Source organism: Aplidium turbinatum, chromosome 10, assembly GCF_918807975.1.
Source record: "Aplidium turbinatum chromosome 10, kaAplTurb1.1, whole genome shotgun sequence".
Lineage (NCBI taxonomy): Eukaryota > Metazoa > Chordata > Ascidiacea > Aplousobranchia > Polyclinidae > Aplidium > Aplidium turbinatum.
Genome location: NC_137481.1, coordinates 214,708 through 286,796, shown reverse-complemented (window position 1 = coordinate 286,796; position 72,089 = coordinate 214,708). Strand labels below are relative to the sequence as shown.

At 38.8% G+C, this 72,089-nt stretch overlaps 3 protein-coding genes across 3 annotated transcripts; all 3 read right to left on the bottom strand.

Annotated features, from left to right (window-relative positions):
- Window positions 1-15,228: 15,228 nt before the first annotated feature.
- Window positions 15,229-22,648, bottom strand: LOC145778512 (mitoferrin-1-like). The gene is made up of 4 exons (XM_082590006.1): window positions 22,199-22,648; window positions 18,671-18,896; window positions 18,071-18,127; window positions 15,229-16,511 (listed from the first exon to the last, which is right to left on the bottom strand). The coding sequence occupies exons 1-4, from the start codon at window positions 22,364-22,366 to the stop codon at window positions 15,949-15,951; spliced, it is 1,014 nt and encodes a 337-aa protein (XP_082446132.1). The 5' UTR covers window positions 22,367-22,648; the 3' UTR covers window positions 15,229-15,948.
- A 13,011-nt stretch (window positions 22,649-35,659) lies between these two features.
- Window positions 35,660-65,250, bottom strand: LOC145777925 (vacuolar protein sorting-associated protein 33B-like). The gene is made up of 9 exons (XM_082589287.1): window positions 64,954-65,250; window positions 62,953-63,134; window positions 62,558-62,791; window positions 49,007-49,149; window positions 43,543-43,639; window positions 43,316-43,463; window positions 43,012-43,223; window positions 38,040-38,302; window positions 35,660-37,689 (listed from the first exon to the last, which is right to left on the bottom strand). The coding sequence occupies exons 1-9, from the start codon at window positions 65,243-65,245 to the stop codon at window positions 37,380-37,382; spliced, it is 1,881 nt and encodes a 626-aa protein (XP_082445413.1). The 5' UTR covers window positions 65,246-65,250; the 3' UTR covers window positions 35,660-37,379.
- A 691-nt stretch (window positions 65,251-65,941) lies between these two features.
- Window positions 65,942-68,179, bottom strand: LOC145777926 (U6 snRNA-associated Sm-like protein LSm8). Its single transcript, XM_082589288.1, has one exon. The coding sequence runs from the start codon at window positions 68,139-68,141 to the stop codon at window positions 67,851-67,853; it is 291 nt and encodes a 96-aa protein (XP_082445414.1). The 5' UTR covers window positions 68,142-68,179; the 3' UTR covers window positions 65,942-67,850.
- Between the last annotated feature and the right edge of the window lie 3,910 nt (window positions 68,180-72,089).

Genomic DNA, 72,089 nt, shown 5'->3' with positions numbered 1-72,089 from the left:
CTACTAGTCCGCGCAAACTTCCATTAGCCATTGGCTAGCGGACTACATTAAGATCAAACCCTGTTTTGCATAAATTTGATTATTTCAGACATGCATATATATCTTTATTTACCTCATTGTAACTCTCACAAATTGTTCTGAAATTAAGTATAGGCTACCCTCTCATGTTCCCTTACCAGTCATAAATCCACTTTGAGTCATGCTAACCTCATTCCCAGTAGTTTTACGATTTCTTAACAAAAGTTTTCAGTAAGTTACATGACTGATCAAACTTAATGTTCTAAAGTCACTGCAGTTCTTTGCTTTGGATTCCTTAGATTCCAGGGTTTCCCAAACTGTGGACCGCGGACCATTGTTCGCGACGACTGCACAGGTGGTCCGTGGCGATATGACAAGAAATTAAAGTCACACATAGCCTATACGATCTAGGCCTACAATACGTAGGCTACCCTGTCAAAGATAATTGCCGCAGTTCTTTACAACTTAAATGATTTCGAAAGCTTTTGCTATTCAGTATCCTAAATCTTAGGCTACTTGTTGCACCTTCGTCGCAGTTAAAAAGTTGTTTACGAAAAATTCTCGTATTCCTCAAAACAAAATAACAGCATTTATAAAGAAACTCACCATATGGAAAACAAGGATAAATGATAATGTTGTGGATATGTTTCCTGTTCTGTGTGACTACATTACCAACAAACTCTTAATTAATACAGAGTTGATTTTCTCTGACGTTACACAACATTTGGAATTGCTTTCTGCACACTTTAAGAAGTACTTTCTAAAAGAGACATACAAGAATTTTGACTGGATTTTAAACCCTTTTGTTGTTACAAAGACTGATCTGTCAGGACTCCAAGAAGAAGAATTAGCCGAATTATTATCTGATCGAACTTTAATGCTTAGTTTCAATCAGACAGGAAACAGCTATTGCATCTTTTTGGTTGAGTGTTGTGGAGGAATACCCATTGCTATCGCAAAAGGCAACTAAAATTTGATTGCCTTTTGCCACGACCTACATGTGTGAGACACCATTTTCAGCTCTTACCAACATGAAGACAAAATATAGGTACAGACTTTCCGTGGATTCTGACTTACGAATTTGCCTTTCACAAATAACTCCGAGAATTGATGACTTATGCAATCCCATCCGTCCCGTTGATGTTTTCAGTTTTTTAAATAAATAAAATTCGGTTTTATTCATTTTTACCTTTGTATTGGGGGTCCGCGAATAAACAGATTCACAAATAGTGGTCCGTGGCCCAAAAAAGTTTGGGAAACCCTGCCTTAGATAGTCTGACAAACAGTTTCATGAAGAAACTGAACAAGCATGAAGACAAAATTTTATGTTTGAAAACGCTTTATTTCGTCTAATTTGATGTTGTTCTTCATATTCGTTTTTATCGCGTTAAATAACAGTGGAAAACTGTTTAAAATAAAGTGATGTCTTAAACTTAACTTTCGCTTTTTCGACTGCCTACTTACACAGGTTCAAGTAGGCTACAGCTTGTAATGATTTATTGTGATTTTGTCTTATTTGTGTTAATTTTCATGCTAAATTTCTTTCAAGAATTGTTTAGTTTTTTTGTTATTTCTTTGAAGACCTTCTGCTGATTCCGCCAAGACAGTATCGTCTGCACATCGCAGGTTGGATATGTTCATACTTCTTAAGTTGATATCCTTCATTCCATCCACCTGTCTGAAGATCACTTCAGTATACAGATTGAAGAGGCGTGGAGATAATACACATCCCTGAGGAACTTCGCGTTTTATATGAATTGCACCAGATAAACCACCTTCCCTCTGACTAAGCTGTTTGAGTCCAATATAGATTAGCTATTAGTCGCAGGTCTTATTTTTTAAGCTTTCATCAGCCTAATACTGTATCAACTTTTTATGGTTAACATCGGTCAAAGGCCTTTTCACAATCTATAAAGCATGTAGAAACATCTTTATTTACTTCACAATGTAGATACTAACGATCTGTTTTAGCCTGATGCTGCGAGTTCGCTGTGGTAGTAGCTATTGATTGTTAGTATCTATACATTGTGTAGTAAACAACGATTATGATGCTAAAAACGAAACTCAATTTGTTGTAGCCTACATCTTCATTTATTTGGTTGTAACGTTCACAAATAGTTTTTCCTGCTGAAAATTCTTTCCCGTGTTCCTTTTCCAGGCGTAAGTAGGTTGCACTCCAATCCGCGCAGCCCTCCTCATCCGTGCAGTCCTCCCTATCAGTGCAGTCCTCTTCATCCGTGCAGTCCTCCTCATCCGTGCAGTCCTCATCCGTGCAGTCCTCGATCCTCATCCGTGCAGTCTTCTTCATCCATGCAGTCCTCCTCATCCGTGCAGTCCTCCTCATCCGCGAAGTCCTCCTCATCTGAGTAGTGCTCCTCATTCGCGCAGTCTTCCTCATCCGCGCAGTCCTCCTCATCTGAGCAGTCCTCCTCATCCGCGCAGTCCTCCTTATCTGAGCAGTGCTCTTCATCTGCGCAGTCCTTCTCATCCGTGCGGTGCTCCTCATCCGTGCAGTTCTCCTCATCTGCGCAGTCCTCCTCATCTGAGCAGTGCTCCTCATCCACGCAGTCCTCCTCATTCGAACAGTCCTCCTCATCAGCGCAGTCCTCCTCATCTGCGCAGTCCTCCTCATCTGTGCAGTCCTCCTCATCTGCGCAGTCCTCCTCATCCGTGAAGTCCTCTTCATCTGAGCAGTGCTCCTTATCCGCGCAGTCCTCCTCATCCGCGCAGTCTTCCTCATCTGAGCAGTGCTCTTTATCCGCGCAGTCCTCCTCATCCGTGCAGTGCTCCTCATCCGTGCAGTCCTCCTCATCTGCGCAGTCCTTCTCATCCGCGCAGTCCCTATCCGCGCAGTCCTGCTCATCCGCGCAGTCCTCCTCATCTGCGCAGTCCTCCTCATCTGAGCAGTGCTCCTCATCCACGCAGTCCTCCTTATCTGTACAGTCCTCCTCATCCGCGAAGTCCTCCTCATCTGAGCAGTGCCCCTTATCCGCGCAGTCTTCCTCATCTGAGCAGTGCTCCTCATCCACGCAGTCCTCCTCATTCGAGCAGTCTTTCTCATCCATGCAGTCTTCCTCATCCGCGCAGTCCTCCTCATCCGTGCAGTCCTCTTCATCTGAGCAGTGCTCCTCAAGAGTGGTGGCAATGTGTCGTCATGATCAGACTTTGAATGGCTTACTTACAAGTCATTTTCTATTTTTCAGCGTGTGGAAGTCCCTATTTTTTGGGGGTAACAGTTAAAATCCGGGTTCTTCCGCGATTGAATTTTCGCCTCCCGGGAGAAGTTTGTAAATGGCCTGATACTTTCGGATGTTGCAGTCATACAGCAATCAATTGTTGATTATAAAGACTTGTCTATCTCATTAAAAATATTTGAGCAAAAATGTCCAGTTATTGAAGTGATGATGGTACTGAAAAAATATGGACCATGATTTTATTAGTTTTGTTGAAAGGTGCAAGTTTGATGCAAGAAAGATTCAATTTGATGGTTTATTTACGGTAATTGGGACACAGACAGTGGTCACAACGGTTTTGTTTTTTTTGTTTGTTTTATTATCTTTATCCTGCATTGCGGGAAAGCGGACTTGAGCGCTATGCATCGGTGTACGCCTTCCGACATACACCTGACCCACGCTGCAGCCGACTGCAATGTCTGTTTCCGGTTGTCTACTCTACTTATGACTTAAATTTGGTACTACCCATTACTCGAAATCGATCACTGGGTAGAGGCAATTATCGTAAAGTTTCTTGCCCAGAGAAACAACAGCAAGTGCGGGTGGCTGGAGTCGAACATGCAGGCTCTCGACTGCGAGCCCAACGCGCTAACCACTGCGGTAAACCATAATCTCTTCGTGGGAAATTTGTAACATAAATTTCCCGGATCCGTTCGTCTGTATGCAATGACCGAAAGAAACACTCTTCTGAAAAACGTCTATTCAAGAGTTGTATTTCTGTAAAAATAGCCTCAAGGCTGTCGAAGAATGAAGGCAACACCGTACCCACTAAAACTTGTCACTACAATACAAATTACTGAGATAAAGATGGAAATTTCGTCTAGTTGGTAAAGCACAAGCAAAACCGTTTTAATATGCAACCAACTTTTCAAGCAACAATTTTAAGAATGAGAGAATAGATTGCAATATTCCAAACGCACGTAACCATCTTCTGTGACATAATAATGATAAGCATTATGAAGCTATTCAAGCACCTGTTCAATTTGGCTTACACCATATCTCGTAATTCAAGATTTAACGATGATGTAATGTTTCAACAGGTGTGACAAAGGTGATGCAATCTTTCCTTATTTCTAGCAAGTCCATGACGTAAGACGTCGACAGGTTCAGTAGACAACGGTTTTATGTGACGTTTGATTTCTAGGCCTACAGAGATTGTCCGGAACAGACAGGTCTATGAATGCAGATTAAAATTAAGTCAGCCTTGTTTACATAAATTGGACGTTTTGTTGCCTGTGTTTTCATAACTTAGGCTACCGTGCACTGCCAAGTGCACTGGTAGCCTTTTATGACTGTGGAATTATTAGACCAGGGGTCGGAAACCCATGGCTTGCAAGCCATACATCGCTCTTCGTGACTGCATCTAGCTCACAGAAACTTTTTTAACTTTTCATTACAGTTTAAAGCTGAAAATACATTTGGAATGTACTAAATTAAATGCATTTTTTCAAAACTTTCTCGACGAGGTCCCCCGCTGTTTTTCACATCTTCAGCAAACACATGGCTCCACTTTTTTAACTCATCACCTGCCACTACATGTTAGTTGTATTAAGTGGTAAGGCTCTCACAGAAATTCATTTCCAAGAATGTAGCTTTCATGGTTCTCTTTCCAGAAAGGTTCCCGACCCCTGTAATGGAGTATACACCATCTCAGAAATTGTGAGTGATGTTGCGTTTTTGAAAGTATATTTGCAAAGGCAAAATTTGGGCAAGTTTTTTCGCTTCCCCAAAATGTTGTAGGCCTACTCTCCTACTAGTTCAGGCCCTTAGGGGAATCTTTAGGCTAAACGTGTTACACGTTGTTTTTTTGCATATTTTTGCAGTTGATCAACCCAACTTTGATTTTAGTGGGTGCCGCAACTTTTTGGGTCACGTGATCACCCCCAAATCGGGGATTTCCCCAGAAATCACGTTTCAGCTCTTTTTACGTCATTTTTGTGCAATTACATATTTGATTTTTGTATATTTTAACTTAAAAAGCACATACAAATAAGTGAGACAAAATAAACACAAAATAATTTGAATGATGACGTCATTGTGACGTCATCACATACATTTTTTTGCTTTTTTAACCTATTTTGGTCGTTTGCTGTTGGTTTTAGTTGGAGTACCGGTTACTAAAACCATTTCACAATTCCTAAAAGTAGTTTCGTCATGATTGCATCTTTTATGACGTCATCATTACATTATTAAAACTAGACAACTTCAAATTCAGGAACCAAAGGTAAGTTTATTCCGAAAAAAGCGATCAAATATTCTCATTATAAGTTTTGCAAATGCTTAAAATTTTACAATTGCAAGCAATAACAATAATTCCAGTACAGTATGACGCAATAACGACGTCATCAAGGGAATAACCAGAAGAGCAGCTACCAGGGGTGAATTTCCCTTTTGGTCATGCACTTTAAAATTTAAAATAATATGTAGGCCTAATTATGATCTACAAATCAAATTAATACACGACCCCAGATGATGCAATGTCAGAGTCTTAACACTGTTAATTCAAGATGAAAAAACTAGCGGTTTTCGATGTTAAATTCCTACCATACGTAATTTGATGTTAAAAAAATTCGTGTACGACAAGTTTTTTCAAGTTACAAGATAGAGTTTAGAAAGTCAAAAGCATTTCTTGAATGATCAGTGTGGATTGGAGATGAAACGTCAATGTGGATTGAAGATGAAACATCAGAGAGGATTGGATATTTTGTGGTCGAATTGCATGTTTCGTACTCGCGTGAACAAAGACTTGTGCATTTTATGGATTTTTTCTTACAGGAACATCGAGAGCCACAAGTAGACTGACAAAACGGAACAAGCTGATTTGCATCATTATGTTTCCAACCCCAAGCTAAAGGAGAAGGTAGTTGCTGAACATTTACGAGGCTTGATTTCCGTATTTCAGCTTGATGTATCGCTCTGCGTGTATGTTGCATCAGAGCAGCTGACGTTGGTGGCAGCTTTTCAATAGTGCAACCACTGGTAAACATCATATAACAGCATTCGTCTACATCCGTGATAGTAGGACCATTGCCATAAAGAGCTATGACATACTTTTGTATGTCATTTATAGAACTAGGTGAGCTTGAGAAATTCAGAGAGTTAAATAAGCCACACATTGCGGTAAGATTAAGCATCCAACAATCCCAAGCCTTTTTTTCCAAAGACGAAACAGTATCACAGATTGTGATAGCATAAAACAAAGGTAAAGAAGCGCAAATCATCGGAGATTGAGGTGAAGATGAAACAATATCATGGATTGGAATGAAGCGAGTTTTTTCTCCAACTCCAAATTCAACCCATAGTTCACAGATTTCTAACTTGTCAAAACACGAAATTGCAATAATTACCACATCAGTATCTACTGTTTTGACTATGGCATCGGATTTTCCATGTTTTACATGGAGAAACATACGGGTGTCTGCCTCTTCGTGATCACATGGGGAAACCTCAGACATGTCCAATGTTTGATTGTTAAGAGCTGTATCTAACGATGTTACAACAATCGTAAACAAGTTTGGATCGACTGAAGTTATCACAGCTTGTTGAACCAGTTGATATAACGCAGTTTTGTTGCTGTCATTTCCCAAAAACTCAGACCAGTTGAGAGGAAGACGAGTATTACTTGTGACAGCCACGTAACATCCAGACCCTGTTTCTTGCAGAAGATAAGCCTCAAATAGCTACTGCCATCACAGAACATGCCAGCAGTGTGATGTCAGCCGATTATGAAGTAGTGAAAGAATCTGCCTCGAAAACCGATCACTACGTCCTTGATGGAGGGTTCTTGTTGCATCGAGTGCCATGGAAACTGGAGACAGTTATGGGGCTATTGCACAGTCGTATGCAGATTTTACCATTCGTCATTATCGCTTATCAACGGTGGTCTTTGATGGATATGGTGGTCTGTCTATCAAAGACAATACCCATCAAAGACGCGGCATGAACGTCCACCCGGTTGTTCACTTTACTGTAGACACCAAGTTCATTGGAAAGAAGGAGCAGTTCTTGCCTCGAGCTTCCAACAAGGAAGGATTAATTTCTGCTCAACTGAGGAATAGAAGCTGCAATGTGATGAACGCTCCAGGTGATGCAGATGTTGACATCGTCAAGACGGCAGATGGACAGCCCTCATCGACATAGTACGACTTTAATTGGTGAAGACACGGACCTTTTAATATTGATACTACGCTATGCTGACACTGACCCAGACATTAAAGACCTCTACTTCCGCTATGAAAAGACTTACGCAACCAAGATACACGACATCAACAAACTTAAAGCAATCATCGGACCAGACATAATTATGCTTACAGCTCCTCTTCATTCACCGGTTGTGATTCAACGTCAAGGATATTTGGTATCGGGAAGAAGACGCTTTCAAGAAACTAGTGAAAAGTCAACCAATAATTAAAGAATGTGCAAATTGCTTTATTCTCCCAAATCAGACAGACCACATCATTAAGGATCTTGGAAACAAAGCTATGACCGTTATGTTTGGCAACGATGGCAGTAGTAACCTAGAAACACAGCGATACAATACATTGGTCAAGAAAATTAAAACAGCCAAATCCTTTGTTCACCATGAACTTTTGCCACCTACATCATCCTATACCAAATTCCACTGCCTCAGAGTTTACTACCAGATTATGGTCAGGATGGGTAGGCTACTGACGATGGTATGGATGCTCTAGACTGGGGATGGAAAGTAGACAATAATCAGATGGTTCCAATCATGACGGACATGAAAGCTGCCCCGGACAACCTACTGAAAATGATCACTGCAATTGCGAATCGTGTTCACCTCACTGTAGTTGCCGGAGATATGTGCTACCATACCATGCTGGATGTGGACCATGCCAAACTGGTTCATGTGTCCATACAGCAATCACATAATTACAGACGATGACATCGAGAGTGACAGCGATGAGCATTAGTAATACTTGATCCATTTGCTTTCTTTACGCTGATTATGTCAAGAGTCTACATGACCACATCGTATGAGCTCTTTATGCCTGCTCAGTTAGGCCTAACCCAAATATATATAGAAATCCCCGTGATAGAAATTTACCGGGTTTTTTAATAAACAATACATTGTTATTGTACATTTTTAATTGTTTTGGCAGCCATCTTGGATTGTCATATTGAATTTATAGGCTATCAGATAATTTAACAATTCTGAGAATGGTCTCATTGACTTCACAAGGTATAAAAACCTAGATATAGACACCAAAACTACACGTTTTGGTCATATGATAACCTAGTTATGGTCAATTTACTGTTATTTTAATTGTTTGGCGGCCATCTTGAATTTATAGGCTATCAGATAATTCAACAATTCTGAGAATAGTCTCATTGACTTCACAGGGTATAAAAACCTAGATATAGACACCAAAACTACATGCTTTGATCATAGGATGACCGAGTTATGGTCAATTTACTGTTATTTTAATGGTTTGGCGGCCATCTTGGATTGCCATATTGAATTTATAGGCTATCAGATAATTCAACAATTCTGACAATAGTCTCATTGACTTCACAGGGTATAAAAACCTAGATATAGACACCAAAACTACATGTTTTGGTCATATGATGACCGAGTTATGGTCAATTTACTGTTTTGTTCAATGGTTTGGCGGCCATCTTAGAAGCTATCTTGAAAATAACCACTTTCCGGAAGTTGGATTCCTTAAGATTTTGAATATGTTAGTACTGACACTCAATACTAATCAAATCAGTTGAAAAACCATTCGTAACTTATTGTAACCAAAAAAGTAACACCAACAACAAACAAGCGACTACAATAAGAAAAAAACAAGCAAAAAATTAATACATGACGTCACAATGACGTCATTAATAACATAATTTTGTGTTATGTTTATCTCGTGTATTTTGTAGTGGCAGTCAGTCCAAATGTAAAAAAATAACGTATCTAATTGCATAAAAATGCCGTGAAAAGAGCTCAAAATTGACTTGGGGGGAATCCCCAATTTGGGGGTGATCACGTGACCCAAAAAGTTGCGGCACCCACTAAAATTGAAGTTAGATTCATCAACTACAAAAAAATGCAAAAAAACAACGTGTAACACGTTTAGCCTAAAGATGCTCATTTTTGCCCCTAAGGGCCTGCACTATACGGTTATGTTCCAATAATTTAGGACTCGAATCGGTTCGAACACACCATTTTAAATCGCCACCCCTTAGTCAAACACCAGTCATGACTTCAAGGATGATTGGTCCCATCGCGTCAAACGTCGGTGTGGAAAGACAAGTCAATAAATGTGGAGGCCTTTTGTTCAGCAGAAGCAAGCCCTTGAGCTTTCCCAGTGACAATTTAAAACTTCATTAAATGCAACTCCCCATTTCTTCCAGTGCTGCGATGGAAAGACATTTCTCTGCAGGACTTGCTGAAGTCCAAGCAGAAGGACTCGCCTTCTCTCATTTTTAAATGCTCCTGTTTTTGAAAGATGCGTAACACTAAATTTCACTTAGAACGTGTTTTCCATAACGACTTTGAAATTATTGCACTGTAAACAAATGATATTCGTTTTCAAGATCATTTTGACGTCACAATGATGGGCTTTCTTTATCAGTTTAAGACAAAAGTAGCGGACATCCACCTTTACTTAAAGGCCTGAACGTGGATACAAAGATTGGCTTCCTTGTCCCATTCACTAAATCTGAATCTTCAACTGCCAGCCTGGATACGCCAAAAAAAAAAAAAACTGGAAAGCAGAACTGAAGGTTGGTTTTGAATCTTCATCCTCAGACTGACAAAGTCTTGATTGGTTATTCCTGCTAGTCTAGTTTCGCATACTTGTAGAGGCGTTTGACGCAGGGCCGGTTACCCAGCTTGACAGAGTGAAGTTTCTGTTTGTTGTTGCATATAAAATTATTCCAACCATTAGATGCCGCTTAATGAACATCAGTCTTCAGAATGTGTCGCTCAAGCGCACACCATAAGAAGCTGAAAAGGCAATAACTGAGCGAGCCCAAAATTGACATGTCCGCCCAGATAGCTCAGTTGGTTAGGGCGTGACTTCTTGAACGAAGAAGCGTCATGATCAAACGGCGCTTTTTCGACTCTCGGGGCGCTTGAGCAGCACATCCTAAGGACTGCTCTCCATTCAGCCGCACCTATGGATGGAACAATTCGTCGGCAACAACACTTCAACAATTGGAAACTTCACTCTGTCAATCTAGGTAACCAGCCCTGTGTTGCAAGCCTCTACAAGTATGCAAAACTGCCAGCGCCAGGAATAACCTATCAAGGCTTTGTCAGTCCGAGGATAAAGATTTAAAACCAACCAACAAGTAAATTCGGTTTAGCAAGCGATGACCAAGCAAGTCCAACGTGAATACATAATTCTCATTTGCTGATTTGGCAGTAGCTGAAATGTAGCCTACTAGCTGAGTTGTCGTGCTGACCACCGAAATATATTACCCCATGCATCTTTCAAAATGCGAGTCACTGAGTTCTGTCCCATTTGGCTTAGCACGTCTTTTCCAACCGAGAAAAGTCTCCCCATCGCAGCACTGGAAGAAATAGGGCATTATACTTATTCACGATTTAACTCTTTATAGGATTTGCTTCTGTCTTAAAAAAGGCTTCCACAATTGACTTTTCTTTTCGTACCGACAGTTTATGCAATGGCACCAACACAGCCAAAAACTCATCCTCGGAGACGTGACTGGTGTTGGCGTCACTTTTGCCGTTATCAACGTGGCTTGATGCTTCCCGCAATTGTCGAATAATTTCTGATTTGATTTTTTCACGCAGTGTTTCATAAAAAATTTCCATAAACGAGCCATTTTTTCACTTTAAATTGCAAAGTGAAAACTGAAAGAAATGTAGCGCCTCTCCAGTCTCCGCTACATGGGAAAACAAGCGCTGCTACAGTTACAAAAAGAAATAGCGCGCTACTGCCCACACCTGGTTGCTAGCATGCCTGTGGAAACTTCGACACCACAGAAAAATGTTGCGAGAAACCTCGTTTACTGAACTTTTCCTCGTAAAAGTTCTTTCAGCCGCGTTAAATCCTGCCTTTTGATTGGTCAAAACACCCCATCAGCTGCAGATTACAAATACGCAGTTGAGAACATATGCTACTACCCTAGTCATCTTTGTGGCAACCCTTTGTAAAGAATGGAAAAACACCGACTACCGTAGTCCTTTTTAAAGCAACATCTTCTAAAAACTACCTCCCTGCGAGGTGAAGAATGTGTCTTGCGAAACACTGAAATCTCATCCCATCTGGGTGAAATTGGATTGCCTATAACCTTGGTAGCACCAGACTTGACAACTAGAATTTTTTTAGCTTTTTCGAAATTAGATTAGAATCATAACTTACTTACAGTTATTCTAGTTTTACAAATTAGACTAGACTTAAAATTAGAGCTAGCTAAGTTTCCGCAAACTAGAGCAGAATTTAAACTAGATTAGAATTAGTTTGACGCAGTCGTCACATATTTTTTTCTACTTGGATAAAAACGCTATTATGGCAATTCATGAGCAACTCAAGATCAAAGTGTCATTCCCCCAAAACCATTTACGTCATAATAGACATTGTGATGTAGGTGAATTGACGAGTTAATCGAGTTTTTAATGACTTCGCTACTTAAGCGATGGAATGACAGTATGACACTTTGATCTTGATCGTTTTATTGCATTTTGCTTGCATGAGGTTTCCTTTCATTTGCTGAAAAACATTGTTGGACCAACTAGAATTTTTAACAAAACTGGAGATTAGATTAGAGTAAACAAGTTTTTATCAAATTAAATTAGAATTACTAACGTTTTGGTCTAATTCATCAATCGAATTAGACAACTAGAACTGTCCAAGTCTGGGTAGCACACACAACCAGGGCCGGATTTAGACCATGAGAGGCCCTAGGCTATTCCATTTGTGAGGCCCTCCCAATTTTTGAGCTCAGAATTTCTCTCTAAACAACATCACATGTCATTGCTTAATGTTAAAAATATGAGTGCATTAAACTCTTCGTTCTGTTCATTTTCTACATTCATGGATGTAAATTTTTAATTAAAAGAATAAAAATTTAGTTAAGGCAGTTTTGCTTTTAATTTTAATTTCTTTAATCAAACAACCGTTACAATAATTATAAAGTTTATTTATGAGGACATAAGAAATAGTTACAGCCATTAAAATAATAGAGTAAGACTAGGCTACCAAATTTTTTTTCTAGCTTTCGTCAAGGCAAAATCATGCAAAGGTTCATCAAAATTTATCTGTTTAAGTTTGTCACTCTCAATGCACAGAACTTTTTTGAGACTTTGTCAATCTCAGTTTATTTTTGATGCTTTTGAGCCTTGAGAAAGATCTCTCTCCTGAGCAGTTAGTGACCATTAAGCTTAAAAACAATCTTAATATTGCTGCCACACTAGGAAAGGCAGTGCTAATTTTTTCCTTGCACATAATTTCATAAAGGTCTCCATGAGACAAGGAAATAGATTGCTCTTCTGTACCGGTAGCGCTTGGCTTTGTGTTTGTCTCACGTACAAATGAAAATGTAGAAGTTCATAAGTAAGTTTCGGGTCAACATCTTCCGGATACGCTTCCTTTAAAAGTTGTACGACTCGTACAATTTCTACCTTAGTTGCTTTCAGATTAGCAAGAAAGAGGAACATTTCTGCAATGTCACTGTACACATTAGCTCTTCTTCTTAAATTGGCTTCAAGTGCGTCGAGCATAAGGATAAAGGAATTTATTTTAAACCTTTCTTTTGAAGAGAGTTCACTTAAAGCAGGGGTCGGCAACCTTTTTGAGCCGCGGGCCAATTTGATAAAATAAAATATACTGGCGGCCGTAACTGCCGGGACAGCTTTTCTGAAACGCGAATATCTTACCCTTAATTTGCACGGTGTTTTACACTCCTATTCATGCTTATATAATATGTTCATTGATATGATAAAAGGAATTTATTACTTTGAAACCGATTATTAAATGAACAAATGTGTGTAACAATTTAATGCGAATGTTGATGTTGTTTGCATTTTTTTGCCAAATTGCCAAAGTCAGTTTTGATATTGGAACAAGAAATTTGTAAAACATCATTAACATGTTCATCAGATAAACGTGATCGAAGTTTATTTTTTGCAAAGTTCATCTTGGAAAATAATTGTTCACAAAGATAAGTGTTCCCAAACATGGATGCAATTTTTTTCGCATTATCTCGTAATTTCGGAAATAGGGTTGCAGATACATGTTCATACAAATCCACTTTTCTGCGTTTTGCCATCGTTACTCCTACCAACTGTTGGAATCTAAATTTTGAAATATATCAACCAGTTGCAATCACAGTCGTGTGATTCCCTTTTTCTTTTTCTTGATTTCCAGCAAAAATTCCTTTTTCTTGATTTCCAGCATTGTGATGTCATCTGGCTTGTTCAAGATTGTATCATCTTATTGAATCAGTCTAGTTAAATTTTTGCACAAAAATGAAACGTGTGCAGCAATGAAGCATATAATTTGTAGCACGAGGTAGTATCTATCCGTGGTTTTGTTGCACTATGATTTTAGCATGCCAAAACCAACTTATTTATCGTCGCGGGCCGAATTGCGTGCTTTTGCTTGGAACTGCTCGCGGGCCGGAACGAAGCGCCTGGCGGGCCGGACCTGGCCCGCGGGCCGTAGGTTGCCGACCCCTGACTTAAAGCGTCAGGTGCATTTCTTTGTCTCCTAGTGACAGTTCTTTAGTTAATATTCGGCAAGGTTGCTTTTGCTTGCTGATCAAACTCGTCAAACTCATCTCTAATTTCGCTTAGAAAGTCTACAAGTGAACTGTACAATTCGGCACAAGTACTTAATAACAATTCAGATTTCTGAAGGGCTTTGCTAACCCTGGGAAAACGACCTAGCACTCTGGACCAAAATGCAACATAAACACAAATTCCAATTTTGGTTGCCTAAGGTTATCACTATCATGGGGAGCATTGCACGCTTGATGCAAAGCTCCCTATTCTTCTTGCAAATCATCTAAATCTTCTTCGTCAACAACAGAAGGAAAGTTGATGCTGCCAATCTCAAAATTAAAAAAAAACATTACATTCTCCAAGAAAACCACTAGACCACTAGATTATTTCAAAAACCACTAGATCTAGTGGAAAACCACTAGGAGCAGTGGCGTAGCCAAGGAGGGGGGAGGGTGGGCCGGGGGTTTCAACCCCTCTTTGGCACGCGTGTGACGTCACCATACTGAAAATGATGCTTTCAGTCGCTTTATGTCTCTAAAATAAAGGTTGCCTAAATTTAAATAAAACTGCATTAAAAGAGCGAGTTTTGCCAATACCTAATATTCAAATATCACAGCCAGGAATTAGCAACAAGAAAACATAGAGACTTAGCTTTATTTCCGAAAAATGCCGAAGAAAACATGATCTTATCCTTTTGCTATGCGACCTGATAGCACCATTTTACAGGAATATTCATACCCACATTTTATTGAAAATGCTCTCAGAATGCACAAATTTAAAGCAATTTTTTTTAAATTTCTGGGGGAGGCCCCCCAGACTCTCCGCCGCTGAGTGTTGTCTTAGGTAAACACGTCGTCGGGCTTCGCCCGCCGGCCGTCAAAACCCCCCCTTTCAAAATTCCTGGCTACGCCACTGACTAGGAGTGGCAGCCCGACGTCAACTACCGATACTGTTTTTTTGCAGAGAAGACTAGGGTACTTTAACATAGAAGCTTCCAGCAGAATGCGTGTGATAATTGCCTTTATTGTGATGCGAATGACGTAATAATGACTGTTTACAACATGGTTGAAACCAGTTGTGTATAGAATTTTCTACTCTGAAAAGCTTGATATATACTTTAGGTAGGGTTTCAACTTGCCAAGTTTTTAAAAGAATTACAAACTTCGAAATCAAATTTCGAGGCGCCTGGACGTTGAGGCCCTAGGCTTCAGCCTGCCTAGCCTATTGGTAAATCCGGCCCTGCACACAACAGATCCTAAAGTTATCTCTCGCGGTGCACACGTGACAATTTGCTTTCGACTGTATTATAATTTCTTCAATTACATAAAATTAAGAATCGAAAACCTAAAAACAAAACGACAATATACGAACATGGGATGCACGTCATAATGCGTCCGATTGTCCAGGCGAGAGGAACTTAAATATTGCTACATCATACAATATCGAAGCACGTTGCCACGACAACCATCGTATAAAATGAACACCTTTTTGCTGAGTCATATTTGACCTGAGTGGTCGACATTCACTTTAAGGTTCGGCCTTTCCCCTAACAGGCAAAAACCGGACAAGAAACACGTGCAGGAACAGAATTGTTCGAAATGTGGCGTCAACAGATTGGCACATGCGGGTAAAAGTATCACAGAAAGATGAATTTCTACATCAACGCTTTCATACGTTTCTCGATCACAAACTACGAGCCGACCTTGCACAGGCATGAGCAGCCACAAGTGGCCGATTTGCGATGGGTGCTAACAAAACACTTCAAAATATTTCAATTTGAAAATAAGCTACGTCCCTCCTGCAGATGCCAGGGGAGAATTGTGCAAACACGGGGGAGCAGCGACACAGAGTAGGGTAACGTCAAACTGTGACAAACCAGCAAACTTGTTTCCGGATAAGCTCCAGAAAGTTGACCAACCTACGATTTCAACCTAAGCAGCGAGATAGCATTAACAGAGCAGGTTTGTTTGGAGGAGTTTTAATGTTGTCTTATTCATTTTTCGAAGAACGATTTGTTATCACCGTTCCAGGGCAGGATGGTTTCGCGCAAGTATCGAACCCGCCACCCCCGGGGTTGTGGCCGTATAAGACATACTTGAAGAATTCATAAACACTCCATGAAATGGCAGTAGAGGGCATCTGGTAGAGAACCCTGGCAGTGACACCGCGAAAGAATGTCCGCGCGCCGTCGCATCGATAGACCGCACGGACAGCCTCGCTCAGTCCGCGCACCGTCCTGTCTTGATTGTGTTGCTGAGTGTTAAGTAGAGTCCGGCACACATCAAGTGGGTTTGTTATGAAGGCTGCGGACCCACCGGCCAATGCACCGCTTATCATGTGAGTGAAAGGGCTGTAGGTTCTGGATGGGTTGATGTGTTCCTGGGCAAGCTCGTACACAACAAAATGCACGGTTTGGAAAGGAACGTTCATGATGAACTGGGTAGGGAAGCTCCGGTAGAATGCGAGGGCACCTTCACGGTGGTATGTATGAACGAGACAACTCCTGCACGTCGAGAAGGTGGAGCCGTACATCTGCATCCGTTGCTTTATCACTGCGACAATACCAATGAGTTCGTTGTCGTATGTTTGCTTATAAAAGTCAACAACTGCTGAGCGTGCAACAGTTTTCCTTCAATGCGGTCGCCGGTCAAAGACTATGAATGCCATGAATATACAGCATGCAGTTAATTGCAAGAACTCGGAAAAAATTTTGTACAAATTGAACCAACTTCTTTCAAGTTTTCTTAATTTTGTTACATTCATCAAGTGCAGTGCAATCTCAAGTTGTTATACTGAAGGTAACTAACATGAAGCAAGCCTTAAAGCAGCCGGCGGCCATCGCGGCCATGGCCGCTAAGTAGTCCTTGAATGGCCGCCGGTGCTACCTCCTCAGTCGGCCAAGTTTGGCCGCCGGTTTCTTCTAGCCAATTATTTAATTTTGCGTTTTATTTATGTAATTTTTTCGAATAATCGTGGATTAACTGTCGAAATATATAGTATCAAAGAGTGACGCAGAATTAGGTCAGCGCGTCATAATCACCACTGTTGTATTATGCGGGAACATTTACTATTGTATATAATGGAATATATCCACTATCCAGCTGCGATTACCAGCTACAAGTCTTGTTTGTAATTCCCGGACGTTTATTTAACAAAGTGTTAATCCGAAATGCCAATTTACATCCGTGGCAATATTGTCGCTTTTATGTTGATTCAATGTTCTTTGACATTGAATCGTTAATGAAAAGGAGAACTAGGTCTTCATAGTTGAGGAATGTTCTCGCTGTGGGTTAGTGACTTCACACCTTCAATGGTGACATCATAACGGTATAAATGGTCAGGTTTTATGAAAGGCGGTATGCAGTTGAACCAATTTACTGAGCAGCAAGCAGTTGAAATAATATCGTGTCGTCAGATGGTCCCGCAGTGATAAAGCAGTTATTGCGTGGTACAACCAACAATTCTAGGACAGCAGGACGTCGCCCAGACTTCAACAATTCTAAGTGATCATTTTAGCATTGTAGCAAGTTTAATTCTGTTTATTTGTGCTGTCGTTATTTGTATTTTGGCCTCCAAGTGCGCAGATTTGGCCGCCGAGAAGGAGCTCCCGGTAGGCCACAATGGCCGCCAGAAAAAAATACGAGTTTTAAGGCCTGATGAAGGTTGTTATACTGAAGGTAACTAACTAAAGATGGTAACTAACATGCTCTCCAGAAACTGCCAGTTTCAACTTCGGTGGGATGTTTAAAATGTTTTTTATTCAAATAGAGTTTATTTACATAAGAATCTTCTGAAGCCCCTATCAAGGTTGAAACAGGCCGTCAAGATTTGTAGGAGAGTAGCAATTACTTCACTCTGTTTGGCATGGAGCAATATTCCCGTGGTGTTGATAATATTCATTGTAAAGTTGAGCACTTAAAGTTACTACGTCGTAGAAGATGGTCACGACCTGGGGCTCAGAAGAAGTGACCACCTTATACCACAGCAACCAACTTGTACCAGAGCTAACCCTAACCCACAACTTGGTACGATTAGTTTAGTGTTTCCAGACGATATTTTAATAATTCCCAACCGAATACTCGCAGGACATCGGAAACAGGAAGTTACTCACCATCGGCCGGGTTCATGACAATGTCGTGGAAGAACGTCGCTGTCGCTCCAGCTGCACCTGAAAGACAAACATTTTCATCGAACATGTGACCAACCAGCTTCTAGTTTGTCACTATGTTATCAGCCACCATAGCCGTGTTTGCACATGTTGGTGTGGACCCTGTTTTGCTACTTTGAAAGTACCTTTTAGACTTTTGAACTAAAAACTTGGAGTAAAAGTCAAACTTGCTCTTTCTATTCGGCCACAGAACCATCATAGAAGACCGGTTCCAACTCCACTTTCGGAACTATTTCTCAATCCAGGGACTCTCTCCGGAGCAAGTCGTTATGCCGCGAGACAATAGACATGGCCTTTAGAGTTACGGCTAGCTATACCACGTCTTGAGCAATTTCTAATAGGCCACTTTTGTTTTCTTGATCTTTTCAAAAATAAAGAGCTGTAGTGTTTGTTGGGTTTACATACTAATAGTTTGAGAAACTTGTTGTAGTTTAGTTTTTTATACTTAAGTTTGATAATATGGCATCAGTTTGATGAAATATAGCACGTCAATTTTTTCGTCACATTGCTATTTTTGCCGGATAAGTTTACAAATAGACTTACCATTTGCAATACTTGAGTTTTTCCATTTTTTTCCATTTATTCTTACAGTTAAATTATGTTTGACTTTTTCGTAACAGGCAAAGTACATGGCATGTGCCGGACCAGCCCCCAAGATCATGGCACTCATTCCTCGGAAAAAACGCCTCGTGCCCTCCTTTTGAGTGATCGTGACAAAAGCATCTCGAAGTCCTTGATAATGAACCGACTGGATGCTTTGCATTTGCGTCTATGATAAAATCATTCATTATGCCAGCAAGTTAAATGGCTATAAGACAAATCTATTTTGTGCTGTATTGATTAAACTTTTAAAGCTATCATGAACAGAAAATAATCATTCGCTTATGCACAGATTTGCTCCTCTCAAATAGAGGATGATCTCATTGCAATATGTGAGGGTGGTAAGAACAAACCACAGACCTGCGTCATCTAGGATGTGCCAACTGCACGACCTGGATGACTAAACAATACAATCGTTGCTCTAAACCTTTCCCTGTACTGCCAAACCAAATAAAAAGAATCTGAATCTCGCCAGACCACCTCCACTTTTTCAAAATAGTAAAAAGCAGAGCCCATCAACCCTTGGAATGGCAAAGCAAAAGCTTCACAACAACAAATATGCAAACGTTTTCGTGTGGATATGATGAAGCCCAGATGAGGTACAACCAAAAATGCTCGCAGCTTTTTTCTGTTGTGACGTGACAACTAACGTGATATTGCTTAGTTTTGTTACTTGTACTCCAACGTTATATTAAGTAAATTAAAAAAGCCTAATAAGTAAACTTTTCACTTCATGTATGGAATATAAGTTACGATTCGGCAGAAATTACTGTTTAAAACACAATTAAGAAAATAACTAACACAATTCTACATCACACAACATGAAATCACTCAGTGAATGAACAAACCAGATGGAATGCTCAAGAAGATAATTCATATTTGTGTTTATCGTTACGAGCCACAATGAAAAAATGAGCTTGGTCAAATTTCTTTTGCACCTTAATTTCAGTCGGAAAACGAGTTTTCAAATGTTGCAGTTTCCAAACACAACAAGCCAGCCATGGTGCTGAAATTGTGAAAAGGCTGAAGTTGCAGGGGGACTGTTGACAATTGCTCTGTAACTATTTGTGGTGTTTTTTTCCTCAGATGATACAAATATTTGTTTCTTAAAAGTGTGTTTTTGATCCATTGAAATTGCGGTTTGTGCTGCTACATAATCTACAAGGCTCATTCCCGAGGCACCAACCTAAATGACGCCAACTAAGCTGTAGCTTGTGACGCAATTTAATCACTATGGTGCATTCATTCAAAATGAAAGTTTGATAAAATTCTCTGCAACTGTGGTGCAGGTCAAATAGTTGTAACCAGTGCTGTTTGAAACCAATTTTCTTTGGCGAAACAAAGTGAAATCATGAAAAATCTAATTAAAAACAAACCAAAAAACTGCTGGACGCTGGTAACAGTTACGTATTTGATAAAATAATATTCTGACATGAAAAAATAGATTCTTTCTTTTGCCAAAATATTAAACATAGAAATGCTATTTTTGGAAAACAATAATGTGTAAATTTATTTATGAACTATCTTCATCATGTATCGTCTCCGAATCCAAAAGGTTGGCTGTCAATTGCTTCCACACGTCACGTTCTTCCGCTACTGTTTTTGCTTCTCCGTTGCTTGACAAGTCAGCCCACTGTTTTATATCGGAATGGCCCGTTTCGGTGAGTCCGAATCGGTGAGTTCCCTATTCGGTGATTTTTTTTTAAATTATTGGGTACCGTAGCCTAATTATCATTGCCGTTATAGGGTTAGAGGTAGGGGTTAAGGTTAGGGTTAAGGGTAGGGGTTAAGGTCTTATTTCAACGTTAAAACGATGTAAAAGCGGCAATGATAATTAGGCTACGGTACCCAATAATTTTCAAAAAAATTTCAAAAAAATCACCGAATAGGGCTCTCACCGAATAGTAGCAGACCCATTTTTCTTCTGCACCTCTTTCCTTCTATCACCAATAAAACTGTCCTGCCGATCCGATTCTGTAACACCAGAGTTGAAATGCATTAATTTTTTGGTGAGTTTGTCTGTTGTAGGTCCAACTTCCATATGACAACTGGTTTGACATAACAAGATTATAGTCTCAGTTTTAAATGCAAACCTAATACCTCTTCATAATGTGAACTTTAATGTGAAGTATGATGTGAACCTTATCTTCTCATCTCCCGATGCTTGGATCAAGTATTGGACTCACCTTTACCTTTGTACCTCTTCATAAAAATTCCTTACATTACCAAATTGACGCTTTTGCTTGACTGATTCTTCTTTTTACATCGTTGGTGTATCTTCCATCTTGTGTTATGTGGAACCGTAGGTATGTGTACATGGTGACCTGATCCAATTGTTCTCCTTCCAGCTTAATTTTAATTTTCATTGCTTTTTACTATCAACAATCAACGCTGTTTTTGTTTTCTTTAAATCTAGTCTCATTTTGTACTTTTTGCTGATTTTATTCATACTTTCCTGCAATTTTTCCTCGGTTGCAGTCAGAATGACAGTTTTTTTAATGACATTTAGCGCTTACCTCAGAAGTTTTCTCTACACATTACTGGACACGCTTTTTCGCCTCAGTTAAACAATTGCTGGTGGATGCTGGATATCAGCCCTTTTTTGCGTTGATTTCAGACATTGAATCAGTGTAAAAAGGGTTGATTTGCTATCTGTGTTTGTGTAATCAACACTCAATACTTGTTAGAGATTTGTATGGGTGATTTTTTGGTGACACAATTATATTTTGTTCCTTACTGTGGCATCTATATCCGCAATTGCCGACGCCAAATTCGAAAACTGAAATCATATGCACTGAAATTGAAACATATTGGTCTCTTTTCTCTAATAAAATAATTTAATATGATACCGTAATATATATTCAAACAACCAAATGCAAAGTTGATGCCACTAAATTTGAATCATGTTCCACAGCTCATAATTTGACAAAGAAAGGCTGCAAGGTTAAGTCAGACTCAGAGAAATGCTGTGGAGAGATAAAAGTGTGACATTGTTGAACACAACAAATCATATTCGAGTTTACAAGCAATTTCTGGCAGAACTGAATATTTGGTAGATATGAATAACAAAACTTTTACTTTGTTGCTTAAAATACATGCAAATAATATTCTGCATTTGGTCAATCCAATCTCTGAACTTAATAAGAACTATGGACAATCGATCATTGTGGAGACTCACGGTAGTCGATGCCTTATTCAAGCATGGCCGATGATGATGATGATTATTTACATAAGCAAGACAAACAAACCAAAAAATAAACCTTGATAGAAGAAATATATACCATAACCGTTGCTTTATAATTACATATAATGTGGAGGCAGGGTGTGAAGGCGATTGCGGCACTTGGAGGTGAATCTTGTCACCCTCGGTAACGGGAACATCACCAGATTAAAACTGGACAACTACTACTACTATTACATAATCCAATTAAAGTATTTCAGATAATCCAATAGAAATAAATCCATTCCAACCTTGATACAGTCAATTGGATACATTGCAGCATGTTCCATAACTCCTGCTGCAGCTCCAGCAGTCATGTGAACCCATACTGGCCACTCTACTGGTAATGAGTCATACTCATCATTGTCCATAACAGATAAAAAAGTTGTTGGAAGTGAGTTGTCAGATTTTAGTGACATCAAAGTTGTAGAATTCCAGTTACTATTAATCAAAACTGATCAGGTTACATAGATAGGCTCACTTTTTAATTATAGTAATAACAACAACCTGAAACACAATTTTCTTGATGTTAGTTGACATTCTATATTATTATGGCATCACAATATGCATTGTGTTGGTACAATGAAATTATTGTAAAATTTCCAATATAATCAAAATGAAGTTGAGTAGTGTAGTTGAGTAATAAAACTTTTCTGTTTTTGAGAACGAACTCAGTTAACTGTCCACCTGAAGCGGTTGACTGCCTCATATCATTCCTATAACATAAGACTTGTTCCTCAATGCAACAAACAATGTACCAGCCTCATTTTTTAATCATAGATCGATTTCACTAATATCACAGCATCCTCACTCCTTAGTATGATCATGTCAAGAGCAAAAATAATAATAAAATTCTTCAAAGGTTGCAAGTTTAGGTATTGTGGCGTAACAATTGCATGTTTCACCATGTAGTAGACGTTGAATTGTCTAAACATCTGCCCATACCTAGCTGTAATTGCTACAGCAACATCGTGAGTACCGGTACCAGCATAGTAGTGAGGATGATTCTGAGAATGATACCTTGTTTTTTCTGCAAGTATGAGTTTATTGCTGCAAGGAAAAGAATGAGATTCCAGACCAAAAACGTTGCAGCCAAATAACACCTTGATTACAAATAGAATGAACTGATTCCAAACATAAAAACTAAACCATAACTAAAAAGACACAGTGACTTCCAAGAAAAGAATCCGTGGTGAAATGACTAAATAATGCACCACCCAATTGACTGACAAAAACCATACTGATACTGACTTTTGCTGACTCGACAGACAGACAGGCCACACCCTCGACATGAGGATTAATTCATGGCCAGTATAATCAAAATTGGTTGATGATGACTAGACGGTTGATTTAAGGGAAACTGGAATAAAAATGCTTCAAGTAATGCGGCAGATGCACAACGCTAAGACAACCTAAAGCGACATATAAGTGTATCTAACCCTAATAAGTGGTACAAATTCTTAAGGAAACACCTAAGTTCTAGACGGCGTTTCAAATTCCTAGCACAGTTTTCACAATGGCACTGAAACGCAAGGAAACATAAGAAAAACCACAGGGCGCAGCCGCTACATACAGCACCGCAAGAAGGCAAATGGGGTGAGCCATTTGGCTTCTGATGAAGATGTCTGGCGAAACATGATGCGAAAAGGACATATATACAAGACGCTGTATTACATGACACAGTAGTGACTAGAGGGAAACTAAACTAGCAACCTTTGAAAAATTTTATTATTACCGTAGGTTTGCTCTTGACATGTTCATACTGAGGATGCTGTGATATTAGCGAAATTGATCTTTGATTAAAAAATGAGGCTGGTACAATGTTTGTTGTATTGAGTAGGCCTAACAAGCCTTATAGTGCAGTTGAATGTGGTGTATTGATATTAACACCACAGCTTTAGGCTACTTTAAAAGATTTAAAGATCATACTTTTAGGGATCACAGCGATATTCCTGCTCCATCAGCTGAACTGGGTATCATGGAACTTGGTTTCAAACCTGTCTTGCTGGCTGATTACATCATATTTTTTGAAATACTTTTGCTCAATCGAAAATAACAATACTAGTATGATGGGTCATAATCGAAATCTGATGACGGGACGATCACGGGGTCATAATCAGAATCCGATGTGTGTTTGTCTGGCCTTGTAAACGGGTCATTCCATGCCAAATGAGCAAATGGGTTACACCACATGTCATGGATTTTATTGAAATTTGGCATACTTGTAGATGTCAAAGAAATATTAAGAATGCAAAAAAAATTTGAAAAATTTTAAATATTAGTAGAGTTATGGTCATTAGAAAAATCACCATTTTTGCCTGTTCTGCTTCTGTGATTTTGTGCAATTTCTTATTATACGTCTAATTTCTTAACCTGTGATCAAACAAAATTGCTGAAAATTGCTAGACAGACAGTTTAAGACCCAAGGAATCCAAAAATGTAAATCAAAAAGTTGATAGAAAACTTCTTGATATGATTATAAAGGTTTCAATTTGATACATGCATTTTTCGGAGGCTAAACTTTGGGGGCCTATAAAAAAATGGGTATAAAAATTAACTGAAATTCACATGTTTTATACTTATATCAATACTCTTTCATGTCAAATAAAAAATATGAATTAATTTTGATAACTATTATGATAAAAGCTAAATTTTCTGACTTGCAAATTTTGTACATTTTTCACTTATTGTTCAAGATTTTTGTCTATGACATCACAATTTACATTATTGCTTGTTGATGACATCACAATTTACATATTGTTTGTCATGACAATTGCTATGTAGCTCATGCATGAATTGATTACTGGTAATGCACTTAGGATTAGTGTTCAATTTTAGGTTGTCCTATTAGTACTACATTAGTTTTACTTTTACATTAACACAATTATTCATCACAGCAATGCGACATTGGAAATTGTGCCATAAAATTCACTTTGCTAGAAGCAGTGGGTTTGTGGACATTGGTGGACTTGCAGAAACAGATGAACATGTTTATTATGAACATTAACATTTCTCTGCTTCAAACAGATAGATGGGCTTTGAACACTTGAACAGACTTGGGAAAAGTATATTTCCTGGTTGCAAGATCTGTCGAGCATGTTAAGAATAATACATTACTAATACTAATAGGACAACCTAAAATTGAAATCACAGTTACAGTAATTAACTCTACACGTTACCACTAATATTACTATGGTGCATGGCCTACAACACTGGCGAATGATGATGTCATCAACAAGCAATAATGTAAATTGTGATGTCATAGACAAAAATCTTGAACAATGAGTGTAAAAATGTACAAAATTTGCAAGTCAGAAAATTTAGCTTTTATCATAGTAGTTATCAAAATTAATTCATATTTTTTATTTGACATGAAAGAGTATTGGTATAAGTATAAAACATGTGAATTTCAGTTCTTAATTTTTATACCCATTTTTTTTATAGGCCCCCAAAGTTTAGCCTCCGAAAAATGCATGTATTGAATTAAAACCTCTATAATCATATCAAGCATTTCTCTGACGACTTTTTAATCTATATTTTTGGATTCCTTGGGTCTTAAAATGTCTGTCTAGCAATTTTCAGCCATATTGTATGATCGTAGGTTAAAAAATTAGAAATATGGCAAGAAATTGGACAAAATCACTGAAACGGAACAGACAAAAATGGTGATTTTTCGAATTACCACAACTCCACCAATGTTTAAAATTTTTCAAAATTTTTTTTGCATTTTTCATATTTCTTTGACATCTACAAATATGCCAAATTTCAATTAAATTTATGACATGTAGTGTAATTTTTCCACAAAATTTGCTCATTTGGCATGGAATGACCCAAATACATAGCCAGTGTCGGGCCTTCTTGACATCACAGATGAATTGTTTGCCAGCCATAGATACCTATGGCAGGTTTGGGGTCAAAACTAGGCTACTAGAGCTCACGTGTTGTTGCGATTACCCTTTTTCTGACGATTTAACACCGTCACAAGATGTTGCGATTGCTTTCTTCTTACGATTTAACATGTGATGTTGCAATCGCCTTTTTCTTACATTTTAACATGAACGGATCACGTGTTTTGTTGTTTGAAGAGAAGTGCTAACGAGAACCACGCATTCTAAACGATCAAACGACATAATACGATGATATTTTCGCACTAGACAGTCGGACCAGTGCAAAACGATTCGTACTGGTCCGCGGGGAACTCGCACTAGACATTGGCCAGAGGACCAGCGCTAAGATCGAACCCTGTACGGTATTTAAAAATATAGCCAAACACTTAATTTCTTTTAGTTTTTCAGACTAGACTTTAATGATTTTCTGTTGTGTTAAGGAACGAGAATGAAACGATAGGGAGCAACTTTGTGAGATATTTATACCTTAGATAGTATTTGACTGTTTTCTTGACGTTTGTTCCCCAGTTCATGGTTACCTTAGGTAATAGGCTATTTCATTTCGTTACATTCACTGTGCACATGTTTGTGACAAAAGGTTAATCACCAAATGAGATGTTGCAAAGCAGAGTGCTTGTTCATCTGTCAATTATATACAGTAAACAAACTAATAAAGACAATAACTATATTGAAGTTAAAGGTGATACACACGCAAAACTGTGTATACACACGCAAAAGTGTCAATATCAGTAAGTCCGTAGAAACAAAACCACTGACAATCACTGCACAAGATGTTTCGGCCCTTTCCAACTTCGATTAAAATGTTGTTACAGTCACGATATTTTACCACTGGTAATCTTACCGCTTGATGTCAGGGGCAAACATTTGGCAAGCTTCAGGGGTATGGTCTTTAGCACCCTCTTATTGGATACACACTGTATGTTTTCATTTACGTTTTGTATCAGAACAAAAATAAATGACTAGCCTAACTCATACAGCACAATCTAAACCCTTTAAGGCAGCGTTTCTTAACCTTTTTCTGACTCTAGCACCCCTGTAAACAGGCCTGAACAGTCTAGCACCCCCTAACTATCGTTGACATGCGACTACTACAGTGCCGACCAAAAGTTTAGTATATACAAGCTGCAGTTTTGACATGCCTTCAGATTGCTGGCGATATATTTTGTAATGAAGTCTCTTGTAGTTTAACAAACTGTTCAGTTGTTTTAATGAAGTTGATTTAGGATTTGGTATTTGACTTTCATTCACCCAACAGGAATTCAATTATAACCATATATAAGCGAATCAACTCTCAACAACAGCACAGTTTGTTAGACGACAAAAAAATACTAAATATACCGCCAGTGATTAAAAAGCATGTCAAAATTTCGGCACCGCCATTAAACTGTCGTCATTGACACTCTGGTGATAAAAAGAAATAGAAAAACCCGAAAATAGTGAAAGAACATGGAAAAACTTAAGCATATATACTAGAGTGGTTCAAAAAAATACAATTTTTTCGGAATCTTGCTCCACAAGGCTTAAAATGTGCCATTTCCCCATAGAAGTGCCCTTGCAAAAAATTAGACTGATTGGAAGTCGTTTAAAGGACAATCAGATTTTCACTTTTTTACCACATTCTGCCTATGTCAAACCCTATCGCACACAGGCCGATATTGTGTACAAGAATTACAGAGGGGGAAATGCCTATCACCTTGAAAACCACAGCAGAGAATGAGCTGGACTTCTACTGTATATGATGCAGAATTAAACTTCGTGTGTATGTAAACAGATTTATTAACTTAACACCCAACAAAGCAAAAATATTATTTCCATACTAAACTATCGGCAATTCGGCATCTACCATTTTTATTGAAAAACACTCGAAACCGGCATTAGTCTCATCAGTCATCACTTCAATCATTTTCATGAGACTCAGAAACAGTACCAGTACCTACTGCAGTTAGTAAGCATCTACAGGAAAAGGTTTCCGGTGCCAACCAAAGCAACCCTTAATCTCAACAAAGCCTGAAATGAGACTGTGACGAAAACAGTGGCCGAATGTCATATCTGATTTAACACCACAGTCCTTGATGCTAACATTGTATTTTAATTCATTTATTGTGATATGGATGTCTCTTTGTGATAAAAGGAAAATTGTATTATGTTTAAACTTATTTAACCTATCAAAATAATTGAAGTGATGACTGATGAGACTACTGCTGGTTTCGAGTGTTTTTCAATAAAAATGGTAGATGCCGAATTGCCGATAGTTTAGTATGAAAATAAGATTTTTGCTTTGTTGGGTGTTAAGTTAATAAATCTGTTTACATACACACGAAGTTTAATTATGCATCATATAGAAGTCTAGCTCATTCTCTGCTGTGGTTTTCAAAACATTAGGGGGCATTCCCTCTCTGTAAGTCTTGCACACAATATCGGCCTGTGTGCGATAGGGTTTGACATAGGCAGAATGTGGTAAAAAAGTGAAAATTTGATTGACCTTTAAACCACTTCCAATCAGTCTAATTTTTTGCAAGGACACTTCTATGGGGAAATGGCACATTTTAAGCCTTGTGGAGCAAGATTCCGAGAAAATTGTATTTTTTTGAACCACTCTAATATATACTTAAGTTACCCAGCTGGGTAACTAGTTACACATGTATCAATGCAATTTCTGTTGTTGCTTATGTGTGACCAATTTCTTTATCCAAGGCTTCGTGTTGGTCAAAGCCACTCTCATACCGTGGAGCAACCCACGTTGGAGATGGTTCCGGCCAATTGTTTTGAAGCATGGTGGAGAACGCCTTTTCACACAGGTACCGGTAGGTAGTCGGCAGAGGTGGGCATGATCTTGAAGATTACTTTTTTTTTGGTGATCTTGATTTTGATCTAAGATCACTTTTTTTTGTGTGATCTTGAAGAACAATAAGATCAAGATCACTTTAAAATTGAAGTTTACTTAGTAGATAGAGGCATTTTTTTTAGAACTCATACTGCACAAAGTAGTTAGTGGTAACTACTAACATTAAGCCACTGTTAATATGATATGTGTCCAACAAAAGACGATTTAAAGTCTCCATCTAATCTGGTCAGTGTTGCCATTTCAAAATTGAAAAAGTTTTCTGTGTTGGTCATAATAAAGAAGTCAACTTCCGTGTACGGTACTTTATGTTGACGTATAATAAAAAATGATTTAACATTGTTCACAATTTCCATGTGTGAATTAAAAGAAATGTTTGCTTTCTTTGACCCAATTTTAGATGCTTCAAAAGTCTAGAATCATCTTCATAATCCATCGTCGGTTTGTTCCCCACTAGTGGGGGTGGCCGATTGTTTCCGCGCAGAATGGCGGTGTTAAAAAATCTGGACTCCAGCTGACTTTGGTCATGCAAAGTGGTTTATTGCAGCAAATCAACCAGACCAAGACTTGTTTAGGGTCTGAGTATGGAGCGGTTTGTCTGACCGTAAACCTCTGAACTTTTTTGATAGCAGACAACAGTATCAAGACTATCAAGGTTGCAAGATGGATAAATGGTGCAATAAACATTGACATATTACGGTGAAAGCTAAAACTACTTAGTAAGCCTAACACGTATAAAAACTCCCACATGAACCAGACAAAAATTTGGTAAAAAATTATGCAGTTTAAAGTTTATTTATTTTCATTTATTATAAATAAAAAGTATACAAACAATTTCAAATTTTGTGACTTTTTCAGTAACTTACTACTGTAATTAACCTTGGCCTTGGGTGTGACGTTGCGATTCTACGCAAACTACGTCAAAAATTGATAGGCCTGATAGCAACAGTCACTAACTTATTACAATTCTTAGGCCAGCGATCGAGTAGTTAAAAGTGAAAGTTAGCAATACCAACTATATACTTTTACCCAGGCCAGGTTGCTTATAGTGATTATTTTTTAGGCCTACTACATCATTGATCAAAAACTTCATTTTTTTTCAAGTACCGGTACCTAGCCTACACAAAAAGTGATCTTGAAAGTGATCTTGATCTTCAAGATCACGATCTTGATCTTCAAGATCACATAGTTTGGTGATCTTGATCTTCAAGATCACCTATTCTTGGTGATCTTGATCTTCAAGATCACCAATACTGGTGATCTTGCCCATCTCTGGTAGTCGGAAATGGAACGATCAAGTCTAATGCTCATGCCAATGCAGGATATGCTGTCAACTGATCACACCAGAAATCAGCAAGCAGAAGTTGACGAAATTTTGTCCGACAACTCTGATTCATCTGCATGTTTATCAGCTCTTTCTTTAGTTTATTATCATCACTCATGTCTGCCAAGAAGAGCTGCTGTACATATCCACTATGGATATGAGTGATTTGTGGGAACGTATTTTGCCATGGTGCTTTCTGGAAGCGAGAGGTGAGCAACAATATTACAACAAAGCACCCACCAGGTAAGTTCGCACAAACTACTCAAGATCAATTTGCGTACTTGACTGAAAAATGACTACAATAACAGCAAATCATGTAGGCTACTTTGAAACAGCAATCATTGATATGACAACTGCTGATACTGGCATTAAGATGAAAAATGCAGAAAAGTAAAATTGATATTATACTGCATGCATTTAGCACCCCCTGCAGTCTATTCCAGCATTTCCAAGGGGTGCTAGCACCCCGGTTAAGAAACGCTGCTTTAAGGTTTGGACACATTTTGCTGATATATAGCTAAAAGACTAACTTCATTTTATAAGCAATGTACCAGCAAGTTAATACATGAAAAAAGGCAGAAACTGTTCAATCGTGCACCAGTAGATGTTTGTGAAGTAGCCTAACATGTTTGAGGCCAAAACATTCAAATGCTCAAGTGGACCAGGAAATGATGGGCTAGCCTACGGTACTAATCACTATTCCTCAAACAGACCACTCTTTGGTAATGTCTACTTCCAAACCGCACACCATTGTATTAACCACCAAGCCCTTCGTTTACACAACAAAACCAACATACTTTTTGCTGACCTCATTACTCCGAACTTATTACGTTACAGCAGGACCAGTCACACAGTCACACTCACTCACACACTTATTCCCAAGGTTGCCAGATGTCGTCTGCTGTTGTTGAATTTCAATTCAATTCAATTTATTTTTCATTGCTGGCGCGAACATGTAGAGAACGGCAAAGCAAACACAAGAATTTGTATTAAAAACTGGAAAAGCTCTTAACAGTTGAAAAATATTTCATTGTAGGCTACTTGAGTACCCTAATTCTGGAACTTTTAAGCATTGCGTATATATTGTGTTGTTGCAACAACATTGCGCAATAACAATACATTTTAAAAGCCCTGTGTACGACCGATGTCGACTCTGTTATTATGGTTGGATTATGGATTCCAACTTCGGCAAAAAATTATGCAATAGCATATAGGCCTATTATACGAAAACCATTTGAACAATTAGCATTGTCGCTTACAAACATAGCTGTGGCCTGCGATGAGTTATATTGAATGTTGCATTCACTAATTGATAAAAAAAATGTTGGAGGTAACCTATTACCAGTGATGTACGCGCATACAAAAAATATTGACGCCGTCAGCGCAAACGCAAACGTTCGAAAAACTATACGCCGCATGTGTCAACGCAACTTGTAAAAAAAATTGGCGGCGTCAGCGTTAGCGCATACTCTAGCGCAAACTCATTTTGTTTGCTAGGTGCCAAACATTTGCACGGTATAAACCACTCGAAACAACACACTTTTCAAGCCACTTCGCGATTTCTCGTTACAAGAAATTATCTTTTTGGCCGGAAGGCACATCTGGCATTGAAAATATAAGTTTTTGCCTTTCGAAGAAGAGAGCTTAAAATACTTTTCCATGTAGGGCCATGGATTTGTATTATCATGCTCTATTTCACTTGAAGATTAGTATTACCGTAATTTATTCCCTGAATACAATAGTGTAGCGTAAGAAACTGTACCATATGCCTATCAAGAAAATTCTAGTATTATACTAACTGTCGCTCCTAGTAATATACTAACTGTCGCTCCCTAAAAATCCATTATAAAAAACACTATTTTTAAAATGATTCCGTTTGAATAAGACTAATGTTGCTTTTAATGCCATAATTCTCTCAGTAAGCTTTATGCTTTTTTTTTGATAAGATTTTTAAAAAGTGGGTTAATGGAAGACAAAACTGCCAGACACAAGCAAGTTTAGATTCTGAACTGCACAACTCTTTGTTATTAGCATTCAGGGATAGTTAGCATTACTAGTGTTATTAGCAGTAGGCTACTCAAAAGCCTCTCACAATTGGCCCCTGGATGCATGTTTTGCTAAACTGCTCATCAAGTTACAAAACATATATAATTACATACTTACGCATCAGAATGTATAAATTGTCAAGTAAAAATTACCTTAGCTTGATAGCCTACTGTATGTAGGCCTACACATTACTACGCTACATAGTAACATAGCCTACAACAAGAATAACCGGCAAAGTAATGTACTACATATAACATACAGGGTACAACATCATGCAAGCAATCACGGTCGGAGACTAAATATTTGAGTTTGTTTAGATACATAGGCTGCACTGCTCATTGCCTGAGAAGTTTCTGATTTGCCCCAAAATGCAAGACTTAACTAATATAAATTAAAGTGCTCACAATTGCTTACAAACGCCTTCAACACTGCTTGACTAAAAAAACTTCACACTACAAAGCCAAGTCATTGTTTACATTTTACATGGAGCGACATTACCAACCTACCTACTTGCTTGCTTACATTACATTCCTGTTCTGACCCGTAATTTACTAAGTAATTTCGCAGTAGGCCTAAGTTGTTTTAACTAATTCTTTCTTTTTTTCTGCAAGACTTCAGTCTCCACGTGGGACTCTAGCGTCAAAGGCAGTAGTGCGATATACAGACAAACCCCAGCTGACTGAACAATAGATGACACTGTGACACAACACTAGAACAATGGGCAATTGCAAGACGTCAACATTTCGCAGTTTAACAAAAAAAATTGCAAACAACAACTAAGACATTAAAAAGTATGCGTTGACGCTATGCGCTAAAAAACCGCGAAAACTTTGCGGCGCATCCTCAAGCGCAAACTATCCAAAAAAATGTGGCCGCAAGCGTTAGCGCAAACAAAAAGTCTACGCCGCATGTATGCGGCGTAGAACTTGCGGCGCATACGTACATCTCTGCCTATTACTAAATAGTAACTAACGGAGTGAAGCTGAAACATGCTGCTGACAGAGTGAAGTGGAAGACTGCAATCTGCACAGGCGACCCCACTTGAAGAGGGAATAAAGCCAGGAAACGAAGAAGATCCTACGGTTATTATTACAATATAAGGCGCACAAATCAACTGTATCACTACTTGTAAAACTACATGTTATTCGTGTGTTGGACAGGGAGTTATTTTACTGCTTGTTTTTCAGGGTAGTGTAGACAAGGTTTTAATTTAATTCTTCTATTCAGGATTATTAAACTTTTCGCATTGTGTAATTGTTGCTTTACGATGCAATAACAATTCTTCAAGTATTAGCCTAATTGAACGCGGTTGTGCAATAACAATTCAAAGATCTCTACATTCTAAAATGTCCTTGAAAAAAAATTTAAGTTAACTTTATCAACTCCTTTGGGTTAGAATTGGGCCTGGAGTGCCCTGGAGTGGAGTCGGACTGCAGTGAAGTCGGAGTTTGTCCGATTTTCAGAAAATGGAGTAAATTCGAAGTTTCACTTTTTATAAAAGTTTCGAAGTGGAGTACGGATTCGGAGTTTAGTTCAGAAACTTTGCATTTTAGTGAAATCAGGCTATATATCAGTTACGTTTGCAGAAAAAAAAAATGTACCCACGATTTTCGACTTTGCATTGATGTTTAGTCTATAAATGTGCACCATCAAAAACATTTACGTGCCACTGAAGTTCATCAAAGATTTTTGCATCCCTGAGCTATTTCGTGCTGTAGCCTATGCATTGGCCAGTAGGCCTATCACGTTAACTCATAGCCTAATTTGATTATGGAGTGGATTCAGATTGTAAAATAATGACATTTTTTGGAGTCGGAGTCTCAAAAATTACACTACGCTCAACACTGCTCTGGGAGAAGTAATAGCCTAAGTTATAGTTTGTTCCATATTATCGTTCCAATTGACTGGCTTGCACGGCAACTGAGCTGCCACGTCAGAGTTTTTGAAGACCGCGTTTTAAAGACCAATAAAGTTGTCCTCAATGAAAAACTCGTTATATATTTTTAATAAGTTAGTAGGTTACATATATGCAGCTTACAACAATGGAGTGTGTCCGCCCGGTTTTCTCAGTAGTTAAGCTCGATCTCGACTCAAAATCATATGGCGGTGGTTCGGCTCTCGGGGAGTGCGATTGAGCAACGCATTTCAGGAGTGCAATATATTTAGCAGCACCGAATAAATGGATTAGTTTTCCGGCACCAACAACAACTTTTCAACAATCGGAAACTTCACTCTCCCGATTTCGGTAACAAGCCCTAGGTCAGTATGGTTCAAACCTCCAACCAGTATAGGAAATTACCAGAAATAACCTATTATAGGCTTTGTTAGTCCAAGAATAAAGATTCAAACCCAACAATGAAGAAAAATATTGAACAAAAGACAAAAAAAGGACTAGCTGTCCGCCCCGTTAGCTCAGTGGTTAGGCGCGCCTAGCTCAAAATCACTCGGCGCTGGTTCGACTCTCGGGATGTGCGCTCGAGCAACGCACTTTCAAGACTGCTCTCCATTCAACGGCACCTAATGAACAGGCCCGGATTTAGGGGGCAGAGGGTGCAGGTACCCCGGGCCCCCATACGTGGAAAAACTGTGATTTTTTGTTTTTTTCTCTCAGTCTTTGAAGTTTCTGCAAAATGCTGTGCAGTGTTGGATTAATGCTGCAGACTGTAGACGTAGAGGTGGTTTTTCGCGCCAAAGGCGCGAAAAATTTTTATGCACGGCGCCCCCCGATCTAAAAGTTTCCCAGGCCTCCATCAGCTAAATCCGGCCCTGCTAGTGAATGGAATAATTCCCTGGCAACAATCGGAAAACTTTATTCTGTCAATCTCGGTAACCAGCCCTGCGTCAAGGGCCTCAAGGCTACAAGTAGGCTATGCGAAACTGCCAGGAATAACCTATTAAGGCTTTGTCAGTCCGAGGATAAAGATTCAAAACCAACCAACCAAGCTATGCGTGTGATCAATATCGGCAATCGTAATCCATGAATTTTATCTATTTGAGTGACCAAAAACAAGAAATTGTGCGGAACCAAAATTAAACTAATTAGAAGTGAACAAATTATTTCAATTTTGTCTGCAGTGTTGTAGCATTTATTATGTAGGCCCATTATTTTTAATTGTGATACATATAGGCAATTAAGTTATAGTTTGTAAGTTATTTTGACACTGGAAAGCTGTTTCAAAAACTAAAGAGTTATTTTTACAAGGCCAATATTTTTTGAAGAACAGTTTTAACCATCCCACAATCTGAAAAAAACCTTGTATGGAGAAAACGTCAAAAAATAGAGAAATGGCCCATGTGATGTTACTAAATAAATGGCAGATTTCATTTCTCTTGAAAAAATGGCTATCTGGCAACTTCGCTATTTCTTATTACTAGTGTGGATTCTGTGACGTCACCGGCATTGTAAGTGCTATCAAGCCATAAAAACGTGACGGACACGCGAATTGGAAAACGATATTTATCTGATACTCGTGTTCTGACTAAATTTAAACTTTGTCAGAAAACTGACCTAATCTAGTAGAGATTTAGGCTGACAAAAATACGAGAGGCTGTTTGTTGACAAGGCAAATTTATTTTGTTTCAATAGCGCCACGTTTCAAAGATTAATCGTTGTGGAAATCGATATCTTCAAATTTGGTAAGCCTTTTTACAAGCTCAATCCTGGCAGGTTCGCACACTTTTTAAGGCGTTGAATTACTTTACAGTACGTAGACTATGCCTAGTCTATAGTCACTATGCCTAGTCACTGACAGAGTGAAGTTTCCGCTTTTTTTAAATGATGTCTGCAAGTATTACATCTAGGATAGGCTACTAGGACAAGTAGCCTACCGCTGAAGAATTGTTCACGAACCCAAGTGAATTTATTTGTTTCATAAGTCTCATGCAACAGAGTGAATAAATTGCACCAGTTACAACACACTGAACAGAAAGGGATCTGGGGGCACTTGTTTAAGTGCCCACACCAAAGCGGAGAAAAAACGTGTAATTTTTATCAGCTTTTGTAAGCTTAATAATATTTCATGGACCTAACCAGTGACGTAGAAGCTTCGTGTGTAATTGGAACATTTATGCTCCGGTGAAGTATAGATCGTTTTTCTCATTGGAAAACATCATTTTAACATTTATACAGGGGCGCCGGAACGGTTTTTGGCTGGGGGTGCGGATTATGAAAAAAGGACACTTTTGTTGCAGAAAGGCCAATTTTTTTTAAAGTTTTAAGATAAGATATATAGCGATAATGCTCATCCATCAGCTCATCATCGAGTAATGATACAAGTGTCCGGTATACAAAGAACAATGGCAAGGAAGGACATCATGCTATGTTATAATGATGTAGGCAAACCTGCCGTGATACCGAATTTTGTGTCGTGAATATTATTTTGAGGCAGAAATGAAAGATTATAGTTAAGCTAAAAGCGAATAGCAGAAATTGGTATATCGTATTGCAAAATATGCAGTAGCTTACATGACCTTAAAAAGGCACCATTGCTCCCCCTGCCCCCATCCACAGAAAAATTGAGGGCAGGGGGCATCCGCCCCCCCCTGCCCCCCGCTTCCGGCGCCCCTGCATTTATAGTTTGATTATTATTATTTATTTGCGTCAGACAAAGCTGTCCATATCCAAAACGAAACAACGAAATAATACACAAACTGCAAATGCACAAAGATCACAGAGAGCCACTTTGGTGAAAGCAAAACCAGAATAGTAGCCTAGAGATTTCTTTTTGTTTTAGCAGTAAGTAGGATTTGTGTGATTTCATAGGGAAATCAAGCTTTTTTGCTCCCGGTATGTAAAGAATTTTTTGGTCAGGATAAACCAACAACCAATATTTATAATGTATCAACATGCAAAGTAGCCTATATATTGTATAAATGCATCAATTAAACAAAATATGATATCATTATGATGTCATAAACAACCTGCATCGCCCCCAAATAGTTGCTATTGACCAATGCTTAGCAGAAAATATCTTGACTCCAAAAATATGTAGTCTTATTGAGGAAATGTGTCTTTACACCATCCGCCTCCAGTTTTTGGCTGGGGGCGCGTGGTGTCCAGGGCCGTTATAGAGATCGCCTTGCCAGTAACCCACACAACAAAATCCGTCGTTTTTACAATCTCTTGGTAAAACTGACGGGTTTTGCTGTGTGGGAAAATTTGAAGCTGTAGCCTGCAAGGGGAACATGGGGTAGCTATAGCACGGAATAGGCTGAACACTGCATCATTTTAAATGTCTTGTAGTCGTATATGGCGTTTGAATAAAACAGAACCTGTTATGCTTATTCATAAGTATCGAGCAGGAACACCAGCGTCATCTAGCGGTTGTAATAAAAGAGTCGAGCATTTTACTTCCGTTGATGATAGCGGTGGTAGCAATGAGGATTTTGAGATCTTTCTGTTTTGCTAGAAAGCGGAGGGCAGCAATCTCGGAATAGGTGACTCCCCCGATAAAGTACACCAGCACTACTTTTGACACGAAATCGTTGGGTCCCTTGTCTGCTGTTTTGCCACTCCCTTTCACCGAACGTGCCTCTTGTCTATCAAAGTAAGCTCCCGGCAGATGACGCAACACATCTTCAAGACCAGCCCAGCCTCTTCTGAGCGTGGCTTGTTCCACCAACCTACAAAGACAACCATCATCAGCGGGAAACATGTTCGTGCTAAAACAACCATCATCTGCACTAGATGTAAAACGCCCACATTGGTTCCACACTCAGTCTAACGTCATACATTAGTTTTCATTGATACGCATATAGTTAGTTAGTGCAAGATTTTACGTCTTTTGTTCCCCGTATATACAATATACATACGATACAAATGTCACATAACTTTCAGCATGAAATCTTTTAGCTCGTCAAAAACTTTGGTTCTGTCTTACCCGTCCTGTTCACAATGAAAGTTTGTAATTACGTCAAGACTCTGTGTGTTTACAGTGCAATGATGTAAAATGATGGTTGTGCAACGTACCAACCTGCAACTGAGAGGCGTGTAGGCGCCACCGAACACATACGACATGTCATTCGGCTGATGGAGGTTTCGTTCGCTGCTGGGCTTCGGGATTAGACTGAGCTTCTTACTAACTGTTCTGAACCAATCCTTCTTCTGCATTGAAGCCAAGGAACCAGCGACGTAAGACACAGCTGAGCCAACGGGGTGCTTCTCAGAGAGCCGGTTCAAATTGGATTCGATCGATGACGTCTCTTTACCAACAAGCGCTTCCGTCAACAGTCCAGCCTACAATTACAGAGGTTGCGCAAAATCTTTATTTCATTCGATCAATGATCGCAAACTACTTAATGAATTGCATCTACTATTCAAATCAGACGGTGTCTAATATTATGTGAAGATTCAAGTGGGCTCGTTGAAAGAGAAGCAATCACAGTTGTGAACAATACTTAACAGATTTTTTTATATATTATACAAGGCAAAAGCAATCACAGTTGTAAACAATACTTAACAGATTTTTTTATATATTATACAAGGCAAAAGGGTCCCTACCATGGACATGAAGCTACTAACTAATTGCCTAATACCTAAGGCCCTCTTGTGTAATGTACAATAGCACAGTTGAAACCACTATCACACTTTTCCGCCTCAGTAGTAGTAGTCCAGTTTTAATCCAGTGATGTCCCCATTACCGAGGGTGGCCGGATTCACCTCAAAGTGCCGCAATCGCTTTCACACCCTGCCTCCACATCGACCTGTCTAACGCGTCCTCTCTTGTCAAGCCCACCTCGCTGCTTTCCTCTTCAACTTGCCTTTTCCACGTTTTCTTCGGTCTTCCTTGTTTTCTACGACCCTCCACTTGCAACTCTAGCGCTCTTCTCAAAATATCATCTTCATCCCTTCTCAAAACATGTCCATACCACCTCACTCCATTCGCTTTCGCCAACATCAACATTCTTATTCGGCCCAAGCAAGTTGATAAGTTCTTCAGTATTTCTTTTGCCCACCATCCATCTCAACAACAAGAAATCTGGCCGTCAACTACAAGATCCTCTGTATAGAATCTTATCCGACACGACCCCTGCCATACATACCTGGGGAGTAGGGTGGTCCTCAAGTGTATGCAAAAATTTCAAACCTAAAAAATTGTAGTGGACACACTTCTATTTGGTTCCTTTTTATATAAAAACATTTTCCTAAAAGTTTAAAAGAATTTGATAAAGGTTTAGAGGTGCCAGATTACAGGTGAAAATTTAATAAATTGAGCGATTTACGAAACCTACCCAAGATAGCGTAACATTTGCAATTGTACTTTAGAAAGACATAACACATCATGACAGAACAAACAATAAACATGAGAAAAATGATATGTAAGAATACTGTACTCTCGTCCAACTCTGCAGTAGGAAACACTGACATAATTTTCTAGTACTATGCTGCGTGCATCATTATAACTCCAAAGTATATATATCACTGGAAAACTAAAAGTTTAAATCGCAACAAGATTAACTAGAGCATTCTAAAGATAAATACAAATCAGTCTGTGGACTGATACACTTTCTGAAGATTATTTTTGCTGCAAGTTGAAAGAGCATGCTGGTGCTGTTCCACAACTTGTAGAATGTATTGATTTTGCTTTTCATCTTTCGTTAATACAAATTGATAAATTTTGCATCAAAGCAACACCTCTTTCGGCAAAGTCATTGATTACATAGAGCCCACCAACAATGGCTTGCGCTTTCTTATAATTGTCATCAGTATTCCATGATGTGATTTCCACCTTCAGAAAGTCACATGGTAAGTTGAAAATCTGGAAAAATGTCATTGTGTTTGATGTGACAAAGTGCGACAGATCTTTTGATGAAATATCATCTGGTACTCGAGAAAGGCGCTTTGAAGGTGTACTGCTTTGATGAGTTAACGCGAAAACCATGGCTTTTTTGAGTAACAGAAACAGCATCATTAAAAATGCCAGGCCCACAGCCACAAGTTCTTCACTTATATACCACAAGTGCCTCGAAAATGTTTTCATGGCTTCTTGCGATAAACCTGCATCATGTTGCTCATACTCATTTACCTTTTTCAAGAGCTCCAGGTCATGTCGTGGTGCACAATGCACATTTAGCTAAAGGTGCTGTGAAACATGATTTTACATATATACACCTTCAAAACAAACAGAACAAATCGCTTTAACCCACATTGCTCCTGACTTGACAAATCAAACTGCATTCGAAATAACCAGATTTTGAGTGCATATACAGCAGTTGCCATCCATCTGGCGCGATAAAGGGCACCAGGATGACAGAATCGAATTCCATGCAGTGGTGTTCCGTTGAGGATTATGACCGATACTTCTGGAAATTCTTGGTAGTTGTCTGTTGGCTGATTATTGTTACGCAGATGGTGGATACAGAGCTGTATGATTTCATCAGAAAAGCTGCTGTCATCTTTTTCCAATGTCACATACCCATCTTTATTCAATGTACTCCATTTTGATTTAAATCACTTAAAAAGGAGAATGTCTGGTCCAGATGATGGCCCAAGGCATGTCAAGGCTTTTTGTAATATTAGTTCCAGAATATGGTGACAACAAGCCAGATGAAACATGTCCTTGTTCAATTCTTTTGAAATTAGGACACAAGTACCAGACTTCTGACCAGTATTGCTGAATTAAACTACCTAGCTTTAGCTAAATCTGAAATATTTACTCAACTACAGACAAAGCTTTAGTAGCTGGTATGACATAATTTTATCTACTGTTAAGACTATCAACATGTCAGCCAAGTAATGGTGGTCAGTGAAATGGAACAACATCATGCTGATAAAAAGAGATTAACCCAGTTTAAAAGACGACATTGCCTACAACTATACCAAAAGTTGGATAATTACAACATGAGTGTGTCAAGTATGGTTTTACAGACTGTAGCTTTCCAATTTCCATATGTTTGCATAGGAAAAAAATCTGAATTTTCAAGGTAAATCTGGCACCTCTAAACAAAGTTCAATCTCTCTGAAATTTTTACAGGGTCCATTTTTGGTCATTTGGAGATGTTTTGGGTAGTGTCACATTGCATTTTCTAAAATTCGGTTTTCGGGACCACCCTACTGGGGAGTTACCCTGAATCCGCAACTTACATATATAAGACATAGTGCCAGAATATCAACTAGAAACCACATTTTCAGATGTCTAGTGGCCTCGACTTGGAGTCAAAAATCTCGGCCTTGCGCACCAGTGCCTAGATCTGTTTAAATTTCAAATTTTTTAGCCTCTTGCATTGGTTTTCATGGTTTTGACTATAAAAAATCTGAAAATGACAATCATTCTGCTCTCAGATGATGGGATACCCTGCCTCAAGAGGCCTTGTCAAAAGTTGTCATATCCAGACTTACGCCCGGTTATTGAAAATTTGAATTAAGTAGACGGGAAGGCAAGGAAGCCAATCTTCGTGACCATCTTCAAGCATGCGTTTAAGTGTCTTACCAAAGACACAGCTGCATGCTCTTGAGCAGTGTCGAACCGTCGCCCTTTTGAACGTCGTACCGGGGCTCTCACCACTCGGCAATGTAGCCGACAAGTTCAAACTATACGAATTTCATAGTCAATTTTCAGCAAATTTTATGGTCAAAACTATAGAAAACAGTGCGAGAAGCTAAAATGTATAGTGCTACCAAAAATGCTTCTCCAGTCTGGGGCTAACATGCAGAAAAGGTAGATATCGCCCTTAACAACACTATGCGCATCATTACCTGATGCATGCGTCCAACTTCCACTGATCAACTGCCGGTGCTTTCAGGTATTGTCCTACCTTAGCTACACAGAAAGAACTCACCCAACGACTCGAATAAAGTATACGTCAACATTCCTGACATCAACGCCTGCCTTTCAGGGCCCCCCTTCGCACAAGACAATGGCACTCCGAGATAATGATTCTGACTCTATGCAATCATGGAGAGGCTATGTGTTACTTACCAGCTTGTGAAAAGAGCGCTGGAGTTGCAAGTGGAGGGTCGTAGAAAACAAGGAAGACCGAAGAAAACGTGGAAAAAGCAAGTTGAAAAGGAAAGCAGCAAGGTGGGCTTGACAAGAGAGGACGCGTTAGACAGATCGACGTGGAGGCAGGGTGTGAAAGCAATTGCGGCACTTTGAGGTGAATCCGCCCACCCTCGGTAATGGGGACATTACCGGATTAAAACTGGACTACTACTACTACTACAGTCGCTAACGTTGAGACAATACTCTAGTTGCAACAATTAGAGCAGGGGTGACAAACCTTTTTGCGGTCGTGGGCCACTTTGTCAATTACACATGAGTTATCGGGCCACACAACTTTTTAATCGTAACCTACTATGAAATCTTTTAGAAACCACTCAAGATATTATTCATGAAAAGTAATAAACGGCAGATGAAAGTAATAAAACCCACACAGTTGAAATTATCTTACGAAGAATCGAAACATACAAGTAAAAAATAAAAACAAATCAACTTGAGCAAAAAGGATAGAGCAACAGTAGCCTACTTGCACTGATAATGAAGACAGTTTAATTTTCGAAGCGTTTATTGAGTATGATTTCTTCTTTTTTTGGCTCTATCCTTTTTGCTCAAGTTGACTAAATGTTTCGACCATTATGCTCCGAAACAACAAATCAGTTAATGAAATTTCTTTTTCAAACAACAAACAAAGGCCCATGCGAATCATACAGCTGAGGTTATCTAATGCAGCATTGAAGCAAAAATATTAAAAAATAATAAAAATAACATAAAACAGCTTTGATTCAGGCGATTAAAACAGGATTAAAACAGGTTTGAGATGTCTTTTGTCTTTAATGCATGAGCGATTGTCAAATTGTTTTGCGGGCCGCACAAAATTATTTGATGGGCTGCAGGTTCGTCACCTCTGAATTAGAGGGTGTCACCTGGGTTGCTTTCAAAAGAGCATTAAGAAAAGTTTTAAGTAATATTTGGAACATATTTCTAGACTAGGTTTGCGAGTGCCCACCTTTTCTAAGCTAAAGAAAGTCAAAAGATGTTCAAAACCATAGCTCTGCAGAAACTGTGATTTCAAACTATTGTAATCTTTTGGTAATAAACCGCTGCAAGTGCAGGACAACAAACACAAGAGCCGAAGTGTGAGCCGCATGTCGTATTGGCGGTGAATGCATTCCTCGATGTAGGCCACGCAATCACGAAAGTCTGACCCTTCCAACAAACCTAAAAATATACAGAAGTTTTTGTGCCTTTCCACAATTATCTATCAGCGTTGAAAACACGATCCATGTTTGAATTCGTTGCACAAAACTTACTGTGTTCAATACGTAAAACATCTTGTAAGTCGCCTTTCTTCAAACTTCCCTTTGTTTTGTTACGCATGATCACTTCACTCGCACCGATGTGGAGTGTCAGTGATTTGTGTTCTTGCTTCAGACCTTTCAGCTTACCGGAGACAAAATTCTAACAGAAAATAAACACTTTCTCTCAATATCAGATCGGTGGCATGAACAAACTCAATAACACTTTCACAGCTTTGTACCTTCAAGTCCTGCAGTTCCATGTTATGCCGTTTATCATAATGAGCCTGAATTTCTTTTGCTCGATTGCTCAGAAATGTAAAGACAGCAGAGATATGTCTGTAAAGTAGAAACGCTTGCGATCAATTATAAAAAAACTTTATTGCAATTAATCCTCATATGATTGTATGCGATATTTTATTACTCTTCTTGAGGATCGGGGGGATGATAAGATAAGGTTCTCATTATACCAACATTTCATGATTTAGTTGTTGACAAAGAGAAGGTGGTTCATCGCAGAAAGTAGATCGAAATGCTCTCAATGAGACAAACAACAGAATGCTTTCTATAGTTAGGGCAATATATGGTTTGACCTCAAAAAAATTGCAACAAAAGGTTTTTCAACTGATTTGATTAGTATTGGGTGTCATGACATATTCAAAATCTTAAGCGATCCAAGTTCCGGAAAGTGGTTATTTTCAAGATGGCAATCCAAGATGGCCGCCAAACCATTAAAATAACAGTAAATTGACCATAACTCGGTCATCATATGACCAAATCATGTATTTTTGGTGTCTATATATCTAGGTTTTATACCTTGTGAAGTCAAGGAGACCATTCTCAGAATTGTTGAATTATCTGATAGCCTATAAATTTAATATGGCAATCCAAGATGGCCGCCAAACCAAAAAAATAACAGTAAATTGACTATAAGTCGGTCAGCATATGACCAAACATGTAGTTTTGGTGTCTATGTCTAGGTTTTTATACCCTGTGAAGTCAATGAGACCATTTTCAGAATTGTTAAATTATCTGATCGCCTATAAATTCAATATGGAAATCCAAGATGGCCGCCAAACCAATAAAATAACAGTAAATTGATCATAACTCGGTCATCATATGACCAAAACACGTAGTTTTGGTGTCTATATCTAAGTTTTTATACCTTGTGAAGTCAATGAGACCACTCTGAGAATTGTTGAATTATCTGATAGCCAATAAATTCAATATGGCAATCCAAGACGGCTGCCAAAACACTTATAAATGAACAATAACACTGTATTGGTTGTTAAAAAACCCGGTAAATTTCTATAGCCTGCATACCTATTTAGGTAAACTAAGCAGGCATAAAGAGTTAATACAATGTGGTCATGTAGACTCTTGACATAATTAGCGTAAAGAAAGCACATGGATCAAGTATTATTAAAACTCATCGTTGTCACTCTCGATGTCATCGTCCGTAATTATGTGATTGTTGTATGGGTTGACACATGAACCAGTTTGGCATGGTCCACATCCAGCATGGCATGGTAGGCCATATCTCCGGCAACTACAGTGAGATGAACACGATTCGCAATTGCAGTGTATCATTTTCAGTAGGTTGTCCGGGGCAGCTTTCATGTCTGTCATGATTGGAACTATCTGATTATTGTCTACTTTCCATTCCCAGTCTGGAGCATCCATACCATCATCAGTACCCATCCAGACCATAATCTGGTAGTAAACTCTGAGGCAGTGGAATTTGGTAGAGGATGATGTAGGTGGCAAACGTTCAGGGTAAACAAAGGACTTGGCTGTTGTAATTTTCTTGACCAATGCATTGTAGCGCAGTGTTTCCAGGTCACTACTGCCATCGTTGCCAAACACAACGGTCATACCTTTGTTTCCAAGATCCTTAATGATGTGGTCTATCTGATTTGGGAGAATGAAGCAATTTGCACATTCTTTGATTATTGGTTGACCTTTCACTAGTTTCTTGAAAGCCGTCTTCTTCCCGATACCAAATACCCTTGACGTTGAATCACAACCGGTGAATGCATGAATGAAGAGGAGCTGTGAGCATATGTCTAGTCCGATGATTGCTTTCAGTTTGTTGATGTCGTGTATCTTGGTTGCGTAAGCTTTGTCGGAGCGGAAGTAAAGGTCTTTTATGTCTGGAGAAGTGTCAGCATAGTGTAGTAACAATATTAAAAGGCCCGTGTCTTCACCAATTAAAGTCGTACTATGTCGATGAGAGCTGTCCACTGCCGTCTTGACGAAATCAACATCTGCATCACCTAGTGCGTTGATCACATTGCAGCCTCTATTCCTCAGTTGAGCAGAAATTAGAGAAATTAATCCTTTCTTGTTGGAAGCTCGAGGCAAGAACTGCTCCTTCTTTCCAATGAACTCGGTGTCTACAGTAAAGTGAACAACCGGGTGGACGTTCATGCCGCGTCTTTGATGGGTATTGCCTTTGATAGACGGACCACCATATCTATCAAAGACCACCGTTGCTAAGCCATAATGACGAATGGTAAAATCTGCATACGACTGTGCAATAAACCCATAACTGTCTCCAGCTTTCCAATGCACTCGATGCAACAAGGACCCTCCAGGCCTCCATCAAGGACGTAGTGATCGGTTTTCGGGGCAGATTCTTTCACTATTTCATAATCGCCTGACGTAACACTGCTGGCATGTTCTGTGATGGCGGTAGCTATTTGAGGCTTATCAGAAAATATGTCTAGCTTCAAACAAGGCGGGTGGGTATGTACTGAGCTCGTGCTTCATCACTTTCTGCATGGAGAGATCACCTGTTTGGGATACCACGATGAATCTCTGAAACAACAAGGCGGGATCGATGGTGCGATCTGGGGCAATTGGCACGGATGACGAATGTCCAAGGGTTTTAGCCTTATCCTTACGATTGAAAGAATACTGAAATGCAGCTTGACCAGCCATGGTATTAATTATGTTCATCCCGACTGCCTTGTATTCATGAACATTGGTATCAGATGGAGCCTCTACGCCAGCAACAATGTTTCGTAACGAACGATCTTCAGAAAATGGTGTGAATGGAATCAGTTTGGAGTTAATCTTGGCAAGATCATGTATGTCTCTATTTAGGCGTGCAGCCGTGCATCTGTAGTTTCCTTGTGTTGATCACTGGTTGCATAAGTTACAGTAGGTTGTTGAAGTCCTGCATTGCCATGTTGTACATTGCTGTAACTGGCATGGACCAACCAACTGTGGAAAAAGAGAGATAAATGTAAGTACCATACACGAATTTATAGGCTATCAGATAATTCAACAATTCTGAGAATGGTCTCATTGACTTCACAGGGTATAAAAACCTACATATAGACACCAAAACTACATGTTTTGATCATATGCTGACCGAGTTATGGTCAATTTACTGTTATTTTATTGGTTTGGCGGCCATCTTTGATTGCCATATTGAATTTATAGGCAATCAGATAATTCAACAATTCTGAGAATGGTCTCATTGACTTCACAGTTCACAGGGTATAAAAACCTAGATACAGACACCAAAACTACATGTTTTGATCATATGATGACCGAGTTATGATCAATTTACTGTTATTTTAATCGTTTGGTGGCCATCTTGGATTGCCATATTGAATTTATAAGCAATCAGATAATTCAACAATTCTGAGAATGGTCTCATTGACTTCACAGGGTATAAAAACCTAGACATAGACACCAAAACTACATGATTTGGTCATATGATGACCAATTTATGGTCAATTTACTGTTATTTTAATCGTTTGGCGGCCATCTTGGATTGACATATTGAATTTATAGGCTATCAGATAATTCAACAATTCTGAGAATGGTCTCATTGACTTCACAGGGTATGAAAACCTACATATAGATACCTAAACTACATGTTTTGATCATATGATGACCGAGTTATGGTCAATTTACTGTTATTTTATTGGTTTGGCGGCCATCTTGGATTGCCATATTGAATTTATAGGCAATCAGATAAATTAACAATTCTGAAAATGGTCTCATTGACTTCACAGGGTATAAAAACCTAGACATAGACACCAAAACTACATGTTTTGACCATATGATGAATTTACTGTTATTTTAATGGTTTGGCGGCCATCTTGGAATGACATATTGAATTTATAGGCTATCAGATAATTCAACAATTCTGAGAATGGTCTCATTGACTTCACAGGGTATGAAAACCTACATATAGACACCTAAACTACATGTTTTGATCATATGCTGACCGAGTTATGGTCAATTTACTGTTATTTTATTGGTTTGGCGGCCATCTTGGATTGCCATATTGAATTTATAGGCAATCAGATAAATTAACAATTCTGAAAATGGTCTCATTGACTTCACAGGGTATAAAAACCTAGACATAGACACCAAAACTACATGTTTTGACCATAATATGATGAATTTACTGTTATTTTAATGGTTTGGCGGCCATCTTGGATTGACATATTGAATTTATAGGCTATCAGATAATTCAACAATTCTGAGAATGGTCTCATTGACTTCACAGGGTATAAAAACCTACATATAGACACCTAAACTACATGTTTTGATCATATGCTGACCGAGTTATGGTCAATTTACTGTTATTTTATTGATTTGGCGGCCATCTTGGATTGCCATATTGAATTTATAGGCAATCAGATAAATTAACAATTCTGAAAATGGTCTCATTGACTTCACAGGGTATAAAAACCTAGACATAGACACCAAAACTACATGTTTTGACCATATGATGAATTTACTGTTATTTTAATGGTTTGGCGGCCATCTTGGATTGCCATATTGAATTAATAAGCAATCAGATAATTCAACGATTCTGAGAATGGTCTCATTGAATTCACAGGGTATAAAAACCTAGATATATACACCAAAGCTACATGATTTGGTCATATGATGACCGAGTTATGGTCAATTTACTGTTATCTTAATGGTTTGGGCGGCCATCTTGGATTGCCATATTGAATTTATAGGCTATCAGATAATTCAACAATTCTGAGAATGGTCTCCTTGACTTCACAGGGTATAAAAACCTAGATATAGACACCAAAACTACATGACTTGGTCATATGATGACTGCGTTATGGTCAATTTACTGTTATTTTAATGGTTTGGCGGCTATCTTGGAAGCCATCTTGAAAATAACCGCTTTCTGGAAGTTGGATTGCTTAAGATTTTGAATATGTCAATACTGACACCCAATACTAATCAAATCAGTTGAAAAACCTTTTGTTGCAATTTTTTTGGGGTAAGGGTACGAAATGTCATATATTGCCCTAACTACTATGAAAAGTCCATAGAATTCTCTCCATGAAACATGCCTGGTAGTTTCGTCTTAATGGTCAGTGTGGTTGCCTGATACTTTAGCACTCAACCATTAGTTTCAAATTTCCTTCAAAGTTAACTCCAACTTGTCCTGTTTGCTCCCTATAGTATTTCACTATTGCTTTCTTTTTCAAATCACTTTGCTTTCAAAGTTACGTGTCCTTTACCATTAGCCTTTTGCAAGAACGCTTCATCATATTAAAACTCTTGTTACATGAGATCGTTACTTTGTTAAAAATAATTCATTTTGTCGTAAGTAACAATGAGCTTTCCTCAAACAAATTAAGGCATGACGTCAGAATAGTCACAAACAGAACCAAAATTTCACGCCAACAAATTGTGCCAACCTGGCACGCAAACCTGTTTCGAATCTGGTTGAAGATCGCATCCTCGCTGGTTAACATGGTCTTGATGCTCTTCTCTGTACCAGTGACTTCTGGCCCAAACTCAACGGCACCACACTTTATCTCAAAGATATCATCTAGTAGCCCCTCATATGTCACCTGTGCATTGAAAGTATGTCAGCGTTGATGAAGCGTCCAACTAAGTTATCATGCTTTAAATGAGGTGTGATCTTAAAAGCAAAATATCCTGTGTTTGGAAAAATTGTTATACGTGTGGACACTGCCACTACCAGTCAAAATAAATGCTAAACCTTCTTTTACTCATGCTCTAAAGTAGTAATGGGCTGTGGTAAATGTGGAGAACAACAGATAGACCAAAATACCCACAATAGATTCAAAGCCAAAGACCAAGGAGATGGTGGAATGATGTTGAAGAACAGATTGAAAGCATCTGGAGAACAGTGAAAATTACGTCTGGAAGTTTAGTGTGTGGCACAAGTAGCACCTTTGTACTTTGGGCGGTCGTCATGGATTTTTAAACCATGGGTCTCGGGAACTCTGGTCTTGATCACACACCGAGCTAACAAGTGGATCCACGTACCACCTCACGAGCAACAGCCTTGACTGGCTGGCTAGCTACAACTTGTTAGACATCCTGCTGCCTTGTAGGAAATACCTTATTAGGTAAAGGTTAGGCCCACCCACCATCCATCACTGTGTTTGGCGTCAGGAAAGGCATCCGGCTGGAAAACGTACTCTCCACATTTTGTATGGTGAAGCAAAGACAAAAAATACCCCAGCAACCCTTAGATGGGAAAGGGGGACGAAGAATCTCTGGGTTCCAAAAACTGTTTTACAAAGAAAAAATCGCGAAGTTCGGATTGGATGTTGGAAGCAGAAATATAGGAAGTTTGTGTAGGAAAGAAACCAAAATATGTGAAGAAAAAGGAGCCTGGTTATTAACTGTCCATGGGAGGAGATTTAAGTTATAGTGGTCAGGAAATAGCGCAAGGACTGGTGGTGTAGGTATCTTGCTGAACGAGGAATTATGTGAAAAAGTTAAGGAAGTTCGAAAACAAAGTGACAGAGTGATGAGAAAGCTGTGCTTATGCACCGCAAAGTGGTAGAGAATATGTAGAAAAGGAGAGGTTTTATTATGATTTGGCAGAGGAGAGGGATTTACGCGGTTCGAACGAGTTGTTGCTTGGGTTAGGAGATATCAATGGTCATGTTGGAAGATGAGTAGATGGGTTTGAAGGTATTCATGGTAGTGGGGTTCCATGCCTGTGCATTTTTTCAATTTCATTTCAACTTGATGCAAAAGTTTTGTATTTAGTACCAACTTGAAGGTAACGGCCTATGGAACAATTTTGGTTCGAGTGTCAAGCTGTCAGATGAAAAAAAAAATGGCCGCCTAAATCCAAGATGGCGGCCAATTTCCAAAATGTTTTCACATTATGCCTCGTAACTTTTATACTATTGAACCTAGAATGGTGATTTTGGTCTCGAAACCTAGGTTTGTATGTATGAGTAATTCAATTAAAATAAAATAAACACGATTAGAGCAATATGTTTTCTTATATTGAGTTAAGTTCCAAATAAATGTGTAACAACTTGTTAGTTCTGCGTTAGAAGTACGAATGACTGCGAAATGGCGAAGCAATGCAGAGTTGACCAGACAGTTAGTCGAAGACACGCAAGAATGCCAAATTTCTACATCAATAGGCTACAGATTCAGCTCGTATAGTTTAGGGCAATTAGGGCAAAACTGTCCGCACCTAAAAGATGTTTGGCACGCGAATAAGTCATTAACATTAGCACATAGCCACATAATTCGAAAACTGGCAGGCTGCGTTCAAAAGGTTGCCGACCCCTGGTTTAGGGTCATAAAGCAAACTCAATTATAACAAAAGGCTTGCAAAATTGCTCGAAAAAACTCCTCGAAACAATACATTCAATAAGAAAATGGCTAACAAATTAACGAAGGCCCATATATTGACATAATTTTATATAGCCTACATGTCAATTGTCATTAAGCGCTAAGTTAAAGCTTTATATTGTACAGCAAATATGCTACGTTCACGCTTTTCTAACTGCTCTTCCGCTGTAATGAATGTAGGCTACTATTTTGCACGTATTGTTTACCTATGTACTCCAGTCAACTGTGGGCCAGATACTTATCCTCAAGTAGGCTATGAATAAATTGCGTGTGGCTTACAATAATGCATTTCAAACATTGCATAAATTACCGAGGCGTGTTAGCATTAGTAGTATTCAGACGTACCATCATATTCCTACGTTTCATGCCCTATTCCGAAATCGTATATTTACTTTTTGTCAACCGGTGTCAAGTCTCATCTAACAAGTGGTTAGTTGCAGTTTTTACCTCAGAGTGTTATATGCTTCTTCTGACTATGCGTCTCACTATAACGTGACTATGTACGCATAAGTTTTGCTTATACCCTAATGTAACCTTGTGTGTTTTGTGACTTGTGTAGTGTTTATGAATATGGACCTGTCTTTTTAGTGCCTGATGCAAATAAATAATAATAATAATATTGAAAATTGTTGTGTAGTCCAGCTATTTCTTGCATGTGCACTTGCACTGGAGTGTACATTTTAACTTAGTCTTTACGCATTTGGGTCATTCCATATCAAAACAGCCAATATGAAGATATCTTGTATATGGTACCTCTCAGATTTTGCTGAAAAGTTGTCATACTATACCTTAGGCTACCAAACAAAAGAATCCTAAGTTTTAGATCAATATCTCAAACGGTTTTCCTATGGCGGCCATTTGAATTTCAGGCGCTACCCTCGTTTTTGACTTGTTTTCAGAGCCCCATAACTTTTATTGTAATTGTGGTAGAAGACTAAAAATTGCTGTGCTAGTTCATCATAAACTATACTACACAATTCAATAGTAACAAACAACATCTCTTGATGCATAAGTGTTAGGTGAGTCATCAAAATCCTGTTTTTTTGCCCCGTATAAGTGATTTTTTCAATTTTCAAATGCTTCTACCACCCAAACCAATCAAAATATTTCTCTAAAACCTAATTATTTGTAATATTTGGAAACTTTTCTTCTGCCAACTTGAATTTGGGAGTTGTGGTGCCATTAACAGAGATCTTATGGGGGTCTGAAAACCCTATCAGGCAGAAATGGCCCTTTTTTACCCCTATGTTTAGAGCCCCAAATGACCGCGTGGGCATTTTATGGCCATGCTGAAATTTATACCAGACAAACACATACATTTATTCTTTCATTTCATGAAATAAAATGTTTGAGTATCAAACTCCTTCACTATAAATTTTATGTTTTTAAAATGTAACATTTTGGTCATTTTTGGCAAATAATCTCAAGTCCTTAATGTAGGTTAGAGAAAATTCAACAATGATTTATGATGAAAACAGTGAAAATAAGTAGTTACTATGCTTAGTGATCATAAACATTGAAATGCTGACATAGTTGACCATTAATTTATGTTCAAAAGGATGCTTTCACCTCTTCTCACCCATGAAAAAGTACCCACCTGCAATCAATAAGCTATAGGGTGTGCCACTTTGTAACTTTTTTTTCATAACCAAGGTCTCAACCCATTTTGGGGTTCCTTTTAGGACCAAAAACTATCCCAAAAAATTTTTGGGAAGCCAAGAATCTGGTCCAAACAAGTTATTCATGTTGGTTGACATTGTCATTTCTGCAGGTGTGACTAATTTTCCCAAGTTTTTCAACGATGATTCAGAAGCTGGTTCATATTTTAGCAATGCTTTACGACATTTTTCTTTTTCTTGCACAGACGATAATGCAGAAAACAATACCAAAAATACAAATGGTTCACTAAGATACCACAGATGTTGCATAAGACGGTTTATCATTGCTGCAATGAACTTTGAAAAAGATTCTGGAAGATTATTCTTTTTCTTAAATTGAAGAAGAGTTTTAAGCAGATGGAGATCGTTATATGGAGCATCAAATGGATCAGGTGCTGTTATCCATGCAGGAACATAAAATAATATCAAAAACAAGGAAAGAGATCTATGTTCGTTTGCTTCTTCCTCGGTAATTGTATTGAGTTGAACAAACTGAAGAGAATACAGAGCAAGCTTTAACTCACACAGTAATTTGGCCATCCATCGTGCATGGCTCACTGCACCAATGCTTTTGATCACAGGGGTTATCATGTCATAGGGATATGATGTCTTCTCTTCAGTTTGTTCAACTCAATATAATTACCGAGGAAGAAGCAAACGAACATAGATCTCTTCTCTTTCTTTCTGATCTATTTTTGGGATAGTTTTTGGTCCTAAAAGGAACCCCAAAATGGGTTGAGACCTTGGTTATGAAAAAAAAGTTACGAAGTGGCACACCCTATTAAGCTATGATGTGGAGATAAAATTGTAGGAAAATGATTAAGTCGTGTTCAAAAATTAAATTGTTTTCAGTTTGCACTATAATTCTGCATTATGTAAAATGCATAGCTCAAATCAGCTCAGTTGAGTTTGAATATCATCTATTGTCTAAGAAACTGTGGAAGTGGTGTCAGAACATTTTCCTAATCTTTTTGATTAAGTTTGTATTTTCGAGCACTGTGTCTGTAGGTTTCTGGTACACATACACAACAAATTATATGTTGGAATGGCACCAAACAAGGCATTTGTCTTTGGTCTGGCAGCCACATCAAAATGTTGTTTACACGCTTCATGAATTTTACGAAAACATCTACCATGTTTATCTGAACGTTCAATAATATTTCCAATTAACTAATCATCATCATAGATACAGGCAATGTATATTCCTGGTTGGAACAGACTTGAGATTTTTGATTGATCTGAAAGCAAGCGTTCTTCATCCAAATGTTTTGCATCACAGATTTGTTCTGCACTGATGTCAGTGAATATTGAATCTGGTGACAAACATGACTTGGGTATTTCTGCTAAATGGCACTTTTTTGCCACTTTGCATGGGAAAAGCCCATGTGACGGAATTGGAGGCACTGTCAAGCGTTTTACAACACGTGCAAGTCTTCCGGCCCCCAATGCAAACCATATTTTGACACCATTACAGATGTTTGAATGGGCAACAACAAACATCAAAAACATTCAGTTCTTCTTCATTAGTGCAGACGGTGTTAAAAAAATAAAGAAGAATATCGTCTTCGTGTGAGCCTTTGGGGCCGAGGGTCTATCCTTTTACCACCCCAGATTCACAATGTTTCCGGACTACACTGGAAGGCTACTCGAGTGCAGCCAGTCTTTGGTTTCATCATCCATGACACGCAGACCTTCCACTCTGTTAGGTGGCTTGAAGATGGAGCAGTCATTGATGATGTGGTCTGCACTCTGTGGTCTGTTCCTCGGCACCACATTCACAGGAGAAGGAAAAGGCCATTCCCCATTGGTGCATGGTTGAGAAGAGTATGAATTGGAGAGACATTATGCCTCGACAAAAACTATTAGGTGAACACGTTCACACCATTGCTTTATTCCAATTTCCATCAATATAGTACGAATGAAAAGAATGTCTATTGGGGGCCGGAAGACTTGCACGTGCTGTAAAACGCTTGACAGTGCCTCCAATTCCGTCACATGGGCTTTTCCCATGCGAAGTGACAAAGAAGTGCCATTCAGCAGAAATACCAAAGTCATGTTTGTGATAGCACAGGTTGGTGAAGTTCTTATAATTTTTATATTGTGAAGCTGCACCATCGCTAAAATAGATCACTTTGTGCAGATTCGGGATAAACTGTTTTAGATGAGGTAACAAGAGTGAGTCACAAAGATGGATCATGCTTTCCCTTTTATTTTGTGCTGTAGCCTGTAACATTGGATCAAGTATGACAAACCAAAAATCATAAATATCTTAAAAACAAAATCAGGTGAATAGAAAATTTTGCCAAATTGGAAATCTACCTAAAAAAATACTCCTAAATGGACCCATCTACAGGACCCTAAGCATTGTTCACTGCTTGGTGAGAGTGGTGTACCAACAACCGCACAATTGGAATACTGATTTGAGCTAAGCATTTTACATAATGCAGAATTATAGTGCAAACTGAAAACAATTTATTTTTTGAAAACGTATAGATCATTTTCCTACAATTTTACCTCTACATAATGGCTTATTGATTGCAAGTGGGTACTTTTTCATGGGTGAGAAGAGGTGAAAGCATCATTTTGAACATAAATTAATGGTCAACAGTGTCAGCATTCCAATGTTTATGATCACTAAGCATAGTAACTACTTATTTTCACTGTTTTCATGATAAATCATTGTTGAATTTTCTCTGACCTACATTAAGGACTTGAGATTATTTGCCAAAAATGACCAAAATGTTACATTTTAAAAACATAAAATTTATAGTGAAGGAGTTTGATACTCAAACATTTTATTTCATGAAATGAAAGAATAAATGTATGTGTTTGTCTGGTATAAATTTCAGCATGACCATAAAATGCCCACGCGGTCATTTGGGGCTCTAAACATAGGGGTAAAAAGGGGCCATTTCTGCCTGATAGGGTTTTCAGACCCCCATAAGATCTCTGTTAATGGCACCACAACTCCCAAATTCAAGTTGGCAGAAGAAAAGTTTCCAAATATTACAAATAATTAGGTTTTAGAGAAATATTTTGATTGGTTTGGGTGGTAGAAGCATTTGAAAATTGAAAAAATCACTTATACGGGGCAAAAAAACAGGATTATGATGACCCACCTAACACTTATGCATCAAGAGATGTTGTTTGTTACTATTGAATTGTGTAGTATAGTTTATGATGAACTAGCACAGCAATTTTTAGTCTTCTACCACAATTACAATAAAAGTTATGGGGCTCTGAAAATGGCTGAAATTGCTATTTGCTACCCCCCCAAGTCAAAAACGAGGGTAGCGCCCGAAATTCAAATGGCCGCCATGTGAAAACCGTTTGAGATATTGATCTAAAACTTAGGATTCTTTCGTTTGGTAGCCTAAGGTATGGTATGACAACTTTTCAGCAAAATCTGAGAGGTGCCATATACATGGGTGGCTGAGTTGATATGGAATGACCCATTTGCACCGAGAGCAGGTAATTGTGCAAGAACACTTCACATCTACATGGAACACATTCTTGGTGAAGGGCAGCGTGGTCCAAATGGGAAGCAGCTTGCCGTCCTCTTCCTTCCACCCATGGTTAATTGGGTTCATAACAAGCATCATAGACATGTAGGCTGTTGCCCAGATGCTTGCTTGGAAGACACTTCTTTTAAGATGTTGATCCAAAGCATCACTAGTTGGGTTAATTCTCTCCACGTCCCTAGTTGTCTGTGAGAACAACTTCATTCGGACGAGGTCAACATCATTGTCCTCATTTGATTCATTTGAGTACAGCCTACAGACAAAGTTCTTTGCCACTTCCTTTAACCTTGGGGATGTTTGGAATGGAGTGTCGGAAATAGTTGCAAATTGCTCCATGAGGGATGGAACTTCGTGCAGCAGGATCGCTTACCCTTGAACTTGAAGGAAGAAGTACTGTCTGATCCAGTGAATGCATGGAAAAGGGTCATGGCTTTGCATATTGTCGTGCCTAGGTTTATGGCAATAGTATTCAGGGAGATCATTTTGGTTCTCTTTCCCGCTTTGAATGAGATCCAAATTTCTACTGCCGGGTTCAGAGCCTTTATGCGATGAAAGTTACTCAGAAGGATTACGACAACATCTGTGTCTCCAGTATACACTATCCCAATTGACGAAGATTGGAGTGCGTGGAAGAGATGTACTAAAACACGCGTGTCAGCTTCCTCATGGTTGCATTGATTCATTGGTGGACAGTTCCCAACATGGTGGACTTGATCACCTGCAGTGATGTAGACATTCTTGTCATTTGGGAACTCTTCTTCTGTTATCTTCGACAAGAATGTAAACAGTTTCTTCTTGTTATCAACAATTCAACATTCGCTAGAAACTTCTGCCAATTTCCTGGGATTTTGGCAGTACCAGATACGCGCTGTCGGATGCCTGTTCCTCGTTTTTCCCTTGTGCCTCCTTTGATCGTCAGTGCACGATACTGGTCCCAGACAATGTCTATTCTTGTCGATCGGTTCAAGTCATGGCAAACTCTTGGCAAAATACCTTTTCGAAGTATGAATCAAAGGTCTTGCCTTGGACAGTTGTACCAGAAAGTGAGTGTATCAGTACTCCACGGTCAATAATAATGAAGTCGTAAACATCTGGCGCAAGTAACTCCTCGTCGACAGAAATTGCGCTACTTGCACTGGCTTCCGTGATATATAACAGCAAATCTGACTTGGTACAAGAGTTGAGGGATCCTTCAGAAGACAACGCAGGTGGGTATAGGGAAGATTCATGCTGAAAAAAATTCTCCAAGTTTCCCCCCACGGCTGTCTAATACAAGAAAAGCTTGCCCAAAAACCTCTGCGTGACGTTTGAAGTGCTGCATTTTCAGCTTAATTGCTGACCTTTTTTGTGTTTTCTTCTCATGGAAGAACACTAACTTGTTGCGCTTGATCGGCGCTGTAAAAGGTGTGTCATTGGAGTCAAGCACACTTTGTCTGAAGTTATTGTACTGCTCTTGTCCCAAAGACTCGACTGTGTGGACAAATACAGCAGCAACCGCCGACTCACACATCTTGTCATCTAATGTAACCATGTCTCCACTGAACTCCTCAAAAGGATTTCCACTGCTCAGCAACACCTCCATCAGGTCTTTAACATGGCGCAGAAATCGGTGCTGAGATGCACATCCTTCTTCATGATGAGGGAGTTCTTCTTCATCATCGTCGTGAGCATTTACACCACTGAACTCCTCAACGACACGGCTGATCTCAGTGAGACCAATAATGCCACCAACTCCTTTCACCCTTTTGTTGGCTTGCTGGTGTGCTTGATCGATAGGTAAGGATGAGAAACGGTGATTGCTTTGATTTATTGTCCAGTGTCGCATATTAAATTCTTCCTGGATGTTAAGTTGAAGACTTTCCAGGTCTCGGATAAAGATTGGAATCCACCTTGCGTAATTGTGGTGGTCTAGAGCAAAGAACAGAGGCGCAAGCTTCTGCAAGGTGTTAACCATGAGTTCTAACTTCCTCTCCCGATGAGCCCTGATGAACATGAATATGATCTGTTGGTACTTGTGTATGAGTAGCCAGACTTTGAACGTTGGACTCTGTTGTGAAGCTACAATGAACCAATTCTCAAGAGCCATCTTGGTTCCACTGTCTTCGTATGCTCGTTTTAGAAGGCTGTTAAGTACCACAACAGTAACTTGATGGGCATATCTTGTCCTCATTACATTGGATGCTTTCAGAAAAGCTGTGGCTGCTGCTTCTGTATTCACTAGCCCAGATTTTTTCAGGGTTTCAGGCCATCCAGACCCACGCAGAAGATCTCCCATGGTGCTCCACAAAGCCATCTCAATGTGGAGCCCACCTAGCATGACCACAATCTTGTCTTCCCCATAAATATCAGGGAAGGTCCACTGCATTTTTTTGGCGATGTCATAGAGTGGTTGATCCACTACCAATACAGGGACTTGGTCTGGGTTGAGGTGCTCTGTTGTCTTTTTCACCAGTTCCATTCCATGTCGAATCATTTCTGGAGTGGCGGCTTTTTCGTGGAAAAGTGGCAAGAGGGCTTTAATGCATTTTTCCGGTTGTCCAACAGAATCTGATCGAGCAGCGTGGTAGGAAGACCACATCGCTGGAGTGTGCATTTTTGCATTGCAAATTCATCAATAGGATGTTATTTACTGCAACCATCCATGCCTGTTCGACGTGTTCGTGATGTTTCTCCTCATCGAATGAACTCGTTGTCACTAGTTGCGAATCTTTTCCCAGAGGTTCGTTGACAAGATTTCGGCCCACTGGTGGTACAAACTTATACGAACGAGGCAGGATGGGTTCACTGTTGCGGGTTCCTGTTTTCTGTGAATTGATTTGTAGATATTCTTGGTTCAACCCAGGCGTCTGTGACGAAGAAAATTGAAGTATTGAAATACCAGTTCCATGAAATGATGAGCTTGCAGTGCGTGATGAGGGATTTTGATCCAAGTTATCCAGAGCTGCCACTGTGAAAATGCCCTGATGTAATTTTGTAGGACAAACTATATCAGCGTTGTTCCTTGCATATCTGCAATCGCCTGTGCAAATCTAGACTCAATGCTAAGGACTTTCTTATATGACACGCTCAGAGCATAGCTGGGTAGCAGTTGTACCAGCTTCCTGCTTCTTGTTTGGGAATGCAATTTCAGGGCCAGAAACAATGCAAGTGGAGGCTCACAATTCAAGTTCGCAGAAAGAGAAGGTATATTTAACATGGCCAACTGACTCACAGAGAGAATCTTCCTGGAAGTCTCTTGTACTGGTAATGATTTGGGTCCTTCGAGGAGTTGACGGAAAAAATACTTCATACGTTGAGGTCAGTTGCCTAAAAAACTCTGTTTATGGCACAAATTATCAGCAGGGGTTATCAATCAGTGGGGACATTCTCTTTAAATGCTAGAAACAAAGGAAATAATTTGTTTTCCTTGCTATGACTCGAAGGTCCCTAATACTTAGACATCGACTTCCGATTTCGAAGCTAAAAAACGATGATGTAATAAGGGTGCGAACAGTGAACGTAACATTGACATAGACACCAAAATCACTACTCTGTGCTCCAATCATGTTTATTTTATTATTATCGAATTACTCATGTATACAAACCGAAGTTTAGAGACCACAATCACCATTCTAGGTTCAATAGCACAAAAGTTACAAGGCATAATTATGAAAAAATCTGGAAATTGGCCGCCATCTTGGATTTTGGCGGCCATTTTGTTTTTTTTACCTGACAGCTTGACACTCGGACCAAAATTGTTTTATAGGTCCTTACTTTCAAATTGGTACTGAAAACGAAACTTTTGCATCAAGTTGAAATGACTGAGTGCCTGGGAACCCCACTATGGGGGATTTAAGGAAAGAAGCTCGGAAGAATGTTGCTTGAGTTTTGCGATGCATACACTTGATTCAAAAAGAAAGCAAAAAGGAAGGTGACATAATAGATCAGGACACGACACAGAGATTGATTTTATCTTTAGTGGGCAGGAAGGCAGAAGGTACTTGACAAATGTAAAAGCAATACCATGGGAATTGCAGCATAGACTAGTAGTGCATGACTTGGATACAAAACAAGTAAAAAAAAGTTGTGAAAAAAAATGAGTGTACTTGAGAAGCGTTTGGAAACTTTGAGAGACAATAAAATGAAACTTATGAAAAGAGCCAATTATTTGGTAGACATGAGTGCTTAGGACCTGTGGGTTTTATTTAAGAACGATATTATAACAGCTTGTGACGAGGTGTGTGGGAAAAAGAAAGCAAGGAGAGTTTGTGGAGACATGTGGTGGTGGGATGAAGAGGAAAGGCATACAAACAGTGACGCAAAGGCAGGTCAAAAGAGAACGGAAAAAGATACAAGAGCTTGAAAAAGAATCCAAAAAGCGTGGTGGCAAGAGCAATAATAAACATTTAACAAATTGGGGAAAAGTGAAAACAATGTGTTCAAACTTATAAAAACAAATAAAAAATGACGGAAAGAATATTGTAGGTGGAAGTTGCATAAAGAGCAGAGATGGAAAGTTGCACTTTAGTCTGGAAAACAGAGAAGCATAAAAAGCACATATGGAAAATATTATGATTGAGGAAAATGTATGGGATAATATCACAGAGGCTAAATCAGTGGAAGGGCCTGTGGAAAACGTTACTCGAAAAGAAATGGTGGAAGTAATGGCGAAAATAAAACAGCATAAAGCGGTTGGTCCATCAGATGTAAATGCAGAGATGATAAAAGCAAGTGGAGAGCTGGGGATTAGTGATGAATCATGATGCAACTTTGTCAAAAGGTACTGGATGGTAAAGGAATGCCACAAGAGTGGAAAGAAAACATAGTTGTGCCACTGTTCAAGTAAAAGTGGAATGTGAGAAGTTGCAGTGCATATAGGGAAGTGAAGTTGTTAGATCAAGGAATGAAAATTGTAGAACGAGTATTGGAGAAGCAGTTGAGAAAGGAAGTGGAATTAAATGACATGTAACGTTGATTTATGCTGGAAAGGGGAATAACACACGCTTTGTTCATTTTAAGAAAAATACAAGAAGCTTACAAGGGAAAGGAGAAAAACCTGTACATCTGCTTTGTTGACTTGGAGAAGGCGATTGACAGAGTCCCGAAAAAATTGATCGATTAGGCAATGAGAAAAAGATGCATACCGGAGGTGTTCGTAAGGTTAGTGATGTCGATGTATGAAAGTGCGAGAACAAAAGTAAAAGTTGGTTCAAGATAGTACTCAGATGAATATTTTGTGAAAGTCGTGGTGGATCAAGGATCAGTGCTGTCACCGTTATATTTGCTATTGAGATTAATGCTGTGACTGAAGGGGTGAGGGAGGGGTTGTTGAACGAAATTTTGTATGTGAATGACCTGGTCTGCATCAGTGATTGTATGGAGGGACTAGAAAAATATTGGAAAATGGAAAGAAGCATTTGAGACACAGAATCTGAAGAAAATCTATTAAAAACAAACGTGATGGTGAGTGGAGCGGAAGGTTGTACAGAGCAAACTCGATCCATGTGCAATATATGAAGGAGAGTGATGATTCGATGAGAAATTTGATGCGATGCAAGAAGTGTAGAAAGAGGCTTTATGCGAGATGTGTCAATACGAGGAGAGCAACAGCAAGACTGGCAAATTATTTTATTTGTGAGAAATGTGATCAAGGAAAGGACAAGGATTGCAAAAAAAGTTTCTGATATAGACTAGAAACAGTAACCAACTTCCGTTATTTGGGTGATCAAATGAATGGAAGCGGTGGATGCGAAGCAGCTGTGATGAAGGGCAAGACAGGGTTGCGCAAAGTTCAAGGAATGTGGGGAAAAGTTATATGGAAAAAGTTTTCGTTCAAAATAAAAGGGATAGTCGATCGAAGTTGTGTGTAGCCTGCAATATTGCATGACAGCAAAACATGGGTATTAAAAGAGAGTGAACTGGCTCTTCTGAGAAGAACAGAAAGGGCAATCGTGTGCAATATGTGGGGTAAAAACCAGAAGAAAGAAAAAGACTGAAGAACTGATGGATACGGTATGCTTGAGATGAGGGAGACTATTGAACAACTTGCATGGCAAACACAGTAAGATGGTATGGACATGTACTATAGAGGGAGGGAGGAAGGCTTCTTTGAAAAGCATTTTTTAAAGCTAGATGGAAGAGGAAACGGGAATGCCCAAAAAGAACATGAAAGGAACAGGTGAAGAATGAGGCGGACAAAGTTGGACTAAAGGAAGACGATGAGATGGACAGAACGAGATGGAGAATAGGAGTGAAGGCCATCGCTGCAAGGAAAAAATCATCCACCCCCACTAGTGGGGACAAAGCCGAATTTGGATGATGATATCCTGATGCTGTTTGCCAGCAGTGGTATGGCTTAATGTTGATGAAGACGTCTCTACCCGTACTGCCACTGATGGAAAAAGATGATCATATCGAACTGACACACTCCATTTCTGAACCAAATGCAAACACTGAACCAATAAATATACCTGTGAGCACAGCGGTGTCACAAAATCAACGCTTCGGTCCATGAGAACAAGATGGCCGATCTGGTGATGGAGTGGAGATTTTTTCTCATCAAGTTCCATTGTCAACGTTTGCACAAGTTTGTCAACAATTTTTGCTGCATCACCTTGCCCGTAGACATTAGGTATGACTCCAAACGTTGTCTGAAGACTAACCAGCGATCGGGCAACCATATGAAGTGAAGTAAAATCTCTTTCCTGCAAGATGCAATGAAAGCAGTCTTCAAATCCAATTCAATAAAAGAACAACTGAATGAAGAACAATGTGCCATATATAATTTCGACAATCTAGTTTTCAATTAAAAGATTTTCATGGAACAAACAACATATTGCGATTCTAAGGCAAAAAAACTTTTTACCATAAACACAGAGTTGAGAATTTGTGGGTTTTCTAAAGAGATGATATCATTGTCTAGTGGAAGGAAGCCAATGTTAAGATCTTCAATATGAACTACTCCATGGACTCCCTCCTGCTCCAGTATCATCTCACAAACATGCAAGCGACGAGGAACCATCAGGATACGATATTTCCTTTGCTTCCCTGCAAAACCTCTTATTTAAGTCACTTGATTAAATACAGTAGTTCAAATGGTTCCATGTCTTTTAGGCGCAGACAGTTAGGCACCTGCCAAACAGGTGCGCACACTGTGGCATCAGGAAATTTAAATGCGGCAGGCGGTCATTCAGGTGCTATTCGATGTGTTAAATTTATCAGAAATGCTTGATTATGTGACACTTCTCCCCGCTGTGTTACAAAGTGAAACTTGAAGTTCCTTATATGAATGAGCTGTGCCTGTGACTGTTCCTATCATCGCAACATTGACGGCTGTTTCGCTAATTGTTCGGATTGAACATTATTGACAAGTCTATGCCTAAAACACATGCTCCAGTTCAAATATTAATGAAAGTTTCAATGCAATACTAATTATTCAGAATATGCACAAAACATACAATGATAAAATAGTAAGAGTAAAAATCGTAGAAACTAAGCACATATTCAGCTAACAATTTAAAAACTAAAATGCTTTAAATTTAGTACTTTTGAATTGCAAGAAATCCTTGGTGAAGATAAGTTTTAAATTCAATTGCCGCTAACAACACACGGAATGGCCTGTTTCGGTGAGTCCGATTCGGTGAGTCCGATTCCTATTCGGTGATTTTTTCAATTTTTTTTTAAAATTATTGGGTACCGTAGGTCGTAGCCTAATTATCATTGCCGTTTTAGGGTTAGGGGTTAGAGGTTAGGAACTCACCGAATCGGACTCACCAAATAGTAGCAGACCCAACAACACAAAAGGTAATAAACAACCTTAAATATATTATATAATTTGTTTAGCGCCAAGCTGTTTGGTGGAAGTACTCTGCCAACCCAATAGATTGCAAGATGTGGAGAGGAAAACTCCGCTCTTGACAGACAGGCACAGTGGCACACCCTTAACATGAGGACTCATTCATGGGCTGTATAATCAAAATTGGTTGATGAAAATGATCACAAATTTCCTGGGATGTCAAGACAAATAGTTAAGGAATCATGACGAACAAAAGTGGTTAAAATCCTAACCCTAACTCAACCCTAATAGACAGAGGTATTTTGGTAAAAGTAGCGGGAGAGGCGCTACTTTTTTTCAGTCGCATTCCCGCTACCCGCTACTTTTTAATTTAAAGTAAAAAAATACTCGTTTTTTTCGCAACACTGGCGTGGTCAAGCAGTTATATTCTATAACCTATAATCCTATATGATCGGTTTGGTTGCAAAGTTTCGGTCTTTTGGGAATCTCGTCTTCTGGTGTGGAGCTGCAATCAAGGTATGAAATCGATAATGTTCATTTTAATTTTAATAATAGCCGAAGTAAAGTTGTATATGGTTTATAGAATATACACTACATGCAGTGAGCATTGCCTCATCAGTCATCACCTATGTTAAGATGTCCAAAAATAAGATTTTATCGTATTGGTTAAAGTAAAACTGTTGAAAATTGGTTAGCTAAGATATTTGTTGCTGATAAAATTTTCTTACATGATGGTTTTTGTTTTTGTTAAAAGAAATCATTACAGGGCAATTTTGTGTGGTTTGTTTTGCTTACAAGTTTGAAGTTACAACGTAGTTTGTCTTATTTCTAAACAGCTCATTTATTTCTAGCTGACGTCAACTACTTCGGCGAATATCTCCGTGTGATGAAGCCTATCTGCCAGACTTTAGACATTCTCCAGGGCGAGTCCAAGGCGTATTACGTATTACGCAATCTTTAATTAGTTACGGTAATTACTTAATACTCATGTTGCAGCCCTAGTTCTGTTGTATTTTGTCTTGCCTCCCTCGGTTTGATACAATGTTGAATACAACAAATGACATAACCAACCTGCTCTTTGGTCCGACGTGATATGGGAAGCAATTTGTCGCATTATTTTCACATCAGGACGGGCAATGTAGATACGCTGTTCGCACCCGCCCAAAATTTCCTTGTGTTCAATTTTGAATATCTTGTCCACTCCTTTCTGCTTCAGAAACTGGACACCAGTCAAGCGGTCAAGAACAGTCATCAATGAAGGGTCAATCACCAAGTCTTTCTTTCCATAAAAATTTCCCAAAAAAATTGTCAGCTGCTCTCGAGCAAATTCTTTTAATATTGTCACATTAGGCAGAGATGCCATTGTGATTGCCTGGCAATGAACTAATTCTTAGAGTGTCAATCAATGGAATGTATATAAAGATATATAAAACTAAGAAACACTACAGAATTTAACATGATCTTTTCAAAAACAAAAAATGCATCAAAAGTTTTTAACTTTGTCTAATTTCATAAACCTCTCACTGCAAAATCTAGATGCCGATATGCAAGAAACTGAGAGAAAATAAAATTACTTCTTTGGACTTCAATTAAAATAATCTTGAAAGCCGTGATGTTGGTTCTATATCAAATAGTTTCTTTATTTATCAAAGTGGTATAGCCAGCCAAATTCTATAAAATGGAAGCATTACAAGTTGTTATTGTATTAAATAATTTAACTTATCAAAATCAAGCAATCAAATCGCATGCAAATAACTGGAATATTTTCTTAACAAATTATTCAAAATGATGAGGGGTTATTGTTCATGAACAATCATGTGCAAAAACACTTGAATGTTTTTGGTCGGAAATGTTTTATTAAGAAAACTGTGAAACTGAAGAGAGATAGTCCTTTGGAAACTTCATATTCACAAAAAACTTTTCAAAGTATAACATTTTGAACATGCTGCACAGCGCCTTCTTTCTAAAGAAAACTTCCTTTCATATGTTTTCTTTTCTTTGTTGGTGAAACAGATATGAAAAACTTTATGTATTTATCCTTTAACTTACAACATTCCACCTGAATCCATAAACATAACAAATGCCGGTGATATCAACGACATATTCCCAACAGTTGCAGCAATTTCCGTCAAAGAAACGTATTGTAGTCTCATTTTTAATCAATGGTATATGTATAATAAATGTAAAATGATGTTGGAATAAATGTCAGAAGAATGAGATATATAACTTAACCTTAAGAGAATTGTTTCAAAATGAACCGTTACATTTGGCTTTACATATGCTATAAACAAACAAGACATTGTATTTAGTAGCCTACTTGTCTCAAACAAAGATTACTCAAATAACAACAATTTGTAAGTATGGTTGAATTTGTACAAGTTGAAACTGTAATAGAATTTTGACAAAAAAGCAACAATTCTACAAAACAATCTTTGAAAAAGACTGGAAGCAAACTTTTCTGTATTAAGCAATATTTTTTTAAATGACAATGCATAATTTGATATATCATCACTTTTTAGCATAAGCAAAATAAAAATAGCCAATCGTCCACCTTTTCGACTTCTGTCACTGATGCAATTAGTCAACTTCATTTCACTAGAAAGTTTTAATAAAGTTATGGAATAGGCTTGTTTAAAATGTAAATCTAACTTTTCAAAACCACACTAAAACTAAGAGAGTTGCACTTTTTATTCAATCAATCCAACTGTCTTGTCTGGATTACATTTAACTTTTAAGCCAGCACCACACTCACAGCAAAAAGGACCAAAAAACCCTTAAACATAGTAAGATATCTGCTCCACCAGGCCTCGAAATATCCAGCGGTCATGACCTCTGGAATGACCTCGAATGTCTGCCGAAGCCTACTTATTGGTCGGTCATAAGTGACCGCCGCAAAATTCTTGACAAAAATAGAGCTAATGCAGCAAAAATATATTTTAAATTTGAATTGTTACAATTGTTTGTTTAACGCGAACAAATACGGAGCTGAAACAATAATAATACAGGCAATTGCTTTAAAGATCACATTAGAGTGGCGTGGTTAACCAGCTGATGGCAAAAGTAGCCATTTTTACATCATTTCAACGCCTTGCAATGTTGCCTTGAAATAAAGTTGTCTGAACTTTTCGGCAGGATATGTATTCTAATTTTAACAATGAGAATTATTGCGTAACATTGATCGTTTGTTAAAAAGAAACGTCACAGAGAAGCAAGTCTCAGCTGGGTTTCACACGTGCTTAGGCGAATGTGGCGACCTTATTCACGCTGATATTGATAGAAATAGAATTTCTGCACAGAAGGGAGGGTGTTAGACACATTAGTCTGGTCAGGTTTATGGTCCCACAACCACTTAGTTGTGGGACCATCAACCATTGCAGAGTTATTGTGTTGTACAAAATGTTCTTCTACAAACACGACTACACAATACTGTAGTGTGATTTTGTGCAAAATCTACATTGGCAAAAAATATGTCCGGTTGAGATATTAAATGTCCGCTGAAAGGGCCAGTCCAGTAGGACATGCTTGACCGCCGGAAAAAAGTACAAATTTCGAGGCCTGTCCACTCTGTAGAAGCACTCCTTCATTTTAAAACAAACACTGCTCCTTAAAATTAAAATACAATGAGCCTACCTAACAACAATACAAAACATTTAATGACAGAAATCTTAAGCTTGGTCGGTACAAGTATAATTTTTCATATTTATTGGAAAATGGTTTGTCTTCCAGCAAGAATTTATTTGATTGGTGCAAACAGTCAAGAATCTTAAAATTATAACACACAGGAAGGACAAAAGTTTCCAAAAAGTACACAGGTAATGAATATGCACCGATTAGCACATACAGCCGAAGGCTAAGCAAAATGTTACAATTTTTGCAGAAAATGTGAAACAATCCATCACAAAAAGTAAATGATCCATTGCAGAATGATACTTAAGCTGTGTTTGACAAATGTAATTGTTTATCCAACATCAATGAACAACAGCATTTAAGGGAGCAGCTTTCATGTTTTCGAGATCAAGAGCAGCATCAGTCGTATCATCAACTTCTCCAATTACAGCCACATTGTCACCTCGAATAATGTACAATCCAAGCATGACTTGTTCTACACCTTGATTGGATGAAAACACACGCTCATGGCTTTCATCAAGAATTAAATTTACGGTTTGGTCAAATCCTTTCAAATGTCCTACAATCATACGGCCATCAGCTGTTACCACAGAGACTATGCGATTAACCAAGGGCTCTAATGCAGAAGCCATATGTAGCTTTAATATCCTTGCAATAATATCAAAGCCTATGCACTGAAACAATAAATTTCAATTAATTAATCCCTGGCAATAGGTATTTAGAAGTTGAAGAAACACAGCATCATATTAACCGTGGCTTACACGACGTCAATGTCAAGAATTTATTCTCGCTGGACCTGTAAAACATCGCTACAAGAGGACACAACTAGAGTTGTAAATGCAAAAAAAACTTGGGCCAAAACAACACGCGTTTTTTTTTTTTCTGGAAAAGTTGCAAATTTTTTGAGGTTTTTGTGGTCATTCGAGACTAACACAACATGGTGTCAGAAGTGAGATAAAATGTCGCATCAGATAATGTTACCAGATGCGTATAACTGGCTACATAACGAGTGGGGCCAGTGGGTTAAAAGATTCGAACGATATAGGCAAGCATCCCAATTACAGTCTTCGAAATTAGCATATTTTTACTTCGGCAAAAACGTTGCCGAGGCCAAACGGCAAAAGTTGAAACTGCCTCGGCAATTGCTGTGAACGTTTATTACGAAAAAATTGTAGGCTACCACAACATGTAAAACGAGAAGCGAAAAGTATAATAGAGTAGTCTATCGAGACCGCATTGTTTGATTTGTTGTGATGCAAAAGTACCAAAAGTAGCGATAAAGCGAGCAACGCGATACCCACGCTGTGACGATAATTCATGTTAAATACCTCACGGGAGGGAGTATGTTAGTTTTGGGTTGATTCAACGTTCGAGTCAGCGCAAATCGATTTAATTTTCCCGACCGGTTGTATTGCGTAACAACAACGCCCAATAAGAAATGACGACGACGACGTCATTTCTTAAGACGCTTGAACACGCAAAACTGCCCGTTCATGAACGCGCGATGTCATATGATCGGAAGCATTACTTTTCTTTACTGCCGAAGTACCATTTATCCAATTTTGTACTACTTTTTTAACTGGGCCCCGTAGCTTTTCCAATTTCGATTTGTTTCCGTCATAAAATTCTTTACAAATTTTGCAATATACCACACTAACTTTTCCTTCTGTCCCCTCTGTTTCATAACCTATAGCAGGTAAATTCCACTTTTTAACTGTATCTTCTCTTCCTTTACCATGATTTATATTGGCAATGACACTGGTAAAGAACAAACATTCGATGAAAGAATAACTTATTGCGTAACAATTAAGCTAGTATTTATAAGGTTGCAAACTTTTTTTATAGTTCACATGAGCATTGTCAGCGCATAAAATTGCACCTGTTGTTGTTACGCAACCAGACATCTATCTCAAATCGCAATTAACAAAGCTCACTCTAAAGGTTAACCCGTTAACCTATTACTTACATGTATTCGACGTCTGTTGATGTTGTGTGGTTCGTTGTGAAAGCGGCGCGATCGTTTCTGATACAGCTGGACGAGATAACGGAAGGCGAAGCGCGATAAGGAGTAAATGCTTACAATAATTTGACGTCTACTGGCGTTGAGTGAATGCAAATTGGGTGATATTTCTATAAGCGCGGGCAAAGTAGAAAGTAACCCAAATAAAAACATTAAACAATAGTAAGATTGAATCAACCTCCTAGTCTGGTGCAGTGACGATCGGTGAGGGAAAGCAAGGAAAGCAGTGCTTACCTTAGCAAAAACTATGCAAAATATAATGACTGAATTCTAGGTTTAACTTCTTATTATTTTTATTACGTCTATTTTAACTTGAAAATTACTGTATTCGTGACTAGAATTACTCGTAACGCTTGTGAGTAGTCTAAGTCCTCACCAAACCGCATGTCTTGCCTATAAATGCCAATTAACGCAAACGCTTCTGTCAGAAACAATCACTGAGGCTCCAGGGAAGCAACTATCAAAGTTGCTTTCACAGATTCAAAAATGTCAAAAAACGCCTTCGTTTTATCCAATCCTCACTCGTTTTGCAAAACGTCACCAGCTGCTTAGCCAATCAGATGTGTTATGGTCATAGGCGCCGGGTTTTGAAAATTGCCGGGGGGGGCAAACTTTCTAGCTGACTGATTGCTTACATTCAAATGCTGATGTTTGTTTGTTAGCATTGATGTTTGTTTGCGTCTAACTGCCATTGTATATCGCCAAGCTTTATAATGTAGGCTCAGGCCTCGAAATTCACGGCGGACATGTCTGCCGTCACAGCATGTGATGTCCGCGGGAAGTACTATCTAGATCGGTCATATTTGTCCGCCAAGAAATAACACAGGAACTAGCGATACAAATCGTCATTGCATAGCACGAACAATTGTTGCAATAATATATTTTCCAGCGCATTCTAGCGCGCATGTAGAAAATGTGAATACTGTATCCCTTAGCTTCCATTCAAGGAGGAAAACTTTCGATTTTTACGTTGCTTCAACGATTGATGACATTGAATCAGCGTAACAAAGGTGAATTCTTCGCTAAGAATCGATAGGAGTACAGATACTTCTACACTAATCACGTGCAATTTAGTTCAAGTTTCACGTCATAATGTCTGGCTTTGATCTCCGAGTAATAATGATACGGCAAGGTTGGTTACTAAATTAGATAATACGAGTAGGCTATTACAGCAAGATGCAACAAAATTTGTTAAGTTTTGGTATTACAGTAAGAAAGAAAAGACCCAAGGAAAATTTGCTTTCGCTCACATGACACGCAAAAATAAACTTAAAGAAAGAAGCCTGTGAAACTTTGCACAGCAGAAAATAGTAGCGTTAGTGTAGAAATTTTCTGACTCCTGCCCAGAGCATTGTGACGCAATAAGCCACACGACCTCGTTCGGGGGAAGTTAATCAGTTATGCGACGTATTGACCAGCTACACGGCGCTTTGACTCTTCAAGCGCAAGTCGTTGATCTGATGAAAGCCTTTCAGAGTGACTTTACTGATTTTTTAAAAAGCTTTCTAAAACCGTAGTTATAGTTCTAAAAAGGCGAAGAATTATTATCAAGATAAAGTGATTAAGCATGACGATCGACGGCTAAAACTGGTGTGTCCGCCCGCCGTGAGACTTGATTTGTCCGCCGAGATAGCTGCTCAGACCGGACATGTTTGTCCGCCGTCAACAAAAACGAATTTCGAGGCCTGTAGGCTACTTCGAATTATATGCTAGTCACTTTGAACTTTAGCTCTTAATACGCGTAGATACTAAACTGAGCAAACTGCACCTCGTTATTGACACTCCCAAGAAAAAACAAAGCAGAAGAAATCAAGAAAAACGTTTTTCAATCATTGTTACTATGCTTCAACGGCACCATTAGGGTGGCTCTTATTTGGCAAAAAATGAAAAAAATTTGAATTTTGTGCGGGACACCCGTTTAAAAGGTGAGGTTGTCAGAAAAAATAACTCTTGCAAAAAATTTTTGAATTTGAAATTGATTTAGAGGTGGCCCTCCCCCCCAAAAGTTTTGCGCCCTTCTCCAAAATACCAAATCTGCATATCTCAAAAACTGCTTGAGCTAGAGATACGGTTTTTGTGTCAAAAGATGCAGAAAGCATGATTTCCTATCTGCTTTCTGAACAGTGATTGCGTCTATCTTGAATAGAAAAGCAGTTATTTAGAAAAAACCTGTTTTCGGTATTCTAGCACAAAACAGTGCTAAACAAGTATTGTGGCCCAAGCTATTCAATAAACAAAGTTCATAAGCTAACCTGTAAAACTGGTAAAGCAATAAACGAAATAAGTATTCCTAAACTTTTATGCATTCATGCATAGCTAAAATGCCGTTTTTTGTCATATTCCTTGGAGAAACTCCTGAGCGTGGAATCCGCTTTCAAGCTTCTGAGGTGCTATGCATCGCACTTGTTGGATGGCGAAGGCGATTTATGCAAAAAGCTTGGTCTGCATTTATGGTATCTGTCCTAAGAAATGTGGACAAGCCTTGTTGGACTCTCGATTGTCTGTGGAAAGTAAAAAGCTAATGGTGGCAACCATGTTAGATGAAACAGGAGAACGTCCA

Bases quoted from the DNA above. Each gene is read 5' to 3' on its own strand.
- LOC145778512 (XM_082590006.1), bottom strand. From the start codon at position 22,366: ATGTCACTAAAATCTGACAACTCACTTCCAACAACTTTTTTATCTGTT. The intron at 18,128-18,670 runs GTAAGTCTATTT...TTTGTCTTTCAG, and splicing joins AAACTCAAGTATTGCAAATG to GTGCAGCTGGAGCGACAGCG. The intron at 16,512-18,070 runs GTGAGTAACTTC...GTATTGTCGCAG, and splicing joins TGTCATGAACCCGGCCGATG to TGATAAAGCAACGGATGCAG.
- LOC145777925 (XM_082589287.1), bottom strand. From the start codon at position 65,245: ATGGCATCTCTGCCTAATGTGACAATATTAAAAGAATTTGCTCGAGAG. The intron at 49,150-62,557 runs GTATATTTATTG...TTCAATGCACAG, and splicing joins TGACACCGCTGTGCTCACAG to GTGACATATGAGGGGCTACT. The intron at 43,640-49,006 runs GTTTGCGTGCCA...TCTACTTTACAG, and splicing joins TTCAACCAGATTCGAAACAG to ACATATCTCTGCTGTCTTTA.
- LOC145777926 (XM_082589288.1), bottom strand. From the start codon at position 68,141: ATGGCTTCTGCATTAGAGCCCTTGGTTAATCGCATAGTCTCTGTGGTA.